Source organism: Cryptomeria japonica, chromosome 1 (assembly GCF_030272615.1).
Source record: "Cryptomeria japonica chromosome 1, Sugi_1.0, whole genome shotgun sequence".
In the NCBI taxonomy this organism is placed as follows: domain Eukaryota; kingdom Viridiplantae; phylum Streptophyta; class Pinopsida; order Cupressales; family Cupressaceae; genus Cryptomeria; species Cryptomeria japonica.
The window spans coordinates 481,893,364-481,965,452 of NC_081405.1; positions in this window are offsets into that span (position 1 = coordinate 481,893,364).

Consider the following 72,089-nt stretch of genomic DNA (forward strand, 5'->3'; position numbering starts at 1 on the left):
TGAGCCTTGGCTTCAATTTTCTCACCTGGATTCATCAGACTATTGTCATTCATCAAGCCTTCCAACTGAGACCTGAGCCTTTCATGCTCTTTCACAACTTTGACTATTCCAGAGTATGTCTTCCAATAGATTTCTGCAACCTACATCATACTTTTGAATCGATGGTCAATGACCTCGAGAACTAACTTATCCATCTTTTGTTGTTCCTTTTTTAGTTGCCGAGATGTCTTTTCGGCCCTGTTCCTCCAATACATAGCATCTGTCAAGGCATCCATGGCATCTCTGTCAACACCGTATGTCATCCCTATTTGACTAGTACCTATATCAATCTGAAGCAATCTTGCTTGCAGCCTCTATTTTTCTTCATCGGTTTTCTCATATAGGCTTTTGTATGTACAATTTTCTCAGATCAGAAACTCTATCTGATCTTGGTTCAGTTTAGCGACATCCAAATTTAGTTTGACAATTGTTCTAGGGTCAGTCTTTCCAACCTGCTGCACCATCAAATATCCAAAAGCTTCTTTTGTATCAACCAATATAAGTCTTTTATCTTTGGGATAAATAGCCTTCTGTAGAAGAGCCTTCTGATTTGGATCATATCCTGATCCTCTAAAGAGTTTATCAATCTCTTTTGGCATCATTTGCCTACTTGGGTCCTATTTCTTGAGGAATCCATCAAACAACAAGGCAGAGTTCATGTCCCATCCAAAGTATAATAGCACACCAGCTTCCTTATGCAATTGTCTTCCCTTCTCAAGTGTCATTTCTCTCATCACAAGATCCATCTCCTCTTGTAACTTTTGAAGCTGCTGCTCTTCTTCACTATTTCTCATGTTATTCCTAATTTGAGATCCTTTATGTTGATAGAGGAATGCAGTGAAATCCTTGGAAGCAATGAAGTCACTATCAACAATGAAATCCTCATGCTCTAGAAATCTGATGTCGATGCTAGATGTGGAAGAAGGAGACATATGAGCCAAAGGCTCTGTATTCCTAATAGTATCAATGTAATCCCTAAAAACATGAGGTGAGACTCCCTCAAGTATTTCCAATTCATGCTCCACAAGTTTGTTGACCAACTCCAAGGGGTCTTCAATCTTTTGTAGCACGTTCTCATCCATTTTCCTTCTATAAAGCTTCCATTTATAAGCCTACATTGCTTTCTCAAACTTTATTCGCTTCACTCTGGCCTCTTCTCTGCCAATGTTCTTAATGAGGTCATCCGGTAGGTAAGATTTATGCTCTCCAACCTTCAACTTTTGTGATGATTGGGCTATCCTTATGTATCCTTCAGGATCAAAATTGGGCCTTGGATCCCCCATAGCCATGCCATAATAATCCAATTTTGTCTGTAGCAGGCCATAACTCTTTGAACTTTTCACAATAAAATCTGAAAATACTAACAACCCAAGTACAATTGATTGTTTTCCATGGCTTGTCAGATGTTCTGTACTCACTATTGATAGCTGCCTCACAATTTCCAGACAAGCCACTCTGTTAGGGACTGTAAGTGGTAGTAAGTATGGTCTCACTTCAAACTCGTATACCTTGACTTGTGTGTAGTCTAAAAAACAATACCAATCTCCCCAATTATGTTCAATTGAGGGATCTTCAGCAAAATCTTTTGGTCTTAGGAATCTTTGAACCTTTGGTGCAAGGGCATGATCACACGAGCATCCCAACAGTCTATATAATGGCTTGACAAAGAACTCCTCAAAATTCCAATATTGATTATTCACATACCTCTGGTCCCATGAAGAAACCCATAGTTGCACTAGTTTTCTCATTCCAGCATTGTCATATGTCCTGACACATAACTCTTTTGGCCATAACACGTCATCTTGGCCCACATACAATAGCATATGCATAAGTAAGGAATAATGCTTGAAATGAACATTGATGACATCCCCCTTTAACTTTTCTAACCCATGATTCAAAACCTCAACCAAATAAGCAAAAAAATCAAAGAAGCGGGGGTCCTTAGACTGCAAATCGACACAAATGACCATGGCTGCAATATCCATCAAAGGATGGGCTTTTATCCCTAGCACTTGGGCAACATAGTAATAGGTATACTTGAAATATGGATGGAAAGAGTTGACATCATAGGGAGCTTTGTGATCCTAACCTAGTGGCACTATTGACCCTGCATTCCTAGGTCTATGTATAGAGAGTCTCCATGTTTTGTAAATGTGCTCTAGGTTAAAATATTCACTTGTTAACTTCTTGAGGTCAATCAATTCTTCAAATCCCCAATCCAACTTGAACATGGTATCAATAACCTTCGTTATGATTGCAAGAATTGGCTCACCCATGTAGTTATATATGGTCCTGGTTTTAGGGTCATAATTGTTTACCACTGCATTCATGAGCTCCACATTCATGAATACATTAGCCACAACTAACCTTCCTAAGTTCAATCACCATAAATTGTTGATAGGTTGAGGGGCAACTCTTCTGTTGTACCCATATATGAATAATTCATACCCTCTCAACTTTGTCCATATGTCTCCAAGATCCTCAAACCGGTCCTCCAGCCCTTCCTTATCAGCTCTTATCTTCTTGGACCTCAAACTAGATGATGGGCACTGGTCAATCAAGTCTCAGGCCAAAGAACGCCCTTCCCTTTTCTGTCTTTTAGGTTTTTCTTTTGCAGCGATAGGTTCTTTTCCCTTTCTGGTCTTATTAGTTTTAGATGATGATTCCATTTGAATTTTGAAAAAGAGGTTTGTGTGCAAACAACTTACTTGGAATTACTGAGCTTTATCTATGAATTCGCCCAATTCCTACTTTCAATTCATCACCTGTGAATTCCTTAATGTTGTTCCCTTTGATGGTTGATCCACTACTTATGGCATATTTAATCAGTTAGTAATGGTACTTTGGAAAATGGTCACTTGGGCACACGTTTGAATTTAATGGCGATGTGACCTTCCCTGGGATTTGTTTATGATTTTTGTGGCAATCAATAATCATTTCAATGAGGATATGTCTTTCGATCATTTGTTTCTTTAGTCCATCGATCTCTTTGTTTCTATCAATACTTTTGTTTTGAATATTACTTCGATCAAGTATTTTTTCCCTTCATCGAAATACTGTATTCGGTCAGTATTGCTATCTCCTCATCGAAACATATCTGATATCCATTAGGTCTTATGTCGAAGAAACCTTGGGCTTCAGTGTCCTCATTTATTTTTCCATCGAAATACTTCTTTCATCGATATCACTATGCCTCATCGATGAATGAGTCTATTATCTCACTGAAGCTTTTCTTTACTTTCCCTTATCATTCTTCACCGATAAAGTTACATCGGCAAAACCACGCATATCGAGAACATGCCTTTTAACCTCCTCGAAACCTATATCCTTATTGATATCTTTTATCAATGTAGCTTCCTTTTGTCTAATCGATATTATTCTTTTGATGAAAATGCTCCTTTCGGTGGGTCCTTTTTATGTTGCACCAATAGTATTATTTCCTCAAGAACTTTTCCCGTCGATGAAGACCATCTCTAATTTCTTTGATATCTTTTGTCAATGAAGTTTAACCTCCTCAAAACCTATATCCTCATCGATATCTTTTATCGATGTAGCTTCTTTTTGTCTGATCGATATTATTCTTTTGATGAAAACGCTCCTTTCGGTGGGTCCTTTTTATGTTGCACCAATAGTATTATTTCCTTGAGAACTTTTCCCATTGATGAAGGCCCTCTTTGCTTTCTTTGATATCTTTTGTCGATGAAGTTATTATCTTCGGTGAGTCCTTTTGGTGTTTCCTTCCTTTGATGGCTCTTTTATATCGATGATAATTATTATTTTTTTAATAAAAATGATCATCCTCGGAATTACAATGAATACCAAGGTTTTGACTGACGACATCTTTGACTGTCGGCAGAGTCCATTGGATTGTTGAATTTTTGATGGGCATGGCATCGTCAACCAATCCGATGCTGAGTTTTCAACAATGGATTTTGTTGACACTCCAACGAAAATTCATCGAAAATCCGACAAACGGCCATCGAAAATAAGCTCTGAATGTACTAGTATCATGATCTGAAGCAGATCATAGGAGATAAAGATTTTGGGATACTCACAAGAAAAAGATGAAAGAAAACACTTGCATCATTTTTGAATTGGAGCCCAAGACTTCCAGAGAAGCACTTACAGATGAAGACTAGATTAAGGCAATGGAAGAGGAGCTAGACCAGATAGAAAAGAATGCAACATGGTCCTTGATACCCAGACTAGAAGATAAGAATGTTATAGGTACCAAATGGGTTTTCAGAAATAAGCTGAATGAAGAAGGCATAGTTATAAGGAACAAGTCAAGGCTTGCATGCAATGGATACACTCAGGAAGAAGGAGAAGACTATGGGGAAACCTTTTCCCCTGTGGCTAGACTAGAAGGTATTCGAATGGTACTTGCATTTGTAGCATTTAAGGGATTCAAGGTATATCAGATGGATGTGAAGTCTGCATTCTTGAATGGAATCCTTGAAGAGGAAGTGTATATAGAGCAACCAGATGGGTTTGCCTTATCAAAAGATAGTAACGTGGTCTATAGATACACAAAGCCCTATATGGATTGAAACAAGCACCTAGGGCATGGTATGAATGGTTACACTCTTATTTTGTGAAGATAGGATTTCAGAGAACAAGTGAGGATAGCAATATCTACCTAAAATCTGAAGGTGATCAAATTATGATCTGTGAAGTATTTTTAGATGATATAATCTTTGGAGGAGATGATGAAATGAGTCATGCTTTTGTAGATGAAATGAAGAAAGAGTTTGAGATGTATTTGATTGGAGAGATAAAGTTCTTCATTGGTTTACAGATTCAGCAAATGAAAGAGGGAATCTTCATTTCCCAGTCCAAGTATGTCAAAGAGGTATTGAAGACCTTTGGCATGGAGGAGAGAAAATCGGTTGGTACACCGATGGTGACCGACTGTAAATTGACTAAGGAAGATGATTCAACATTAGTGAATGAGAAGGAGTATCAGTCAATGATCGGTAAGCTACACTATGTGGTGCTCAGCAGACCTGATATTGCTCATGCAGTGGGCATAGTAGCTCATTTTTTAGAAAAGTCCAAAAGAATCCCACTTGGTAGCAGTTAAGAGGATTCTTATATACCTAAAAGGAATAGTTGACTATGGATTGTGGTATGCATACAATGGTTATTTTAATCTCAAGGTATTTTCAGATGCAGATTGGGCTGGTAATCTAGAGAACCAGAAGAGCACAACCGGTGGAGCATTCTTTCTTGGTGAAAGACTAGTCTCCTAGACAAGCAAGAAGTAGAGCTGTATTTCTTGGTCCATAGATGAAGTGGAGTATGTGGCAACATTTATGAGCTGCACTTAGGCAATCTAGATGAAACATGTATTAGATGGTTTCAAAGTACTTATATTTGAATCGGTGAATATATTTTGTGACAACACAAGTGCAATAAATATTTCCAAGAATCCGGTACTACATGCTAGAACTAAGCACATTGAGCTTAAGTATCACTTCTTGAGAGAGAAGGTTCAGAATAAAGAGGTTGTCTTAGAACATGTTTCCAGTAAGGAGCAGCTAGCAGACATATTTACTAAGCCCTTACTGAAGACTACGTTTACCTATTTGAGAGGTGAATTAGGAGTTTTGCCCCTTCATAAAGTCAACTAAAGTTATGTGCTCCACATCAGTTAGGTACTATAGTGACAAATCTTTCTAGATTGATATGTTGAAGGATGCTAATCCATAGGGGGAGCATCATAGTGGAGGATGGAAGCTTGTGCCTCCACTTTGGTATTATTGTCAAAGGGGGAGAAGATATTTGATGTATGGGGGAGAAGATATCTGATGATGCAGATACACTAGTCTATTGTGTTTCTTGTTGCAATGCTACACTAAGTAAGTATTGCCATCAATGCTGAAGGGGGATATTTTTGGCATATGATGAACCGACATGATCATAAAGTATGTTGTTATTGATGTCAATAAGTACAAATGAACCGATATGAGGATTGGAAGAAGTTGATGAACTGGTATGAAGAGACGTAGTGAACCGGTGTTGGGGTTTCACTAAGTGTGACTATCGATTGTGAGTCTTAGCTCTAGGGTTTTTGGTTTGACAATCTAGCTTGTGCGATGCAACCAATGATAGTTTGTGATGAGTTAGCTAAGAAATGAGGATGAGATCGAGATGCCACATCAGTTTTGTGCACGTGAAGGATTTCCTTGAGGATATTGCATGTGAAGGATCAACTGCATTAAATGTCTACCTCAAGAATGAATATTCTTCTTAGTGGTATGGGAAGAGTGCATGATGGGTTACTAATTCATATGTGCGGTGAAGAATGGATGATGCATAATGACTTGTGATCTGTTCAAGATTGTTTCCTTCTATGTAAAATGTTTGGACGGTCATGATTGGACTTCTTGTAATTGTAAACCTAAATGATTAGGGTTTAGGGTTTATGCCACCTACCTAACTTTTGTCTATAAGATCGATGATGTTTGTTATTGTAAGTTGTTGGCAAATGTTGTGTGTGTATCCAAGTGATGAGATACTTGCCAGACCAGTGAGTGGAAAATTGCAGAGTGTGATTTTAGAGTAGAGGAACTGAAAAGGATCTGCCTTAGCATATAGTGTTGTTATCAGATCAAAGTTTTACCTGTTGTCTTCTAACCATTTCAACAAAAGGAGAATCCCTTTGTTGGGTAGCTTTAACAGGCTTAATGTAAATCCTCTAATGAGGTGACTCAAGACCATTGAGTTCTTGAAAATCCTCTAGCGAGGTAACCTTTAACAGGGTTTCAATCTTTAATAGGGTATATAGCCATTCCTTAACCGGGCGATCTTTAATAGGATTGGTTCCTAACATAACCTTATTGTAATGTCTTTAACCAGACTAGGATCCTAAGAGAGTGAGGTTCAAAAGAGTTGAAAAACAAGCTTGTGGGTATTCATCCCCATCGTTGTTTTTTCCATTTGGGTTTCCACGTGAAAAATCTGTGTGTCATGAGTTATGCATTTCTTATGTGATGATTGAGTATTCTTTGTTTAAGTGGTTATGCATGCAGAGCTAATAGTTATGGTATTGTTGATATACCACATGCATATGTTTATGGTTGAAGTAGTTATCAAGTGTTGAATGTATTTGAAGTATTCAACTTTACTGGTTTTGACTGTCTGAAGTCTTATTGTGTTTAATCGGTATTTCCATGGTTAAGTTTAGTGATGAAGACAACCGGTTAGTATTGTTTTAACTTGATAAGTTGTGGAGAGAAGTTTTTGTATGTATTGATTCACCCCCCCTCTCAGTAATAGTTAGGGTATATGTTGTTCATCATTATTCATCAATATCAACACTGTGCTTCAGTTGGATATGGTTATGTCCTGGTGGGTTACTGCTATCCCAATTGGTTCTTGTTCCGGTTGGACTTGGTTATCAGTGACTCTGATCCGATATGATCAGATTGGTTGTTTCAGTTTTGGATGGTTATTCAAGATGGTTATATGTTTTTCACATTCAGTTGGCTCATGATTTGGTGCTTTGGAAGCTATTGATTATGTTCTGGATTACCGATTGATATTTCTTGGTACTGATTGGCTTTATAGGTTGGTGATATTCAATGATTTGGTTAAGTGATTTTGGTTTGGCTTATAGAAATGATTCTAGCATGCTAAAGGTGTTCTTCATCATTTCCTAATTGTTTGATGGCTTCACATTGGCTAGCATGATTATTTGGTGGTCCTATTTGGATCCAGTTGGTTATTCTGTGTTATTGCACTAAGTGTTTCTACCGGTTGGTGAAATGTGTTGATATAGGTCAGTGGAATTTCTGACGAATATAATTGTTTGGGAATTTGAATTAGGTCCATGCTATGTAACGTAAATCATAATATTGGTTTGGTGGTATTGTGTGATGAAATTTTTGTAATTATGGTTTATTGGTTTAGGGCTTAGCCGATCTTGTTATCAAGGTTGATGATCTATATTTATAGGAGATATATTCATGTAATTTGTGGAGGATAGGATGGTATGGTTATGTTTGCATTATCAAAGAGAGGTAATTGTGCAAACTTAGATATATCATTTAGCGAAGGTTTGTGAAGGTTTTAGAGTTGCAGGGTAGACATTTGTGCTTAATCGGAACTATATCAAGCATTAGGAGATGTTATTTTCAGAGTTCATTTTCTCCAAATTGTAGTTCGATGTTTATATAAGTCAGAAAGACTTCCCTTTTGTTATGAGCAGTGAGCTCTAGGCGGTTGGCCTAATTGAAAGTGCAATCCCCATTGCAATTATTTCACATATTACTGCAGAAGAATTATTTGATTATGGGTAGCGTTTACCACCATGGTTTTTCCCTTTACCGGGTTTTTCACATCAAAATATTGGTGTTGTGTGTTCTTTTATTTCATGCTTTATCTTTCATAGTGTTGTTTATATTGTGCTCCATTAAATGGTTTATAATATGCATTAATTGTTTAATTTATGGAAAAATGATTCACCCTCCCCCCTCTCAATTTTCCTCCGATATTAAAGATTCTAAAAAATCAAAACCCTTATCCTTTGTCTTATTTTTCTTAGGGATGTTAGTCTACCATAAGTAGAAGAGAACTTGATCAATATCATAAAGTCTAAATTTTACCTAGCTTGGTTGTCACCTTCCTTGTGGTCCACATCATCAATCCCTCTCCCAAATCCTAATCCAAGGACTAAGGTTTCATCCCAATACAATCAATCCAAATGAAATCAAAACTTTTCTCCAAATCATTTCCAATGTTTATCAAATCCTTTCTTAAGGTTACCCATGTATGGTCCTGAATTGTTCACAGAAAGCAAAAAATGGCCACCAAAGGCAATGAGATGCTTGAGACTAGTCACCACTTCGATCAAGATCTGCAACAAGAAGAACAACTTACTGTCAAACTTGAGCTTTCTCCATGTGTTCAATATTTTATCACTGATTGTTACAATCAAGAAAAGATGGAGAGATTTTTCAAACATAATCCTAATGGGCTTGTAGTTCATCTTATCACTCATGGGGCATGTTTTCCCCTAGGATTTTATTGGTCTATCCTTGATAAACCCCTAAGGTAACCTCATAAACCAACTTTTCATTGATACTATTCTTCACCGACAACCCATGACAGCTGCACTTGCAGTTTTGTTACCTTCAATTTCTATACCCCAAAGCATGTCCCATCCAACCATATCTCAACCTCCTAGGTCAATCACACCTCTTCATAACTCTCTCAATTACATCAACACAAGTTTTCCTCCTGCTAGCACTATCCACGGGTCACGTCCTCAAGTCACATCACAACTTTCCATTTCTTCATATCAATACATTGGTGGTGGTGGTATCCCATCCTCGTCCAATCAAATCCTTGGGTCTAACATGGTTCATTATGTCTCTCATGTCCCTAATCAACAACTCGATCTCATGAAATAATTTTAGGACATGAAGGACCTTATCAAGAATCGTAAGAATGGGACAAACAAGAGACCCTACACTTTTGAAGAAATATGTCCTTGTCCCTATGATATTTCTATTTTAGTCACTACCTACCCACCTAGTTTTGAAATGCCTAAATTTAGAAAATACAAAGGCAAGGATGATCCTAGATACCATGTTCATGAATTTTATATCTTATGCCAATAGGTCTCTTATAGTGATATCTATCTTAGAAGACTTTTTCCAAAGAGTCTTAGCGGGGATTCCCTTGCTTGGTTTTCTACCTTACCCCATGGCTCCATCAAGTCTTTTCGAGACCTAGCAAAAAATTTTGTGTCCCTCTATGCTTATAATATTGAGAATGATGCTTCTACGATGGACTTGTGAAATACAAAGAAAAGGCCTAGAGAAACTTTCACCAACTTCTTGCAAAGGTGGTGACATCTTATCAAGAACTTCCCTTGGGACATACCAGAACCACATCAAGTAGAGTTATTTCAACGTAACTTGGTACCTGAATTATCTAAACCTTTGACTTGTTAATGTTTGAGTACCTTTGATGAAATATCTAAGAAACACTTAGCCTTAGAGTGTGTACTCATAGAGGAAGTAACTCTAAAACATTATCAAGAATCAAATTAAAATTCCTCCTATTATAATGACAAGCCAAAGTTTTGGTGTAAGAACAAGAATGTTGTCAATGATGGAGTTATCGATGCCAAGCGTGTCCAAACCGTTGCCACCCCATACAAACCCACAACCACTAGCAACTTATTCAGTAATTAATTGTACCCTCACAATCAATCCAATTCTCACAATCATTTGCAACCCCACAACAATCCCTCCATCCAAGGTTGACCTCCCCATTCCAACAATTAGTCCCAACATGAGTACACTCCACTTGCTGAACCCATTAAGGTCATCTTCTAGAAGCTAGTCAAGGCTGGCACTGTTGTCTTTTTGATAACATGCCCTTCTGATCCCAATCAACCTATACCATGATGGTATAATGAAAATGAATATTGTGACTACCATCGTGTCAATGGTCATGATATACATCCAAGTCCTTATTGACAAAGGTGACATTGAGATTGATATCACCAAACCTGGTAACTCGAATGAGAAACTTAAAATTTACCAAGATCCTTTTCCTAAGCATGGTAAGGACAAGGCCTCATCATCTCATGCCATCAATTATGACTATACCAATTATTATCTGAGTTTGACTCCTTGGTAGGCCGCATAGAACTTGCCAACACCTTAGTTAACACCATCACTGTCAAAGGAGATGATCCCCCTCCCACCATTCATAGGCCCAAAATCACTATCCAAGGTGCTCCTCCTCTGCAAACTTAAAACAAACTCTCCCAAGCAAAAATACTCATTCAAGGTGCCACACCTTCTAATTCTTAGAATAATTGCAATGTTACCACTCAAAGAGGAAGAGTAATCATCTAGGGAGTACCTCCTCCACAAAATCCCATGACATCCACTTGCCGATATGATATCCTTGATCATCTCAAGAAAACTCCTGCACAGATCTCCATCCTTGAGCTCCTCAAGACATCCCCTGTCCATAAAGAGATCCTTGAGCAAGCCCTCCTAGAGTTTTGTATCCCAAATAATATCAATGTAGCCCAATTCCAAGCCCTTATTGACAACCTTGCTACACAACATCACCTTGTGTTGACATCCAAGGATGCACCTGCTGATGATTTGCCTCACAATAAGTCTCTCCACATTGAAGCCATTATCTAAAAGTACAAAATCAAAAGGGTCCTTATAGATGGTGGATTTATCTTAAATCTTAATTAAACAATTAGGAATCTTTGAAGACTTGTTTGATCCATCTAGAAAGATCACAATAAAGGCCTATGATGATGCAAAAAGGGTTTCAAAACACATGATCAAATTACTTCTCCCAGTAGGCCCTACTATGGTGGAAACAACATGCCAAGTCTTAGACCTGGACCTCCCATATAATATTATTCTTGTCCATCCATGGATCCATTCTAGTCAAGCCATCCCATGCACCTATCATCAATGCCTAAAATTATCCTTCAATGGTAGAGAAATCACCATCCTTGTTGACCTACAACCCTCCCAATATTACAAACTCCTTGAAGGGAAGCACCCCTACCATTGTTTATTCAATTCACTCAATCTAACACCCTCATATGATCCCTCAAATGTTGCCTCCACTTCATCTCAACCCAAGGTCAAGGTCAAGATCATTGATAATGGTTGTGGAGAGTACACCCTTCAAATGATCTCTACGTGGGTCAACTTCTGCCTTCACCCAAGTCATACAGAAAGCTGAATGAAATCAAGAAGAAAAACAAACCCACTATGAAGTGCAAGAAAACCACCTTCTAGTAGTGGGGTCCACTTGATGAGAAGAGTTTAGAAACAAATGTCACTTCTTGGTTATACCGGGAAGAAAATGAAGCACAAACAGATATCCCTAGGTAGATGTATTCTAAGGCATCTGTCATGGTAGATAGGATGGGTAATAAAGAAAATAGTCTCAGACCGCAAGAACAAGGAATCCAAGCACCAATTTTGCAAACTATTTCTAGTGCCCCAACAGATCACTATTTCTAGTGCCCCAACAGATCCTCCTACTGAAGTCAAAGACTTTGATGAAGAGGAATTCCATGAAATGCCTTTTGAATACCTTGATGACATATTTGACGATGCCCACGTGAACACCATCACCCTCATTATCCCTTCTACTCCATTTGAACTCAAACTTGTACACCTTGAAATTATTGATTGGGGCTAAAGAGGACAACCTATTCTTGACATATGTGTTGATGATGATACTCTCCAGGCATTACTCAACATACAAGACCTTTAGGACCACACTTCTATCAATGGGATTCAACTACATCCGGAAGCTTACTTTAGTAGTCAGGTCAACTCCCTTAGTCGCAAAAATAAAAATAAAAATAAAAATTAGAAGTCCCTTGGTGAAAACCTCCTGGAGGCATCTTTGGGCACAAAAAAAGTAAAACTTAAGGATGGATCTTCTATTGAAAACTTGGATTAGGCGCTAGAAGACGAGGGACTTGACCTCCCTACCATGGTTCCCCCACATTAGAAAAAATCCTCTCTACTCATTGAGGAAATGAAAACAATCAATTTGGGTAGAGAAGACACTTCAAAGAATGTGCTCATAGCCAAGTCTCCAATGGATCAAGAAAGACAATACTTTATGAGCTTTTTAGATGAGACGAAAATCAATTTTAGTTGGTTGTATGCTAACATGCTAGGCCTTGACCCTGACTTGGTAGTACATAATCTTCTTGTCCGTTCAGATGCCAAACCATTTAAATAGAAGCTATGTAAGATGCATCCTCAAAGTGCCCTCCTAGTCAAAGAAGAACTACAAAAGATATTGGATGTTAGTTTCATCAAACCCATTGATTATTCAGAGTGGGTTTCCAACATAGTACTCATTGGAAAGCCCACTAGAGGCATACAAATATGTATAGACTTCAAATAACTTAATAAAGCATGTCCCAAGGATGATTTCCCTGTACCCAACATAGATATGATCATGGAATTGATGACAGGACATGAGATGCTTTCCTTGATGGACAGGTTTTTTGGGTACAATCAAATAGGGCTACTGAAGAAGATCAACATAAGATGGGATTGAATACACTATGGGGCATATTTTTCTATCCAATCATGCTCTTTTGTCTTAAGAATGTTGGAGCTACATATCAGAAAGTGATGACCACTATCTTCCATGACCTTTTGCACAACATCATGGAAGACTATGTAGATGATCTCTTAGGGAAATAAAAAATGAGATAAACACATTCCAGTCCTAATGAAGATATTTGAGAGACTCAAGAAATATAAGTTACGCCTAAATCCTAAAAAGTTTGTCTTTGGGGTTACGTCTAGAAAACTGCTAGGGTTTATAGTCTCTTGCAGATGCATAGAAGTGGACCCAGCAAAAGTGAAAGCTATAATGAAAATGCATCCTCCTAAGATACTCAGACAAGTTCGCAACCTCGAAGGGAAACTCTAGTCAATCCATAGATTCATTGCATATCTGGAAGACAAGTATCATCCATTTGCACACCTCCCATGCAAAGATACCAAATTCAAATGGGACTGCCTATGTCAAAAGTCCATTGACAAAATGAAAGAATATGTGGCCACCTCTCTAGTATTGATTGCACTAATTCTAGGACAACCCCTTCTTTTGTACATATTTTTTGGCATTGTATTGTCATTGATGTCAACCGATAAACAGACTTGTCAAATAAGTTGTTGATTGGTAAAACTGCTAAGTTGCTGTCAATTGGTAAATAGGAACAAAGAGGTGATCAAGCCACTGGTACAGACAATTGGAGAAGATTCAGGTATTGTAGTTCATAATATATGTTCATATGGTTAGCATGAGTCTGTGATTGAAACCACATCAAGTTTGGTGAACTAGGAACACGTTTATATTTGACTGATATGTACTCTATGAAGAAGAATTAATATCGGTCTGATATGTAGGTACGTTTTGTATCAATCGGTAAACATGTCCACTGGTAAGCAAGCGAGGGACAAGCATAACATAGAGTATGGCATTGGGTCATATGTAGTGAAAAGGTATTGTGTCCTAACCGGCCGAACAGAGAAGACCATGGCATGAAGGTTAACTGGTTATTGTATAACTGGTAGGGTAAGATGAATCAATAGTATAAGGTGAACACTGCTTGTGTGTTTGGTCGGTGCCTAAGCCTAAACTGACATAGTGAACTGATGTGGATGCTGATGAAGATGACACGTAGGATCTAGGTGGCTAACATGCAGTGGTTCATGAAGAGTGTATCAGTGAGGTAGTTTCTGACTAAGTCTGCATTAAATGTCGACTACAAAAATCATGGATGAGTTGTAGAGTATTGAAGCTCAAAGTTGTTCAAAGGACATATTTGAGTCTTTGACATCATGATCAAGGCAGGATAGTTGATCGACTAGTTGATCTGAAGAAAGGCACTATGAGATCATTTATTGTGATTGACAAAAGGAAAGGCCAGTGTTTGCTAAAAATAGTAAACATGTATTGGAAGAATAGATTTGGTGGTGCTGTTTGTTTTTATTATAGGTTGTCAATCTCAGAGATGAGATCCGATTTGATTTGATATGGATTGGATTGGTGAATAAAACCTTAGGATGCAAGGTTTGATTTTCCATTTTGGTGGGAAAGATTGATTATAAATATGCAGATTGAAGATCTAAGTTGTTGATGCTAGTGGCCAGAGAAGAGAGTGTTTGAGTGAACAGAGACTTGATCTGACTGAGTGTGATAGAAAATATTGAAGCATCTAAGTATTTTAACTAGAACTGATAGAAGAGATTTAACCGGTAAGAGGGGTTTAACCAGTAAGAAACAAAGTAACTAGTGAGCTGTCACAGAGTTAACAGTCAAGTGAATCGATAGTGTTTGAACTGGTAAGAAGGTATCAAAGAGTGAATGAGTGCAGAGTAAGGATCAGAGGAAGTTAGGAAAGGCAGAGGCTAATTGAAAGGGGTCAGAGAGAGTGAATAGATAACCAGTAGTAAAAGAAGCTGTGAGATAGAGAAGAGTTGAAACCAACATAAGAGATTGATTGCAGGAGTTACAAGTTTCATTTATAACAAGGAGATTTCATTGTATCTAAATTTATCTCATTGTATTTCACTGATTGGGTGCTTGGTATAGGAGTTGGTGCTCAAAATAATATAGGGGTTGGTACCCATAAATTTCTAGTGGTTGGTTCTCCTTGGGCTGGTGCCCTAAACTATTATAAAATTGTTATTCCATTGTGAGGCTGGATTGGAGTAGTAGACTCTAGCAACATTTCTCACTGAGGTTTTACCTACATTCTTTGTGTGTGATTGAATATTAGTGTTTTCATTTCTTTATTAGTTGTACACACATAGTTCAACATTATTTATAATAATGGATTCACCCCCCTCCTAGTGCTCCCAGTGATATCTTGTGCTCTACAATATCAGAAACTATAGTGGCATTGGGGGAATTTCTAGCATATACAAATGACAAAGGCAGAGAGCATGTAATTTACTACATCAGTCACACTCTTGTAGGGTATAAGCTCAATTCTACACCCATATAAAGAGCTTGCCTTGTATTGGTCTTTAGCACATAGAAACTATGACAATATATGCTCAACAATAAGATGAACCTGATAGCAAAGATTGACCCCTTGAATACTTGTTGTCTAAAGCTACTCTCATAAGATGCACAACTAATTGGGTCATGCCCTTAAGTGAGCTTGACTTTGAGTATGTAGACCAAAAATCCATCAAAGGATAAGTCATAGTAGATCAACTGGTTGATGCTCCTCTTCAAGGTGACCACCCCCTCGTAATGGAGTTTCCTAATCATGCAATCATGACTGTCAACACATCTTCAAAATGGAAATTGTACTTTGATGGTTCTTGTACACAAAATGGATTGGGGGAAAGTATCTTGTTAGTGACACCTCAAGGAGACTGCATCCCAAAATCATATTAGATCACCTTTGCATGCACCAATAACATAGAAGAGTATGAAGCTCTAATCACTGGACTCTACCTGACCATCTAATGGAAGATCACTGAGCTATAGGTCTATGGTGATTCCCAACTTGTCATTAAATAAGTCAATGATAAGTATCAAATAAAGGATGACAAGTTACTTCCTTATCGCAACATGGTTCAGGATCTCAAGTAGCACTTCACTCTTATTCAGTTTGATCATATCCCTAGGACAAATAATAGAGTCAATGATGATATGGCTACAATTGATTCCCTCCTCCAGATGTCAACAAATAGTCATAAGTGTGAGTTGTTGGTTGAGCAACTCCTAATTTTGGCATATGATATCCTCGAATCTGAAATGGTGTGCATCCTCATTGGTTCTTAATCCCCCTAGTATAAAGAAACCTTCACCTACCTACAAGACAATATCATTGCCACACACCTAACTAAAACCCAACAAAAAACCTTCATCTTTCGATCCGCCCAATACACTATCCTTGGTGACACCTTCTTTCGAAGGGATTTTAATCGATCCCTCCTAAGGTGTTTAGACAAAGGGGAGGTTGAATGGGCAATATGTGAAGTGAACGAAGTTATTTGTGGAGCACACTCAAGTGACCTCACTTTGTATCAGAAGCTCTTGTGCACAAGATACTATTGGCCTACAATGGAAGAAGATGCATATCACTATGTGAAGAAATGTATCCCCTATCAAAAACATGATGACAAAATTCATGCATCTTCTAGGGATCTATAGCCATTTATTACACCATGACCCTTCTCTCAGTGGGATCTCAATCTCATAGGAAAAATCTACCTTGCCTCATCCAATGGACATAAATTCATAATTATTGCTACAAAATACTTCACCAAGTAGGTGGAAGTCATACCACTCACTTTTACAACTGGTAAACAAATTTCTAAATTTATTCTAAATTACCTTATCTATCGCTATGGAGTTCCTAAGGTCATCATCATAGATAATGGCAGACCTTTCAAAAGTCAAAATGATAAGGAATTATGCTAGAGGTTCTCCATCCAACACTTCTGTTCCACTCCATATTACCCATAGGGTAAAAGTCAAGCTGAGGCTTCTTATAAAACTCTTATTAGAATTCTTAAGAAAATAGTCAATAAAGTTGGTCATGATTAGCACTTGCAATTCCATCCCACTCTCTAGGATTACCACACAAGCATCCACACTCCCATAGGAGCCACCCCGTACTCCCTAGTTTTTGGTTCTAAAGCCATCCATCCCCTTGAGATCGAGATTCCTTCACTTCAATTATCATTGTAGAACATCCTTCCTATGAGGAATATAGAATTGCCAAATTGCAAGAACTAGAACTATTGGATGAAAGGCCCCTCAAGGCCTTAAATCATCTTTGAGTTTATCAAAACCACCTTCAACTGAGTTATAACAAGAAAGTCATAACCTGGGAATTTGATATTGGTGACCTAGTACTTATGGAAAATTAAAAGAATCTATAGGATCACGAAAAGAAAGGCAAGTTTGAGCCTAATTGTCTTGGACCTTATGTGATCAGTGCAAAATATGGATTAGGAGCTTATTAGTTGACCACTCCCAAAGGAGATCCCTTATATGAGCCTATGAAAATCATGCTGATGAATACTAAGTGGGGAGGGTGAATTAGTATGCCAAAAATCTTTGCACTTAAACACTTTGCAAGACTAACAGTAAACCGGTAAAATAGTTTAGCAGACAAACTGGTTAACATGCATGCAAACCAAATAGCTAATAATGCATTCACCCATAGAAGAACAAACACCATAACACAAGAGATTTTGACGTGGAAATCCAAATGGGAAAAACCACGGTGAGATGGAACTCACAAGTAACTATCTGCAGAATAGGAACCAGACCGGTTAAGGTCTTACAATGTTCTTTACCAGAATAGATCTTGTTAGGAATCTCTATCTCTATTAGGAGAGAAGTCTAATTAAAGACTACCTTTCTAGAGGATTTTAGATCCATAGATGTGAACCACCTTGTTAGAGGATTTACAAAAGGCTTTTTGGCTGACCTAGTTAAGGGCTACGACTTGTTGAAGATGTGAGTAATCAACAAGTGATTGATCTCGCTAATAGCACAGACTGCTTGGTTAGATCCTTGATAGCTCATTCCTAATGCATTCCAGCATTACTTCAGTCTTCTACATATTCATTCTCTCTCTAAATCCTCAACCACCTTAAACCCTAGCTGCAATATCAACTATCGCAACAACAACATTATCAACAACCTAAAACCCTAGACATGATGTCCTTATAAAGGAATCTGATTTCATGTCGGTCTAATAGGATTACATTACAATTTCCTAGGTTCAATGCATCTAGACATATCTAGTAACATGACACAAAAAGCTTCACTAAAGTGTCGGCACCATCAAACAATCGGTGGATGGTAACTTATCACAAAATGTCGGTTGGTAACTCATCACAGAGTATTACCGGTTCATACAAAATACTGGTTCAAGCAAAATGCCGGTTGCTGGTTTGACAAAATGAAGACTGGCAAATAATTGTTCTGCCACTTTGAACCTTCATATAGCTTGAGATCTTTGAACCGCTTGGGGTCTACATACCACTTTAGATCAGTAATCACTTTTTGCAAAACACCAATAGTGTAGGGACTATAATGTATCATACCAGTTGGAACATGTATCAGTTGAGCTTTAACTTATACATAAAAATGATCTCAATGCAAGTGTGTGTCCATCAATGACAATCACAACATAATCATCAAAAATGCCAACAATCTCCCCCTTTGGCATTGATGGCAACACTTAGGAAATTTTGACATCTAAGTGTTTTAACAAAAATATGCCAGAATCAAAATTACTCCTGCTGGGAATATACACTATCCCTTTTGCAGAAAATACAATGCATACTACTTCTTAACAAAAATAACATGAAAGTATACATCACAACATTCAAAATTTATACTTCTCCCCCTTTGCCAACAATGACAAAAATAATATTACAGACTAACCCATGTGTCATTAAAATAATAAGTGTTTATGATAGTAAAGAATAAAAATTGTCAAAAATAGATTTAAAGTCCTCCAAGAATTGTTTCATAGATAAAGACTAGGACTCCAGTAGCGAGGTTGCCACTTCTTTCTCTGTTTGCATCTAGGAGACCTGTTCTTCCATGGAATCTAGTGTGCTCATCTCCTATGTTGTCATTAAGGCATCCAGATTAAGATAGTACTTTTGAAGTATTTGCAAATGTGGGAGTAAAGCCAGTTATAGCTCCTGCAAATCTCATGACTGGGTGCTGATCTCATGCTCTAGTTTAGCAGACCGGTTATGAAACCAGTGAAAGGTTTGCCCATAAGCTGTAAAAGAGTCATATGACAACTTGAAGGTGCTCATATATACCTGCAAATCAAATTGAAGCTTTTTCTTCTATGCAAACACATCATCACATAATAGATGGGGTTGACAAATCTTTTTGAGTTGAAGATTCCCCTCATCCAGAGCATTCCTTATATGATTCTATTCTTTTTGCAGTTCAGACCGGAGCTCATTAAGCTTTTTCACTAGGGCAATGTTGAGAGCCTTTTGATGCTCTTTCTTTGCATTTGCCTCTACTACCTTCTCTAAACTTTGCACTTGATCATCCACTACTATGCATAGGAGCTTTAGTTGTGCCAATGATGAGTTGGTACTGGGGATGTTTGTATCGGGTAACAAACCAGTAAGAGTGTCCACCGCGACTTGGATCACATCTTCCTCCTTCCTCCTTAGCACCTCAAGGCGGTCTTGAGCAACCTTGATGCTCTCTAGCAGTTCCATTTTTCTTGTGGACTATAGATCAATAGGACTATTAAGGTCAACCAATTTGGGTTGACTGTCGGTTGCCTTAGGTGTCTCCATCTACGTGCTCTTTGCCACTTCAGCTTCCTTATCCTCCTCTACCTTCTTCTCTACTTCTTTTCTATTTTCCTCTTCCTTTTCCTCCTCTGCTTTCTTCTTTTCTGCTTCCTTCCTCTTCTCCTCTACCTTATCTTCCTCTTCCCTCTTCTTTTTTGCTTCCTTCCACTTCTCCTCTTCCTTTCTCTTCTTCTCATCCTCTTCCTCTTTCTTCTTCCTTGCATCTTCTTGTTTCTTCTTCTCTTCATCCTCTTCTTTTCTTTTCTTCTCTTCTTCTTTTCTCTTCTCTTCCTGTTTCTATTTCTCCTCATCTTTTTCCTTCTTCTTCTTCTCCTCTTCATCCTTTTTCTTCTTCTCTTCCTATTTCCATTTCTCCTCATCTTCTTCCTTTTTCTTCTTCTCCTCTTCATCCTTCTTCTTCTTCTCCTCTTCATTCTTCTTCTTTTTCTCCTCCACTTGCTTCTTTGCTTCCTCCTTTTTGTCCTTTGTTTCCTTTTGCTTTATTTCATGTTCAACCTGTCTTGTTGCTTTCGATGGTGTACCTTGAGAAATATCTTCTCCATCCAGGGAATTGACATCAATAGTGTCGATTGGTTCAGTAACTAGATTTCCTTCATCATCAAACGCTTCATCTGGTATTGTTATTACTGGTTCTTGCTCAGCCTTTCGGTTGGCTTCAGCCACTTGGTGCATTTTTAGAGCTTCTAGAGCAAGGGTGTGTGAACTCTTGAGAACTTCTTAACGCTTCCCTTCAAGTAACAGGAGTCTTCTTCTTTGCATGAAGAAGAGGCCTTTGTATTTGTTCATCACTTCAAATAGTTCCGAATTTGATACATCAGGAAAATGTTCAGCAAAAACTTTTTCTCTCATTTCCTATTCCTACTCTATGGCAATGCGTCATTTATTGTCTAAGGATTTATACAAAGAATTTGGTGTCTCAAATCTAATTTCTAAAGGTTACCGGTCATTAACACAAAAATACTGAATTATTTCTTTTCCAACCGCTTCCTTTTCATCATCATTAAAGTCATCAAAACAATTAATCAAATCATTCAACACTTTTCTCCTAATGTTTTTGATAGTTCTTTGACAATGTGTCAAAGGTTTGTAGGAGGAGATGTCAATATTTACCAGTGCTGATGATGCCAGTTCATTCTTTGTCTTTTTCTTTGCTTGACGTGTCTTATTTGGTTTTTCCTCAGACACAGTTTCTTCTGAGTCTGGAGAGGCATTCCTTGTCTTCCTCTTTCTCTTGAAGACTTTAGCAAGTGTCGCTTCCAGTTTCTTTTTAGCTGGTGACCACTTGGTCGCTTTAGGCCTGGCTACAGTAGCCGATGCCGATGCTGAGGGCACTACTTTTGCCTTCTTTACTGAAGGTTCTTTTCCTTTCTTTTCTGAGGGTTCCTCAACCGGTGTTACCCTTTCTAGGTAGGTGTCGGTTCTTCTTGCCTTTAGATCAAGCGGTGAGGAAATAAGGGTAGAGGCATACCCTTCCAACATATCATTCATTACCTCATAGCCCATAGGCTCCACTTCCTCCTGTCTAGGCTCAACAACTTCCATTATGCATTGATCCACTTTAATGGTGAAACAGATATCATCTTCATATTTCTTGACAATATCACCTGATATTCTCATCCTCTGACTCATTTTGCATCTAAACTCATCAAATTACTTGTTCAAAACTTCAGGGTAACCGGTTCCAACTACTTGAATGCTTTCCTTGATTTGCTTGGTTACCAGTTGGTCAGCAGACCACTGGACATCACCTACTCCTAGAAAATAGCCTTGGAAGTAAAAGAATAGCCCAACCAGTAGTTGTCTAAACTTGAACCTCAATGCATTATCCTGTTTGATTGATTTCAGATTCAATAGGAGTTGCCTTTGCATCCTGGTGCATAGGTCAAATGATGCATCCTCCTTGATCATTTGGTAAGCGACATTTACTGCTGTAGCAGATACAGAGTTAATTCTGCTAGCTGAGAACATCCGGTATCCAATCACCATACATGCATATTTCACTAGATCGTCCTTGATAGAATTGATGGTCATACCTCGTGAGTCACTCACTAAACCGGTGAGCTTGGACATTTCAGTTTTGCTTACCGTCCTTAGGGCTGACACTTCCCCTATATTACAGAAATCGATGATGGCATGAATTGCTCATGGTTTTATATCATGCGTTCTTTGCAGGTACATCTTGTCACCATGAACTCTACTTAGAATGATCCTAATGTGATCATCTGTGAAATCCTCCAGGAAATAAACAACATTGTGGAGCTTCTTCTTCTCCAAGATACTATACTTTGGTTTGATCTTTTTATCTTGTCCATAGAACAAACCTAGCTGCGAGTGAATTGCTAGAGACCCTAGGTCTTCTATTTTACAATCTATGTAATCTGAGATTCCCTCTTCTACTATCACACTAGCTGGAACTTGTGATACAACATTATATCTAGACTTGCATTGAATAAAGCTTATTGAATCTACAGATATACTAGAGCTAGTATGGGATGTAGAAGCCATGATAGAAACTAAAAACTCAAAAAATACCTTTCAAAAAACATGAATTTAGGGCTTTCAGATTCTTCTCCACCTCGCACTCCATCGGTTGTAGAATCACCGCTTTGCGTTCTTCACTTAACCATTTGCAATTTGAATTTGAATCTTCTTCAAGGTTTCTTAAATTCTCTGGATCATAGCACAAATCACATTGTCATCGTTCTGCACTTGAAAACCTCCTTCGCTTCAAAAATTGATAGTGAGAAATGATTTAAAAAATCCTTTTAAACATATTCCTCACCTACCACAATTAATGCTCCACCATTAGGGCATAAACCCTAATTTACCTTTTACCATTTCTGGTCTTCTACCAAAATGACAAATAATGCATACTAGTTAAGGTCTTTTACCGGTGTAAACCGGGCACTCGAAACATTTTGCCATTTTGTCCCCCTAAGCTTTTCTGAAACTTAGTTTGCTGGTTCTGTGATTTCCACACTAGGTGCAGAAACTGGTTCCTCTTGTAACATTGCTGGTTTCTTCTTCCAGCTCTTGTTCATATCCACTTGAACAGTGTCAACATCAATGTTTCCTTCCGGAGTGACTAGTATATCATTAGATATGTTCTTTCTTGGTCTACAGAATCTGGCAATGTGACCTGGTTTGTTGCAATGATAGCAGACCAATCCAGGTGCTCTCCAAGGTCCATTATTCATGTTGTCATTCTTCCTCCTGCATGTTGCAGTAGTGTGACAATGACCATGATAGACCATACAGTTTTCTCTCCATCTAGTTGCCACTTGATGGACACCGCTTCTTGGCTGATGATTGAAGACATTAAACTGGTTGTGATTCTGGTTCACAAAAGGTTTAGGACCAACTCCTTGGGTCCTTTGAGGATATCTTCTAGTGTTATTCATAACAGACTTGCATTTAGATGCTCTATGCCCAAACTTGTTGCATGCATAATAGTTACCATTGAATCTATAGGATCTTGGCTTATCATTTAGGAAATAAGGAAAATTATTGTAAGCCTTATTCCTACACACATTGGCAGTATGTCCTTCTTTAAGACAATTAAAGAAAATAGGTTTAAACTTTTGCTTACCTTTATCCTTTGATGCCGGTTGTTTCTTTGATGCTCTAGTACTTGTACTAGAGGTCTCATGACCGAAATAACCAAGTCCATCAGTATTCTTGACAGGTTTGGCAGATTCAAGCTTTTGCTCGAGCTTGACAATACTCTTGTTAAACTTAGCAAGTATTTCCTTTGACTTAGAGAGTTCTTTGGAAATAGTAGCATTTGTTTCCATTAGGTTTTCATTCTCAAAGATGGCAATGTTCAGTTATCCTTGCATGTCTTCCTTTTCCACTTTGCTCGTATGGAGTTGAGCAGTTAGGGCACTGATCTCTTGCTTTAGCTTGGAGTTTTCATGATTCTTGTCTTTGACGAGATCTTTAGCTTTCCTCCAATTCTCAAGTTCTTGGCACATTTGAATAGTCAGTCCTTCCAATTCTTTTCTCAGGTTGGAATTGGATTCATTTAGCTTTTCTACTTCTTGAATCAGGGCTTCCATGTTTGCTTCATCAGAGGAACTATTTTTAGATAGCTCCATTAGCTTTTCTGCATGTTCTCTCCTTTTTTCTTGAGATGCCTTGTATTTGACCATAAGATCATCATAGGCTTGCTCAGACTGAGTGAGCTGATGAGTAAGTTCCCTCAATGTGTATTCTCCCATATCTCTTTCCAAGTGGTTAAACTTATAGAAAGGTTGGCTCTAATACCAATTGATGAATACTAAGACAAGGGGGTGAATTAGTATGCCAAAAAACTTTGCACTTAAACACTTTGCAAGACTAACAGTAAACCAGTAAAACAATTTAGCAAACAAACTGGTTAACACACATGCAAACCAAATAGCTAATAATGCATTCACCCATAGAAGCACAAACACCATAACACAAGAGATTTTGATGTGGAAACCCAAATGGGAAAAACCACGATGAGTTGGAACTCACAAGTAACTATCTATAGAATAGGAACCAGACTGGTTAAGGTCAGACCGGTTAAGGTCTTACAATGTTCTTTACTAGAATAGATCCTATTAGGAATCTCAATCTCTGTTAGGAGATAAGTTTGATTAAAGACTACTTTGCTAGAGGATTTTAGATCCATAGATGTGAACCACCTTGTTAGAGTATTTACAAAAGGCTTTTGGGCCTACTCGCTTAAGGGCTACAGACTTGTTAAAGATGTGAGTAATCAAAAAGTGATTCATCTAGCTAATAGCATAGACTGCTTGGTTAGATCCTTGATAGCTTGTTCCTAATGAATTCCAACATTACTTCAGTCTTCTACACATTCATTCTCTCTCTAACTCCTCAACCACCTTAAACCCTAGCCGCAATATCAACTATCGCAACAACAACATTATCAACAACCTAAAACCCTAGACATGATATCCTTATAAAGGAATCTGATTTCATGTTGGTCCAATAGGATTACATTAGAATTTCCTAGGTTCAATGCATCTAGACATATCTGGTAACACGACACAAAAAGCACCGCTAAAGTGTCGACACCATCAAATAATCGGTGGATGGTAACTCATCACAAAATTTCGGTTGGTAACTCATCACAGAGTATTACCGGTTCATACAAAATACCGGTTCAAGCAAAATGCCAATTGCCGGTTTGACAAAATGAAGACTGGAAAATAAGTGTTCTGTCACTTTAAACCTTCGTATCGCTTGAGATCTTTGAACCGCTTGGGGTCTACATACCGCTTCAGATCAGTAATCACTTTTTGCAAAACACCAATAGTCTAAGGATTATAATGTATCATACAAGTTGTAACATGTATCGGTTGAGCTTTAACTTATACATAAAAATGATCTCAATGCAAGTGTGTGTCCATCAATAACAATCACAACATAATCATCAAAAATACCAACACATGCAACTGAAAAGATTCTATACCTAGTCTTCAGATGCTACTAGTGTTCAAAAACCAAAACAAAGAAAAAAATAAATAAAAAAAGCATAAAAAATACTAAAAAATGAAAAAAGAAGAAAAAGTAACGAAAATCAATTCGTCCATTAGTAAAAACCACTTCATGGCACTATGGGCAAGTACCTTGGTGAAAAGTTGGTTTCAAGCATCAAGGTAAATAAGCTAGATCTAATATCTTGCAGGACAAATGTGACTTTGTCACCCCCTAACCCCCACTCAGTTTCCATATTCCATTAGTGATGTCAGAAATTAATTCGCCTCCAATCCATTATCAACCAGTCCACTCCTGGATCCATAATTATCTTTAAGTTATCTGATGGGCATCTATGTAGGATTTTCTCATTTTGATCACTCACCTCCCCCATGCTCCGCCTCATCCCTTCGCATCTATTCACACCAGAACTAGAATGATTTCTAAATTATCTGCAATTAATAAATTCCGCTCCCCCTTCTATTTCATCTCAACCCACCTCACGAGATGATGAGCTTTTTTCTAAACCGTGAATAAGGATCATCCCATCACACTGAGATTTTGTCCGATCACGTTGAGCTCCCCCCACCAAAAAATCGGAGCTTATCCCATCAAACTGAGCTTCTTCTTGACTTGTGTGTCATCCTAACACCCATCTGTATGAGCTTAACCAAGTCCAAGTAGTCAGACCTACATGTGCATTCGCTTGCATATCCCATAATCTCTATTGTGTAATCAATATTTTCAATTATCTTTGCCCATCGGGATGCATCCTTCCCATGTTCACCATTACCATCTTAGTCATATTTATACTCTTGGCAAGAGATGTCAGTTGGCCATGTGCATGATATTTGCATGGTTTGATCTATTTTTTGTGATTTGCATCTTTGTTTCCCATGACTACTCCTATCTAAGGTTGCCATGATCATGCTATATCTTGGTATGTTTTTGTTTCATGTATACTAGGGCATTCTTTTTGTGGTATGGCATGTTTAAGGGTCTCTCTTGTACAAACCTGCAACACTACATCTACACCATCATGGTGTTTGTGAGGTTGTGTGTAGGAATTACCTATTGTCTGAGAGTCTAGTCCATGCCTTGGATTCTCACAAATCCCGATTCCTATAATCAGTGATTTAGATCATCCTTGGCAGTATCAAAACTAGGTTTTCTATACACATATACATAACAATAAATCACTTTCATTTCACTCACTTCATTTTGCATAACATCGCATCTCACCTTTTTATTTTTATTTTGGAGACCTTAATTTATTTGCTTCTTCCCCTTTCTTTTGTCCTATATCATTGTATTATGGTTGGCTCATTATAAAAATTTGTGCATTTCATAATCATTTTCATAAGTCATCATTATCATTATCATTTTCATGATTGTTCAAATGCATATCATTTTTAGTTAAATTCATTTGCATTTTGCATTCATTTCTCACTTGGTCTTCATTTAAGTTTCACAATGCATTCATTATCATTTAGGTGATATTTTATTAATAGTTACATTCATTTAAATTCATTCTCATATCCATTCTAAGCTGCATGATCCATTTAGTTGTATTATCATTTTAGGAACATTTTGTTGGCTTGATGATGCTTGTAATGATTAAACTTCATCATATGTTGTCATTGATGAAACACATACACACATATGTTCATATTGTCTACCGGTGTGACTTCAAAGTTGTTTATACTACAACCGGTATTCTAGAGATCTATATCCAACCAGTACATAGTGACAACTGGTATATACATGGAGATAACCAGTGGATTTTCATAACTCGACATCAACATGAGGATCCAATAAAGATTATCACAGGAGCATAAAGGATAAATAGTTTATATGTTTAATTCAAACCGGTATTGATTGTTCCGACTAGTATTCATTTATTATGTGATGAGTTATCACAAGTAGTGATGAGTTATCCCTACCAACAAGATTTGGCGGTATTTTTGTGATGAGTTATGATCACTTGACTAGATACACTACACCTAGGTAATTGTGTTATGATTTCTAGAGGCTGACATGAAATCTTAATGTCTATATATTGACATCAAAATGAATTATTTTACATGAGAGAAAGTGATATGTTATGTGTAAAGGAAAAAGTGTTAAGTTGCAGAGTATGTTGGTAAAGAAGTGTTAAGTGCATAGAAGAGGATCTATACAAGCAATTTGTGCTACTACTAGATCACATCACCTATTGTTTTCTAATCACTGTAATAGTCAAATCCCTGAACTGGGTAAGCTCTAACAAGCTTCATTGTTCAAATCCTCTAACCAGGTGATCCATTAGTTTGGATTCAAAAATCCTCCACCGAGGTTACTCTTTATAGGGTACTACCTTTTATAGGGTATAGCTTTTAACTAATCTTTGGGATCTTTAACAGGATTTTCTCCTAGCAGAACATTTTGTAGACCATAACTGGTCAGTTATCTATTATTGTAGATAGTTAACTTGTGAGTCCTAGCTCACCATGGTTTTTACCTATTTGGGTTTTCCACGTATAAAAACTTGTGTTATGGTGGATGTTTTACTTATTGTGGATGTTGTTATGTCATTTTTGATTGCATGCATATTGTTTAACAAACTTGTTAAGTTTATCTACCGGCCAGTGTTTAAAGTAGTACTATTTTTGGTGTCACTGATTCACCCCCCCCTCTTAGTGATTTATAAGTCCATCACATTTACACATTAGGATCATTTTTTATAATTGCTTTTCAATCCATTACATTTTCATTTGGTTAATCATTTTGACATTCAAATCACTATCATTTTAATCATCATTTCAATTGCATATCATCATTAATTCGTTCTGTAATGATCATTTTGCATACATTTCTGATTTAGTCTTCATTTAAGTTATATATTTCATTTAGTTGCACCCATTACCATTAAAGTCATATTTATTAATAGTGGCAATTCATTACAATTAATTCTCATTTAGGTGCATCCATTTAGGTATAAAATTCAATCACATTAATTTAAAATGAACTAAATGATAAAATAGCTTTGATACCAATCGGGTAGACAATTGAGAGGGGGATGAATCAATTGTCTCAAAAACTCACACAACTTAAACTTATTCAGATGTGATATTTAAACGTGAAAGAATAAATCAACAACACATCATAACCACACATAACACCAACATTTTTGACATGGAAAAACTAGTCAAGGGAAAAACCATGGTGGGGATGAACCCACAAAATAGGTATACTATGTTAGAAGTATTACATTGGGGAATGCACACGCCTTCAGGCACACTACCTAGATCTCAATTCTTATACAAACAAACTCAGATCACATCTGAAAATCATGAACTGAGAAATAGCATCTCCTTAATGCATGGTTTAGTCCCATTGAAGCACAAAACAATTTTCTTCTTCACACTTCTTCTCTACCTCTGAAAGATGTATACATTCAAAGAACACACACACTTACCCTCATCCACTTCTATGCTCAAATACAAAGATATTACAATTATTTATACATGACATCAACCTTGGAGAAATCAACAAGGTTGGTTCAATCATCATCACCTAATTACAAAAATAGGATCACACTCAATACAATATATTATGCAGACCAAGAAATGTTGATCAAGATATAGCATAGACCAAAATATTTTCCCTTAAACACATTACACTTCCAAGAATTATGCCTCAATCATTTGTAACATGCTACAAGAATCCATTCTACCAAAAACATGAAGAAAACTAATGCACCAGATAAAAACATCAATTATGAGCTCAACGATCAATGCAGACCACCAACATAAAAGGCACATGATCTAGAAACATCCACTAGCATCATAAATTATGGCCACAACATCCACACCAACACAAATTACTAGAATCACCATCATCATCATACCAAACCTTAGAAACACTAACTGCAATTACTGTCAACCTTACAAAATTACTTGCGAAGCTCTAAACCACGAACCATTTGAATTGAGGATACATGCCAATGTCCCAAACATTCCTCCAAATCCATAGATCAAGATATTACAATGTAGATAAATGCAGATCAAAATAGTGATATGTTTTGTCACCACTAAACAATTAAAAAACCAGCCAAAACACAGATTCCCATAACTCAATCAAATCTTCATGTGGACCTTTGAAAATTGAACTGAATTATCTATAGACAATTCTCTACAAACTATTTGATCCACAAACTTTGATCTTCATCATGTTGAGTACATTGAACAAACTAACTCACTAAACTTCACTATATCACTGTCAGAGAAAGTGAAATATGTTGATATCAATGACAACACATCTCTCAAATATCTCTCAAGCACATATTTGTAGAATAATTCCAACAATCTCCCTCTTTGGCAGTGATTGTTGAACACAAGATGCCACTAAGAAGGGGGGTGAATCAGTGGTTTCCAAACTTAATACTTTTCTATCCTGTGTGTACATCGGTTAATTGAGATAACACAAAACAAACATATCGGTTAGATGGGAGTATGATACAAATGTAATCACACATAAAAGGGACATCACATAACACTTGTTGTATGAGGAAAACCCAAGATGGGAAAAACCTCGGTGAGAAATCCTACTGGAGTCTACTACTCGAATCTAGCCTCACAATGAAACATTCAGTTATAACATTTAGGGCACCAACCCAAGGAGTACCCCTCCTGCTTTAGGGCACCAACCCAAGGAGCACCAACCCCTGCATCAAGCTCCAATTCAGTGATTACAATATCATATAATAAATACAAAAGTAATCTCCCAGTTACAAATGAGTTCTATAACCTCTGCAATCTTTCTTCTTGGCTGCAACCTTACCAACTCAGACTCTGCTTCTTCTTTGCTAGTACACTACTCTCTGCTCACTACTAGTTCACAGCATGCCAGTTACTTCACTTGCTAGTTTAACCACTGCTCTAATCTTCTCTATTTCTTCTCTATAGGATCACTCTTCTCTTGTTCCTTTGTTGGTTACTTCTCTTGCTCACAAGTTCACACCACTATCAGGCTCAATGATAGTTTGTTGGTTGCTTTACCGCTTTCTGGTTCCACTCTTCTCACCGGTTCTCTCTTGAGCACACAATCACTATGATCTTCAATGAACTCTTTGACTAGTTGACTCTTTGTTTCTCTTTCACTCTCTATCCTTCATCACCTAGCCTACAACATCATCAATCATCTTCAGTCATGAGTTGGAATTCTTATACTTGAGTTTTCCTACCATGAACAACATTAAAACTTATAGCTCGCTAGGGTTTCTTCATCGACCTCGAGGTAGACCAAATCCAATTAGATCTTCATCCAGAGATCAATTGCCTGCAATGGATCAATTAGACTTTGCCAATCCTCCTGCATTCAGAACATGTTTGCCCTATTTGGCAAACATTGCACCTTCTTTGGTCTGCACTTGTTAAACACCTATAAAGTGATCATGCAGATAGATTCACCTACCCTGATCAACACTTGGACATTTGGCCTTGATCATGAAGTCATTAGATCAGACCATTGTCCTTTGATTAGTCTTGAGCCACACTCTTATTCTCTTGACCCATGAAACACGCTATCAACATTAATATCAACAAGTCACCACTTACCTCACTAACAATACTTCACCAACCTGTGCATGCATGCCACATAAACTCCACATGACCCCTTTGTTGGCATCCACCTTAGCTAGGTCTTATGTGTTAGTCTAGACAAGATCACCAACCAACCACACAACTAGGTTCATATACTAGTTCAGAGACCCTATCGGTTATACCCTAACCAGTCTGCCTTCAAACTGCTTCTCTTCCAGTGGAGAACCTAAACCATTCAACACACTTTCTGACTTACCTCATGCACATCATCAACAAATGGGAGCCTTTTGCATCTACACTTTGTCAGCTTACCGATTTACATATATCCCTGTAGTATCTTCTGCATGTATACTGGTAAGATTGTTGGCATATGATGAAGCAGTGACAATGTATGTTGTCATTGATGTCAATATATGCTCATGCAGGTGAACCGATATGCATCAGTATGAAGATTCGATGTGGCTATAGTCAACTGGGATGGAGTGGACCGGTGTCGGGGTTCACTAAGTGTGACTACTGGTTGGTAGTCTTTGTTCAGCTCTAGGGTTTCCAGTTTGTCTTATGCAAGGAAACCAATGATGTTTTGTGAATGATAAGGATAAGGATCAAGATACCATGCTGGTTATGTGCTTGTGAAGGATTTCCTTGAGGATCTTGCATGTGAAGATCGAATGCATTGAATTCCTACCTCAGGAATGCATGATATTCTGAGCAGTGTGTGAAGTGCACGTGTGATGGGTTACTGATTTCTAGATGTGGTGAAGATTGGATGATGCAAAATGACTTGAGATATGTTTTAGATCATTTTATTCTATGCAATCAGTTTAACGATCAGGATTGGATCGCTTGTAATTTGTAAACCTAAAATGTTTAGGGTTTAGGGTTTATGCTACCAACCTAATTGTTGTCTATAAGGTCAATGATGTTTGTTATTGTTTGTGTTGACAAAAGATGTTTTTTGTGTCTACATTTTGAGATACTTGCCAAACTAGAGTGTGGAATCTGTAGAGTGTGATTGCAGAGGAGAGGAGTTGAAAAGGATCCGCCTTAGCAAGTAGTGTTGTTATCAGATCAGAGCTTTACCTATTGACTTCTAACCATTTCAACATAAGGAAAATCCCTTGACCAGGTAGCTTTAACAAGCTTGTTGCAAGTCCTCTAACCAAGTGACTCAAGTTCATTTAGTTCTTTAAATCCTCTAGCGAGGTAACCTTTAACAAGGTTTATAGCCATCCCTTAACTGGGTGGTCCCTAACAGGATTGGTTCCTAACATACCCTTATTGTAAAGTCTTTAACTGGACTAGGCTCCTAACAGAGCGGACTTCGAAAGAGTTCAAAACAAGCTTGTGGGTATTCATCCCCACTATGGTTTTTCCCATTTGGGTTTCCATGTGAAAAATCTTTGTGTTATGGGTTGTGAGTTTTCATGTGATGTGTTAGCACACATTTTTAACAAAGCATTTTGTGCTATATGGAGGCCTTTTTCTTATCATATGAGCATTTACTGTTGGTTTGCATGTGCAAGAATCTTATTAGCATGAGTAAAGTTCTCTAGGAATCAATTGTGTCAGGAATGTCAAGGTATCACTTGGACACACTAAGGGCATGCACTAAGTATAGATTGCACAAGGAACCCAGTATGGAAGCATTTAATCAACAGAGAAGTCATTATGGTATAATCTAAGATTGTTTTCTAATATTTATCAGACACTATGGAATAGTTGGGATCAATAATCTTCAAGGTGGATGGCTCATTTGTTCAAAATTATAAAATTTCAAATATCGGCATAAGTAGTTCTGATGAAATAGCACTGGCAAGCAAAAGAAGGACTATTGGCATAACATATACCGATAAATCAGAGGGTGGATTCATGGAGGCACTTAAATAATTTTCAGCATGGTGCACACTCATGGAAAAGACACACCACTGGGATAGCTTGTTCTGATGAGGCAGAAGGAGGTTGTTTGTTATCGACATGTATTAGCTTATCGAAAAAGTGTAAAAATTGCTATACCCATAACCTATGAGGCTATCAGTGTAAATTGTAACGATGAGGCAATATAGATCATGGACTTATAGCATCGGGACATCAGAAATAGAAATAAAAATCTATCTCAATACTCAATGACTGAAGGGAACCGAAGGTAGGCCCATCGGATAAAAACACCATATCGAAGTTCTGCAAAAATAGTTATCCCGATCCCTGATGAATTGGAGAATCGAAGGGCAGAACTATCGGTATTACCTATACCGATAAAACAAACTCAGAGGTATAAAGCATAAAGGTGCATCAAAGACTCATCGAGAATTTAGGAGGAATAGAAAAAGGCTATTCCGACCCTCGATGAAAATAGAAGCGCCTGCGGGGATATCGGTGTAAATTATACCGATAAAGTAAGCATTTAGTGAGGATTGATTCGGACATCGGAAGAAGAACTTTTCTGCTATGCCGAAACCCAATAGGACCGTTAAGGTGAATGGTGAGTTTTAAGGAGTTCTTCGGGGTGAGTTATGTCGATAACACGGTGGTCTTAGTCAAAATACGGATTGGTATATTGAGATCATCAGGGCATCAGAGGGACATAAAATGAAATATGCCAATACCCGATGGGTTAAGTAAAAGAGAACTGAAGGCGAAGGCATCAGGGAGTGTTATGCCGATGGAGTTTTAAAACAAGAAGCAAAGCCAAGACTGAAGGAGTGCCCATCGGGACAGGAGAAAAATTGCTATCTCGAGACCCGATAAGTCGGTTGGGATAGCTTGTGCCAATCAGAAGGTGAAAAGTGGTAAAGTCATAACAAACGGCACCAAACAATTGAATCATCGAGAAAAGTATCACCAATTAGCCATTGGAGGTCTTGATGTGAAAAATTGACAAAATGGCTTCCATTTAATGCATCCATTGAGTAGGTCCATTGCCACACGAAGCAGATCCATCAAGATTGTAGTAATTAAGTACAAGATTGGACTCCTTGGGATATATAGCCAGTGTTGCATAACAACATTTCACACAAAGTTATTACAAAAAGATATCAGGTGTTTATTGAGAAATATTCTGACCCGCTGAGCATAGAGTAAAGAAATTTGCAGAGATGGAAAGATCAAGCTCAAAAGGGAAGTGAAAGGTTGTTGAAGTATCCAGTACCACAACAAAAAAATCAAAGGGTGAAGTTAGTGAGGCTCAAAGAAAATTAAATCAAGATATGATAGATTGGATGGGCTCTTCAGGAGCTAGGTCACGTAGAGCTAAGGTAAATGTTCCTATTCATGACTAGTTGGAGGACAGATACAGAGAAATTGGAGATGTACTCACAACAGTGCGTGGGCACGAGATGTTTCTTTTTCATTACCTCTGCAGGGATGAGCCTATGCCAATTTCAAACCCATGGAGTAGCAATTTAGGTAAACTCATTGTACCTAATGTCTTTGTAAATATTCATTTATTGAAGCTCCTAGTAAGTCATTATGATGCAAACAAATGATGCATTTTGTTGCTCGACGGGACTGCTTTAGTTCACTTTGCAGTAGCCACAATTCAAGAAGTTTTTGTAGTAGATCTGGAGGCAAATGTGCCCTTATCATTTGTGGATTTGGAAGAGGAATACAAAAAAATGGATACTACATACTAGGGTTGGAACCTCTCTATCCACAAAGCAGAGAAGGGGAGGCTAACAAAGGAAGATGGTCCTCCTTATGTTATGACTATTTTCAAGAAATATCTACAGTATAAATATATGGCTTGTGGCCAGGTTGGAGGAGTTGAAGCTCCTGATGTGGCAAACATAGGACCACTAGTTTTAGCAGTAGATATCTAGAGACATGAGCCTAGAGCTTTTGATTTTGCTTCATACCTAGTGGATAGAATTCATGAAGGCTTCATGAACTTGAAAGATAATCCAGACAAGCATCTCAAACATTATTTGTTGTTAATGCATATTATTTTATTTTATGCGAGATTTAGGGGATTACCGTGAGAAGGTTTGAATGTAAATATAGTAGGGAAGAATGGACAGGATCAACCAGTGCAGTTGTGGGTTTCTCTCTAGGATTATAGATATGTAAATTCTCATTACCTCAAATTTGAGGAATTCTTTGTTAAGCCAATTTTCTTGCTCTTTGGTGAGCCTCTGCATGGATCATTTTCTGAGGATGTCAAGAAGTTTCTTAGGCCTCACAAGCATAAAAATCCAATGGTTAATCAAAATTGGGGTGATTGGTACTCATGCCAAAACTTCACTTATGTTTGGTGCTATGGATTTGAAGGTTATCCCTATGTGCTGCCAAAACCTGCACCAGACAGGATTGCTTTTTTGGAAATTGTACAGCAATTAAGTGTCTCTAATGTAAATCATTTTGGAGATACACACAAGCAATTCTTCCTCCCTCGTACACTTCATTTCCAGGATTTTAAAATTGTATCTACCAAAGCATATGAGGTTATTGATAGGAAGCTGGTGGGTTGTACCAACATATGTCTAGAACACATTATGATCTTGAGGGTTACATCCACTAGCAGGAAGAGATAGGAGTTGGGAGATTACTTTCATCAAGAGGATGAGTTTGAAGACATGTGCAAAAATAAGGAAGTGGGGGAGCTTGTAGAGGTTATGGAGACCTTGGAGAAGAAATTGGAGGAAAGGAGACAGAGGATGGAAAACATGGAGGGAGACCCAGCTCAAAGTGATTCAGGGGAGAATAGTGTAGTTTCCTAGCTTTGTGCACCTGAGAAGGAGAAGGAAACAAAATCATAGGATAGCTCCTCCTTGTGCTAAAAAGAGAAACAAATGAGAGGATGAGAAAGCACACTTCATTTGTTTCAGATGATCAATTCATCAAGTCTAAAGAATTTAAATCATTCTTATACCACTTCAAAGGGAAGAAGCTGAGGGAAGCAATGCCAAATATCACACCAGAGAATGAGGAGGAAATGTTGCAGAAGCTTAAAGCTAATATTGATGCAGGAATAGAGTCAATGACTCCTTAGAGAGGAAGGGAGTTGCTAGTGGAAGTAGGTATTATTCTTTTCCTTGGATGGGATTTGAGTGCATCATTCATTTTTGACAGCTTAATACATGCAGACAATAAGGACTTCAAGTTGAATGTCCAAGGGATTAATGATATATTCAATGGATCGAGGTATGATCCTGATGAACAAGCAATATTGTTATGGGCATTGTACCCCCCAAATAAAAGGCCAAAAATCATAGATGTGGACAAAGCCTTTGGTCACATGATGACCTTGAAAGTTGGAGAGGTAGAACCTATGGTCACTGCTGACATAGGTATTAATATCTCAAAATTCAATAAGGCTCAAATGAAACATGAGATAGAAGAGAAGAATAAATATAAGGCCTTATATGAGGAAAGTTTTAAAAGAAGTGGGCACCCGATCCCTCAAATTACTAATTCAGGAGGCCACTAGAAGAAGAAATTTAAAAAATTAGCTTATGAGCACACTAAGTTGAAGACAAAGATGAAGAGCATTAGGGTTGATACTGCTTGTGTATTAATGAGTAAAAGATACAACAATATGGAGAAGGTGTTGGACGGATTCTGGGAAGTATATCAGAGGAACATGGACAATATGGTTTCAAACACCAGAATTTGAAATAGACTTAACCTGTTGTTACAAGATGCATCTACCAGGGAAAAGGTAAAGAAGAAGGTTCAGGGTTTGTTCATCACACATGGTGAATACACAAAGGAATTGAAATCTAAATTTGACGAGTGCCAGCAAATTGTTCAGCATGGGGTTCCCTATTTGGTAGACGATGCAGGTGTAATTAAGGATAAGACCATATGGCTTTCTGAGTGCAAGTATTTACTTAGTGCAGCCCAAGCCATTGCCAAAACAGATATTCTTGATATGAACGACATGGCCAACCAATTTGAGAACTTTTACATGATGGATAACACAGCCAAGGATGTGATATTTAATGCTACAACCTACAAAGATGTAGATATTTGCGGCATATCTAGAACTGTGGGTAGCGGCTAGACCAAAAGTCTTAGTTCATTGATTAGTTTTTGTAATGTAATTGATGTTTTAGTTAGGCTATTTGGTTATTGTTCAGTTAGTTGTTTGGGATAATGAAAGGATGTGTCCTTTCATTCGTATCTCTTAGTATATGTATTTATAATGAGTCATTTTGTATGAAAAGGGTGTAGACACCTAAAAATGTCTCATTGATCATGTACTAATTATTCCTCTAATTGATTATATAATTCTCTAATTATTTAATTAAGTTAATTAATCTTATTCTTCTAATTTCATATTTCCCCATAATCTTACTAATTGTTCTATTTTCTTATTCTATCATCATTTGATCATTTTAATCATTTCCTAATATTAATTAGATATTTATTATTTAATTAATTGTGATTTATCCCCGAATTTAAATAATCTTTATTATTTAAATGAATTACTAATTATTCAATTTCTATCTCTAATCATCATTCAATCATTAACCCTCTTCTAAATATTAATTTAATATTTATTACTTAATTAATTATGATTTAATCCTTTAAATTAAATAATCTTTATTATTTAATTAAATTCCATTTCTACATAATTAAATAGTTTCCTTAAATTATTTAATTAACTAATTAATTCTTCCATTTTCAAATCCCCAAATTGTAATTTCATTTAATTTCATATTCTTCAAATTTCTTCCAAATTCAATAACGTGTGCATGATTTCAAAAACCAAATTGAAAATCAAAGTTAAGCTCTAAATATATTCAAATACTAAATTGAATTAATAAATTCAATTATTTGAATTAAATATCATGCAAAGATTAAACTGAAAATCTAAATCTAAAGGCAAGCACATGCTAAATTAATTAATTAAATCATTTATCTCTTCAACTTCTATTTCCATCTTTCAGTTAGCTTTTTCTAAATTAAGCTCTTTGTGTCATCTTCTTTATTTTCACCAATTATTCTTTTTCTTCCCTCAATCAGCATTTTCTCAATTAGTTAACTCAATTAATCTATTCAATCTATTGAGTTTCACTCCTACAATCAGCAGTTCAACTATCAATTTTCATTTGAGCTCACCTAAGTTCCACCTCTTGATCAATTTGTTCCACCTTTCAATCAATCTTCTCCAATTTTCTATAAATTGAGCATCCAATCTCCATTTTCAATAATCACGAACTTCAAATCTTTGTGTCACTTGCAGGTTACCAGCGCAATATCTGAGAGACATCATACCACAGAGAGGAGAAGAGAAATGGATGCAATACGCGAATTTGGGATAGGGAGTTTTGATTTCATTTGATTATTTTAATTCCTATTTGCTAGATTGTGTTATTTCATTGTCTGTTTGTTATGATTCTTTGATTAGATAGGGATTCATGATTTCCCTTTTGCTTCTAATTGATTACTTGTTTTTAAGATGAATTTTACATGTACACATTTTGGTGAACCCGACATGAAGTAACAACAATTTAACCTTCTTTATTTTTCCGTGTGATTTTTGCAGATTGTGTGGATTTTTTATTTTTTTTGCAGGTTGCATGAATTTCAAGAAATTTTTTTTCCATCACACAATTAAGCATTCATCGTGATGCAATCACATAGATAGAATCATGTATTTGACCCTTCAGGGTCATGCATTCATTCTGATATGGTCACGCAATCGCCCTATCCAGATTGCACAATCGCCCTTTCTGGATCACGCATTCGCAGGAAGCTTTGTTGTTTAATTTTTTCTTCCATCTCTTATTTGTTCTGTTTAATTCTACCTCAAATTTGGTTAATCTAGGATCAAATTTCTTTTTATTTTATGATTTTATTAATACAGTTTATGGCAAGAAAAGTACAGTTCAGAATTTTAGGTGCAAGAAGGATGAAACAACAAAGAAGAGAAGCCAAACGCTATCAAAAGGCTCTGTAGGTAGAAAATTTGATATAGGATTCAGAAGAACAACTGGCCTTAGACTGATATAATAGCCTAGTTCTTTCTTATACAATTAAATATGATCTAATCAATATTGAATGGATGATGAGGGATTTGGCTAGGGCTTCACAATTAGCTTTGAGGTTCCTGATCGAGTTTAGTTTTCTTATTTTTTTTAGTTTTTAACTTTTGTTGTAGTTTGCCTTCTATCACGCAATCGACCAGATATCATCAAGCATTCAGTCTATCAGATTTACGCATTCACTTTGTTAGATTCATGCATTCAGTCTGTAAGTATCATGCAATCGCACAGGTAGAATTACTCATTTGCCTTTGTCAAGTTTTGAGTTTCTATTTTCTATTAGTTTGGTTTTACTACTAATCTTCTATTTATAGCTTGTGGTGGATTTGCAGAAAGGATTAGATTAGTATTTTTGCATGCACACTTCACACTTCATTTTTAGTGCTTAAAAATCAATAACAGTTAAAATTGACATGCATGGATAATCTCACACTTTGTTGTTGGTGCTTAAAATGAACATGGGTTAAAATGGACATGCATGGATAATCTCACACTTTGTTGTTGGTGCTTAAAATAAACATGGGCTCAAATTGACATGCATGTATCTCACACTTGATTTTTGGTGCTTAAAATGAACAAATGGTTAAAATTGACATGTATGCCTTCATACTTGGATTTGGTGTTTAAAATAGACATGCACATGCATATCTAACACCTAAATTTGGGCTATAAAATGAAAGTGAATTAGGCTACATTAGATTAAATCATTTTTCATTTTCTTAAGGTAAAAAACTTTTTATTGTGTCTGGGATGGACCTACTATTGCACTAACTAACTTTCCACCCGCCTTCGGGGTCTTGGGAGAAAGAAGGAAGGTGACAACTGATAACTCAATGATGAACAGATAGTACCAAACCAGTACTGAGAGGGGGGGGTGAATCAGTACAGACAAAAATGCAATCCAAAACTGGTTTGTCAGCAAAAACTATGCTTTGATAGACAAACAGTAACATCGGTCTTAAATAGAGTACAACTGGCAAAACCCAGAATAACTAAAACAAACATAAACTAGTTGACACTTATCTTTTCATACAATCTAATACTTCATTTCCATTTCACCCTAGTGCATGAATAGGTAATCTATCATCAAAGATATATAAATAGCTAGATTAAAATGATTTATCTTCAGACACAAATCACTTAAACCATCACATGAATAACACCACACATGACACACAGATTTTTCACGTGGAAACCCAACTGGGAAAAACCACAGTGGGGATGAATACCCACAAGCTATTTTTGAATTCTTTAGAAGTCTGCTCTATTAGGAGCCTTGTCTGGTTAAAGATTGATACAATAGGTTCTATTAGGAACTGATCCTATTAGGGATCACCCAGTTAAGGGATGGCTAGAATACCCGGTTAAGGGTTAAACCTTGTTAAAGGTTACCTTGTTAGAGGATTTCAAGAACTCAATGGTTTTGAGTCACCGTGTTAAAGGATTTACAGTAAGCCGGTTAAAGCTACCTTGTTAAGGGATTTCCCAACTATTGAAGTGGTTAGAGATCAACATGTATTACAATGACCTAGTAACAACACTCAATGCTAATGCAGATCCACTTTAGCTCCTCTTCACCTTCTGCACTTACACTCTACAGGTATCACTTCTCTCTTTTGGTCTGGCAAGAATCACGTATCTCTTCACTTGGATAATCACACACAACTTTTTCCAACAACCTCAGAAAGAAACAAAACATCGACCTTATAGGAAATAGATAGGTTAGTAGCATAAACCCTAAACCCTAAACCTGTTAGGTTGAGCAATTCAAATGGTTCAATCCTGACCGTTGAGCACGTCGCATTAAATGCAACAATCTTGAACCAATCTTAAGACATTCTCCATCATTCATTTTCCACCAATTTCATGGCGGCTGATAACCCATCACCTGTTATCACCATTTATAGACTTCGCACATTCCCAAGGTAGATAGGGACAATCTCCTTCATGCAAGATCCTTCACGTGCACAAGGTTGTCGTGGCAAGATGATCTATTCTTCATTATAATGCTAACTCATCACACAAAGTCACTGATTGAGTCACACAGGTTTGAGGCACTTCAACCAGAAACCTTGAAGTTGAGACTGCCAACCGGTAGTCATACAAAGCTTCCATGTACCGGTTCCCATAACCACATGCCAGTTCACCTTGAACAAACACACCACTTCACTTTGGTACATATACCGGTTCTTGGTAACATACCAATTCTCTCTTCTTCAGCATATTGACATCAATGACAACATATAATGTCATCATGTCCTCATACTGGTTCACATAATGTCAACAATGTCCCCCTTTGGCATTGATGGCAATATACAAAGATATCTCTCCGCTTCACATCTTCTCCCTTAGTTTCTATAGATATCTTCTCTTCTTTCTTCTCCCCTTTTGAAAACAATGCCAAAGTGGGGGCACAAGCTTCCCTGTTCCATTATGCAGCTCCCCCTGAGGAGTAGCATCCTTCAACACATCAATCCTGAAGAAAAATTTGACTATGCAATACTTGACTGATGTGGAGCATATACCTTTAGTTTACCTCCTGAAGGGGCAACACTCCTAATTTGCCTCTTAAGTATATAAATATAGCCTTTGGGAGAGGCTTGGTGAATATGTCTGCTAACTACTCCTTACTGGAAACATGTTCTAGTGCAATCTCTTTGTTCTGAACCTTTTCCCTCAAGAAATGATACTTAAGCTCAAAGTGCTTGGTTCTAGAATGTAAAACTGGATTCTTGGAGATGTTAATTGCACTAGTATTGTCACGAAATATACTTACTGGTTCAGATATAGGAACTTTGAAGACATTTAATACATGCTTCATTCAAATTGTCCGAGTGTAGTTCATGAAAGCTGCAACATACTCTACTTTTGCTGTATACTGAGAGATACAACTCTGCTTCTTACTCATCCATGAGACTAATCTACAACCGAGAAAGAATGCACCACTGGTTGTGCTCTTCCAGTCATCCACATTACCTGCCCAATCAGCATCTGTGAATACTTTCAGGTTGAAATCCTTGCTATATGGATACCACAATCCATAATCAATAGTTCCCTTCAGATACCTAAGAATCCGCTTGACTGCAACCAAATGGGATTCTCTTGGACTTTTCTGGAACCTTGCAGTAATGCCAACTACATGTGCAACATCTGGTCTGCTATGCACTACATAATGCAACTTACCAATCATTGATCGGTATTCCTTCTCATCAACCAATGCTGAGTCATCCTCCTTGGATAGTTTACAATCGATCACCATCGGTGTACCAACCGGTTCGCTATCTTTTATGCCAAAGTTCTTTAACACCTCTTTGACATACTTGGACTGAGTGATAAAGATTCTATCTTTCATCTGCTGAATCTGCAATCCAATGAAGAACTTAATCTCCCCTATGAGTGACATCTCAAACTCTTTCTTCATCTCATTTGCAAACTCATGACTCATCTTTTCATCTCCACCAAAGATAATGTCATCAACAAATACCTCATAGATCAGGATCTGATCTCCTTCAAATTTCAAGTAGATATTGCTATCTTTGCTTGTTCTCTCAAATCCAATCTTTAGTAGATGGGAGTGCTGGCATTCATACCATGCTCTAGGTGCCTGCTTTAGACCATATAAGGCTTTATGTAGCCTACACACCATGTCACTGTCTTCAAATAGGGCAAACCCATCTGGTTCCTCTATATACACCTCCTCTTCAAGTACACCATTTAGGAATGCAGATTTTACATCCATTTGATATACTTTGAATCCTTTAAAAGCTGCATATGCAAGAAGCATACAAACTCCTTCCAATTTGGCTATAGGAGCAAAGGTTTCTCCATAGTCTTCTCCTTGTTCTTGAGCATATCCTTTACACACCAATCTGGCTTTGTTTGTAATCACTGTGCCATCCTCATTCAACTTATTTCTAAAAACCCATTTGGTACCTGTAATACGCTAAAAATGGTCATCTAAACCATGGGCCCCTAATCTTGACAACATCACCAAGGTCCTAACCAAAAGGCAATTAAATCAATCTTGAGCACATAATTAATTCTTTAATTATCAAATATCACATGGAAATATAAATTACCCAATATTAATTAAATATTTATTGAATTAATTGAATCATTCCAAGAATATTCATTTTGATTGATTATCCTATTTTAATCTATTAAATATCATTGCATATTTAATTAATTAATAAATTTGCCATTCAATCATGCAAAAAATAATTAATTTGCTACAAAAAGAAGAATTTATTACAAAACAAAGAATTGAATTGAGAGAGAAATCAAACTTGAGATATTATTTCTTTTTTTTCTAAATTGAAAACTTGAAATCAAAAAAGCAATTAATTGAACTATTAATTATTCTCTTAAATTGGAACTCAAAGCTTTTCAGAAAAAGAAGTTCAATTGCATTAAAAAGACTCTTTTCTTGATTAAATTGAAGAATTATCTATTTTTATCACGAATGCATGGAATTGATTTATTATTGTTTTCCAATGCAACTTGGACTTCTAATTCGAATGCATTTCAATTGAACTATAATTGGAATCTATCTCAAGGTTAACTCAACCTAATTTCTCAATTGTTTCAATTAATCCTAAATTGAACTTTTTCATCATCTCTCTGTAATTCTCTATAAATTCAGTCATTAGCTCTCATTCCAATTCACCCTGGAGATTTTTGAGAATACATCGTTATTATACTAATTTTTCTTTGGAGTCATTGATTGTTTATTATTGTTTTTTTTTAGATTATTTGCATCCATCTTACATCCATATTGCTTGCATCCATTACTGCTTGAAGTGATTTTTTGCTTGAATTATTCATCCATTTTTTACATCCATATAGCTTAATATCATATAGATTAAATCCTTGATCTTGGTGTAGTCTAGTCACTGGTATTGCTTATAACAAATTGAGAGCAATCCTATACTCGCATCTTGTAGAAGGCAATGGGTCGCTTTGCTATGGTTTATTTTTATTGATTATTGATTACTTACCATGCATATAATGACTTAATTGAAGTGTTGTGCTTGCAGTTACAGGTTCACTTTTTCACACACACAATACCAATGACATTTTTATGCTCTAGTATGGGTACCAAAGACCATGTACCATTTCTCTCTATCTGGTCAAGTTCCTCTTCCATTGCCTTGAACTAGTCTTCATCTTTATGTGCCTCTTTGAATGATTTAGGCTCAAATTCAAAGATCATACATGAGTTTTCTTTGACCTTTCTTCTTATAAGGATTCCTGCATCCTTATCTCCTATGATCTGCTTAGGATCATGATTTAGCTTGATATACCGAGGAATGGTCTTGATAGATTCCTCTTGCTTTTCTTCTTCATCCTCATCTCCATCAATATCAGCATCTACATCTACCGGTGTAGGAACACTGTTACTGGTACTTGGTTGACGGACAACTGGTTCCCAAAAGGTTACAACTAGTTCATTTACCACTTGCTTACTATCGGTTTCCTCAGTTTTCTTAGAGGTTTCATCAACTCTTACTTTGATGCTTTTCATAATTCTCTAAGTCCTATTATTGAAACACTTGAGAGCTTTGCTCTTGGTGGAATACCCTAGGAATATTCCACATCAAATTTGCTCTGGTGTTCACTCCTCTTGATGTAACATTTGCTACCAAACACTCTAAAGTAGCTAACCACATGTGTCTTACCGGTCCAATACTCATAAGGAGTTTTATCCTTACCTTTTTTGATGAGTACCCAGTTCATTGTGTACACTACAGTGCTCACCACTTCTCTCCAAAAGGTATGAGCTACCTTTCCTTGAATCAGCATAGTTCTAGCTACTTCAACCAGAGTCTGATTATTCCTCTCTACTAGGACATTCTTCTATGGAGTACGAGGGGCAGACAATTGCCTCTTGATGCCATGTTCCTCATAGTACTTGTTGAATTCACCGGAAGTGAATTACCCTCTTTGATCAGTTCTCAAGCACTTGATCCTTTTACCGCTTTCCTTCTCCACTAATGCTCTGAAAGCTTTGAACTTTACAAAAGCTTTAGACTTATCTTTCAAGAATGTGAGCCTACACACTCCTAGTTTTCATAGGACCACACAAATCAGTATGCACAAGATCAAGCAAATTGTCAGCAATGAAATATTTACCTTTAAAGGTTGAGGAAGATATTTTCCCCAGTTGACACTCTCTGCATAAGGTATTTTCTAGTTTTCTCAGCACCAACAACCCTCTAACTGCCTTGATCTTATTGGCCTTCACAATGTCATCAAAGTTTGCATGGTAGAGTCTCCTATGCCATATCCAGCTATCATCAAATTTAGCCATAAGACATGTACTTCTATTTGCATTTAGCTGAAATATGTTATCTTTGGTCTACATGCCAGTAGCCACCAATTCACCATTCTTTCCTTTGATTCCACACACTCCATTCTTGAATTCCAGAGTGAGACCACTATCATTCAGCTGGGCAACACTTAGAAGGTTGTGTCTTAGACCATCAACCCAATACACATTGTTAGCACTACTCTTTCCATTAAGAGAGATAGACCCTCTACCTTTGACCATACATGGTGCATTATTACCAAAGCAAACCACACCACCATCATACTCTTCTAAGGATAGAAACTTGCTTTGGTCACCAGTGATATGGTGAGAACAACCAGTGTCAATAATCCACTCATTGGAATTATCAAAGTGGGAGACAAGAGCCTTCTTGTCTGACACATCTTCCTTGACAACAACAAACACAGTATCTTCATTTTCTTCATCTTCTGACTCCTCATCTATGACACCTTCATCAACTACCAAAAAATAGTTTCTTCGGTTTCCTCCTTTGAATTTCTTGAACCTTTTCGGTTTGTCCTTGTTGTCACCATTAGGATAGTTTACAACAATATGTCCTATCTAGTTACAAGAAAATCATTTCAAAGGGAGCTTACCTCTATATTTACCGGTTCCTTTAGGAAGTTTCCTGGCAAGAAGAGCTTCAAATGCTATCAGAATCTCCTCATCATCCATTTCTCTGCTCTATCTTGGTTCACCACTAGTACTAGATTCTTTTCCTTTTCTGGATGGTACAATAGAAGCTTTAAAAGCTGATTCAGTCTTTTGAACATTGCCATCAAAACTATTTAGCTCATAGTCTGTCAACTTTGCAATGATGGAGTCTAGGGATGCCTTAGTCTTGTCTATTGATCTCAACTCTTGAATAGCAGCAACCCTTATTGCATAGACCAGTAATATGGATCTCAGGACTTTTCTTACCACGCTGGAATCTTCCATTTTACCACCTGCACTCTTGATATCTCTGACAACAGTTTTGATTCTTATTCCATACTGTTGAATGGTCTCACCTTCAACCATCCGCATGTCTTCAAAATTCCCTCTAAGGATTTCTTCTTTAGCTTGTCTTACATGCTCATCACCGCCATAGATATTTTCAAGAGTATCACATACTTCTTTGGGATTTACTTTATCTTGGACATCAATAAACTGAATGTCAGATAAACTACTAATTAGGGCTTCCATGACTTGCCCATTCTCCTGCATCTCTCTCTTTTGGTCATCAGTGAGAGTACCAGTAGGGGCAACATAAGTATTCTCAACATAGCTCTAGTGTGGAGCACCCATGCTTCTAATGTATATCTTCATTCTATCTTTCCATATACTAAAATTATCTTTGTTGAACTTTGGACCTTCCCTCTTCATCATTAGACTGGGATCTTTTCCTCGAGCGGTTAAGCTTATAACACAGAGGACCTGGAGGACGCTCTGATACCAATTGATAACTCAATGATGAGCGAATAGTACCAAACCAGTACTAAGAAGGGGATTGAATTAGTACAGACAAAAACACAATCCAAAACTAGTTTGTTAGCAGACACTGTCCTTTGACAGACAAATAGTAACACCGATCTTAAACATAGTACAACCGACAAAACCCAGAATAACTGAGACAAGCATAAACCAGTTGACACTTATCTTTTCATACAATCTAATACTTCATTTCCATTTCACCCTAGTGCATGAACAGGTAATCTATCATCAAAGATATATAAACAGCTAGATTAACATGATTTACCTTCATACACAAATCACTTAAACTATCACATCAATAACACCACACATGACACAAAAATTTTTCACGTGGAAACCCAACTAGGAAAAACCACAGTGGGGATGAATACCCACAAGTTGTTTTTGAACTCTTTAGAAGTCCGCTCTATTAGGAGCCTTGTCCGGTTAAAGACTGATACAATAGGTTCTGTTAGGAACTGATCATGTTAGGGATCACCCGATTAAGGGATGGCTAGAATACCCAGTTAAGGGTTAAACCCTGTTAAAGGTTACCTTGTTAGAGGATTTCAAGAACTCAATGGTTTTGAGTCACCCTGTTAAAGGATTTACAGTAAGCCGGTTAAAGCTACCCTGTTAAGGGATTTCCCAAATGTTGAAGTGGTTAGAGATCAACAGGTATTACAATGATCTAGTAATAGCACTCAATGCCAATGCAGATCCGCTTTAGTTCCTCTTCACCTTCTGCATTACACTATGTAGGTATCACTTCTCTCTTTTGGTCTGGCAAGAATCACGTATCTCTTCCCTTGGATACTCACACACAACTTTTGCCAACAACCTTAGAAAGAAACACAACATTGACCTTATAGGAGACAAATAGGTTAGTAGCATAAACCCTAAACCCTAAACCTATTAGGTTGAGCAATTCAAATAGTTCAATCCTGACCATTGAGCACATTGCATTAAATGCAATAGTCTTGAACCAATCTCAAGATGTTCTCCATCATTCGTTTTCCACCGAATTCATGGCAGTTGATAACCCATCACGCATTATCACCATTTACAGACTTTGCACATTCCCAAGGTAGATAGGGACAATCTCCTTCATGAAAGATCCTTCACACGCACAAGGCTATCATGGCAACATGATCTATTCTTTGTTACAATGCTAACTCATCACACAAAGTCACCGATTGAGTCACACAGGCTTGAGGCACTTCAACCAGAAACCCTGAAGTTGAGACTACCAACTGGTAGTCATACAAAGCTTCCATGTACCAGTTCCCATAACCGCATGCTGGTTCACCTTGAACAAACACACCACTTCACTTTGGCACATATACCAGTTCATAATGTTATACAAATTCTCACATATACCAGTTCTTCGTAACATACTAGTTCTCCCTTCTTCAACATATTGACATCAGTGACAACATACAATGTTATCATGTCCTCATATTGGTTCACATAATGCCAACAACAATGACATCCAAATTTTATTTTATTCTATGTAGTGAGGGGTATCTTTGACTGGGGATTTCATCACCCCATAGAGGTACTTCAAATTGGGATACATTGGGGATATCATCTCTCCCAGCATACTCTCGAGCAGGTTTTTCGAGCCGCTATATAAATATATTGGTCAAGCTGCTAGAGTGTTGAGTGAATTCGACATATGTGGGGGCCTTCCCTGCACCAATAAGCTCAACTAAAGCCTTAAGTGGCTTTCTCTGAGAATCTATCGTTGGATCGGGACCCCTCGAAACCTAACACTAAGAACCAATTTAGTTGCCAAAAATCCTACATTTAGTGGTTCTGGGAGTGCGGATCATACCCCATAGATACCCTTCATGTACCTTACACTATGATACAGGAATTGCTCGGCTATAAGATCCTCAGATCTTTAGGGTAAGAGAGACTGGCATGCCCAAGAAGTGTGTGTCGTGGAGTTGAGCCAGTGCTACCAAACTCTCTATTTGTTCATTCTATCTTGATATTTTGTAAGGGCCTCACTGAATGGTGTCCACTATCTAGCCTAATATTGTATTCCATTCTTTTTTATGTATCGATGTACTAGAATAGTATTGAGTCAGCCCCTTGGGCTATTTTAGGCCCTATCCTACGTATCTCTGAATTTTCTGAGATTGTATGAAAATTGAGTCAGTCAACTATACATACCTACCAACAATTGTTCTCAAATTTGGAAAACTACAAAATATTGTCCTACACATGAAGTTATAGAAAAAATGTCCATTTTGAAACTGATTCTCAAAATTCCTTACATACTTGTGACCCTAGGCAGTCTTATACATAGTCTTCTAAATAGTCCCACTTACGTCCTCATTATCATCCTACATCTTTTGCATAGTCCCACTTACATCCTCATTATCATCCTACGTCTTTTTCATAGTCCTACTTACATCCTCATTATCGTCCTATGTCTTTGGCATAGTCCCACTTACATCCTCATTATCATCCTATGTCTTTTGCATAGTCCCAATCATGTCCTCATTATCGTCCTAAGTCTTTTGCATTATTAGCCATATTAGTAACATAGTCCTACATTATCATATATATCTTCATCTAGACCTCATATATGTCTAAGTCCATTGTCACTTATAGATTCATAGCATGTGTCTTCATGGGTCTCCCAATTGATGGTTTGCTCCCCTTCGAGCAACCTAATCTAGTTCCAAACAACGGTCAATGAGAAATCATTGATGGTCTAGCTAACTTAGCTTGGGATTTAAGAAGAAGTGCACCTCAATAAATAGGAGTCATACATGAGATAAATATTGAGTCTAGGATTTCCCGTATAATTGATAGAGAGATTGAGGGTAAACAACTTCGTCAACAAATGAAAAGACTTGCATTAGAGAAATCTAGAAATGGTCAAAAGGTCTCACGTCAAAATCCTCAATAGAGCATCTAGTATAGCCTTGCATTTACATCTACAGTGTAGGGTTAATTCATTTTCTTGCATAGAACCACCCTCATATAAGCAATTTTAGATGCCTATCACAAGGTCACAGAAAGCGAAAGGAATAATGGACCCGAACAACACACAGTCTGTAAACCCTACTTGGAATTTGGACATGTCAATAGGTCAACACTCAGTACACAGACAATGTCCACAATAAACAAATTACAATAGCATTTGACAAAGGAAGAAATTGAGTCCACTCAGCAAGACCCACATGTCCTCATGATCCTAGATGCACTTATACATAGCAATAGGGACAAGTATCTTTCGTTGTTAATACAAAATGGGGCAAAACTACCTGAGGATTTTGATGTCACAAATATTTTACCACTAGGAAAAACTTAAGGTCAAGATAACAGTCAAACACCACCCTTGACACAAATACAAGCAATGACCTCCAGTTTTCCTGAAAACAAACCCATCCAAACAAATGTCAACACAAATGCAAACTTTCAAACAAGTGTGTCATCTTCGGTGATCAATGCTAGTATACCATCACAAAGCATACTGATAATATCAAGTGTCTCAACTCCTATTCAAGCACAAGAAACAAGTGCAACCCAACCTCCAGCTTCCTATTCTATGGGATCCACATATAGTTATCAAAATGCAAATCTAGGTCTTGCCAATACAACAAGTACAACTCAACCAAACATGGGTTCGCATATCAGCTATTTCACAGTACCTAGGGGAACGCACAACACACAAGGTTATAATCTTGGTACCTTCCAACAACCTCCTAGTTATGCAACCATGAATCCTTTTGTGGGACATACATAAACACAAGGTATACCTTTGACATAAACAGATACTCTGACACAACAAATACATAATTTACAACAACAAATGATGACCATGCAAACTGGTAACGATAAAAAGAGCTACACAATGCAGGACTTATGTCCTTATCTATTCAATCACACATTATACATGATGCCTTTCCCACAACATTTTGAAACACTCAAATTTGAAAGATATTGAGGGAAGGGTGATCCTAGAGATCATATCAAAGAATTTTTTATGTCATGTATAGAGGCTGCCTCAAGAGATACTTATCTAATGAGACTATTTCCTAAAAGTCTAGGACGTCTGGCTTTAAAGTGGTTTTCACATTTACCACCAACCATCACATCATGGGGAGAATTAGCTGAACAATTTATTGCAAACTTCTCGCACAACATTGACACCCCAATTACTTTGATGGACTTGTGTGCTGCTAAACAATATGAGAATGAAACATTTGCATCCTTCATGCAACGATGGAGGGCTCTCTATAGGAGGTGCAAGACAGTTATCCTAGAAACAAAGCAAGTGGATATGTTCACAGAAAATCTGATTCCTAAGATTAAATATTCGATACAAATGCAATGTTTAACCACATTCAAACAAATCACGGAAAAGGCTCTTAAATGTGAGAAGGGACTAGTAGAACAAGGTCTTATTAGTTATGGCAATAACAACAACAATGACAAATCTAAGTTTTGGTCAAAAAACAAAAATGTGACCAATGATGGTATTGTAGACGCCAGAACAATAAACAAAACTCAACCCATTTTATCTTTGGGAAGGAGTTAGTCAACAAATCCACATATAGGGAATAACACAACATCAACAAATGTAAATTCTACACAAAACACAAACACAAGATACCCCAGGGTAAATACTCCAAGAAGAAATTACACACCTCTAGAAGAACCATTTGAGTTAGCACTCAAAAAGTTAATACAGACAAACATGATCACTTTACCCGAGGTAAGAGTGTATGAACCAGGTCCTTCCAAACCCACATGGTGGAATGATAATGATTTTTGTGATTAGCATAGGACTAAAGGTCACTGTATATGGTGAAAATGGATACCAATGTTGAAAGACTAAATGAATTCAACCACAAAACCCTAGCCTAACAACAACAAAGATCCACCATAACATATGAAGATTACCTAAGACAATGCAAATCAAATGAAATCACAAAGATTATACAATCACATGTCCAATAGGGTTTGGATCTCCATTCTTCCTATCTCCATTGATCTTGCTTGATATATTTGCTCTCAGATTTTATGTGCACAAGAGCTCAACAAAGAATGGAAATGTGGTTGCAAGTAGGCTTGATTGCATATGCAAGTTCAAAAGTGTAGTCGGGGCTGAATGCATAGTGAGTTAGTTAGGATGCATAGGGTTTAATAATGAAGGAATAATCTCCTTATATAGAAGACACCATAAGAAATGGAGGGATAAGATTGAGAGGTGTAAAAGATAAATGGTCAGCTATGATTAGAGGGTAGGTAAAAGAAATAATAAAATAATGAGAGGGTAGGTAGTGTAGGAATTAAGAGATGAATGACATGTGCCATAGGTAGAAAAGGTTAATGAATTAATTAAATAAATAAAGATTTATTTAATTAATCGAAGAAGTGGGATCAATTAAATAAATAAGATATTTATTTAATTTAGGAAAAGGGTAATTTAAATAAATAAATGTATTTATTTAAATGAGAAATAAGGCTAGAAGAGGATAAATGAATTAATTAAATAAATAAAGATTTATTCAATTAATAGAAGAATTAGGCTTAGATAATTAAATAAATAAAAACATTTATTTAATTAGACATGACAATTTTAGGTGTCTACAGTCACAAAACGGCAAGTTACTACATGAAAAAATTGGTCCAAGATATGATAGACCAAGGGGACATCGCAATTGATACCAATAAAACCTCAACAAATATAAATCATACAATTTTTAAGGATCCTTTTGTTAAGCATGACAAGGGGAAAGCTACCACATTAGGTACCCAAGACAATACAACTAACTACACAAAGGTCTCATACGACTACACTATTCATGTCATTAGCTCAGGAGATATAGCAAACAATGATTCACAATAAACACTCGACCAAGATGACCAACATTAGGACACTCAACCAGATGATAACTAAATTTGCATGATATTAGAGGCACCAAAGTACAATAATGATAGAAATATTTGTCTCAGAGACTGGGGGCATGATCAACCAAATCACTCAGGTTGGTTTGAAGATGAACTCATAGAACATATCATGGATATCAAACATACCAATACAAACTATGAAGATGGATTTAACATAAATCTTGATAAAATAGCCTATGATACAAATGATACAATTGCTATGATCACCATAACTCCTAGAGATAGACACTATGCAGTAGTTACTCACAGATCAAAGGTAACTTTACAAGGAATACCAAAAAATCAACCACCAGTAGTAGGAACTTACAATGTTGTTGACCAACTTAAGATAACTCCTGCACAGATATCATTATTCGAACTATTGCGAATTTCACCCACTCATAGAGCTATATTGAACAAAGCACTTCAAGATTCGATAGTGAAAAAAGATATAGATGAAATGCCTTCCAATCTATGGTGGGAAATCAGACACAAGGCACACGTATTGCATTCATAGAACAAGATATTCCTAGTGATAGACTACTTCATAATGACCCTCCACATCTGCAAGCTTACATTCATAAGAGAAGAATCAGAAGAGTACTCATAGATGGGAGAGCCGGTCTCAACATTTGTAATTTAAAGCCGGCCAAAGCACTAGGGTATTTTGAACTTCACATTGATTCTTCCAAGAGGATAAATATCAAGGCTTACTATGATGAAGAATGTCCATCTAAAGGAATTGTAACATTACCTGTACAAGTAGGACCAATAATGATAGAGGTCACTTTTCAAGTCTTGGACAGAGAGTTGGGATATAACATGTTATTGGGTTGCCCATGGATCCACACCATGCAAGCAGTACCATCCATGTTCCATCAATGTGTCGAATTCCCATACAATGGTATTGAAATCACCATAAAGGGTGATCCAAATCCATTCCAACATTGCAATTATCCGAAAGATAGTGTGGATAATTAGGTACCTATCAATCAGGCCGCACCTCTCACTACAAATCTGGAAACATTAAAGATCACATAAACAAAAAAGGAAATGCCTACAACATCCTCCTTACAAATAAAAGATATGGGTTGTGGAGAATACTCTATTGCAAATACTTTAAGTGGGAAATAATTGTCTCTTTCTCCTAAGTCCTTTGGGAAACCTCACACTATGGTGCAAAAGTGAGACAAAGGAAAAGAAATTATCAGATACATAGACTCATGCCCCTTCATTAGATGGGGCGACTTACAAGAAGAATCCCTAAACGAAGATGTTAACCATTAGATATATAGAGAATAAGATCATATGACAATACCTAGAATACACATAGATCAATATGGAAATGGATTCAAAATACTCCAAAGACATGGATATGATGGTACCATAGGCCTTGGGTTATAGAAACAAGGAAGACTAGAACCTGTTGTTCCTAATGATAATCCAGGGAATCAAGGATTGGGATACAAGCATGTACAACATATCACCGAAGCAAGACAACGTACTATTGATATTCTAAATCGACCAAGCAAACCATTAGATTTCATATCACAAAGGAATTTGTCCACATAGGCGCTTCAATATTCATCTCAAACAAGTAATTAGGTACCTACATCACCTAGTGGAGAATCATATGGAGAAGACATGAGACAACTCCTGCAAGAACCTACCACTGAGTTACAAAATGATGCAGTTGTTGACACAATGGTATAGGCTAATGTGGCAAGAGATGCAGGTTTACCACCACCACCCGAATCCCACCCATGTTTATTGTCACTACTTCTACCATGAGAAGCCACTCAGGCTCAACCTAATGAAAGAAATGAAGAAAGATTGCAAAGGATTATACCAGGCTTAAGAAGGGTAACTAATGTCTAAAGAAGACCAGTAAATATACAACAAAATCAAAGGTAGGAACAAGAAGAAATAAGTGATGATAGGTCATATGATGAAACATATATTGAAAGTGAGATAGACTCTCATGACTACAAATTCTTATCACTCCATGATTCTAGCCCACTAGAAAGTGTAATATTAAGGAATCAAATAAGGCTTATACATGATGAAGATACACAAAGTTAGTCAAACAATTGAGTCTTCATGTTATCAGAGTCTACTAAAGAAGGGAGTAATAATTTACCCCTAGTGCATTAACACTTGATTGATTGGGGGCAAGAAGGAAAACCAAAGCTGGATTGGTTTGAAAATGATGAAGCAATTTCAGATTTTCTAGGAGTTAGAGAGGGATTTCCACAAGGTGATCATAAAGAAAGGTATGTTATAGACCTGAATAGAATGACATACTTTGGAGAAGAAAGTACTTCTACAACAGAAGATAAGGATCAAACTACCCATAATGACAAAAGTGACTTGGGTACTCTTCCTATGGAAAGAGAAAGTTCCACATTACTTATAGAGGAAACAAAAGAAGTAAACATAGAAAAAGGGGAAGTTGTACATAACATCCATTTGGCAAAATCACTAAGCAAAGAAGAAAAAGACAAATTCATTCATTTTTTCAAACAATGACCTATCAAATTTTCTTGGTCCTATTCAAACATGCCAGGCTTAGACTCCGAATTAGTGTTGCATCACTTACCATTGATACTAGGAGTTAAACCTTACAAGCAAAAAATTGAGAAAAATGCATCCAAATATCACATTACTGGTTAAAATAGAACTACAAAAGTTGTTGGATTTAGGTTTTATTAGACCTATTGACTACGCGGAATGGATATTGAACCTGGTACTTGTGACTAAGCCCATAGGAGGTATAAGAATTTGTACTGATTTTTGAGATCTAAATAAAGCTTGTCCTAAGGATGACTTCCCACTACCTAATATCAATATGATAGTTGACCTAACAGCTAGAAATGAGATGCTATCCTTAATGGATGGTTTTTCAGGATACAACCAGATTAAAACTTCACCAGAAGATCAACATAAAATGGCCTTTACATACCCATGGGGAACATACTACTAGAATGTGATGCCATTTGGTCTCAAAAATGCTGGAGCAACATACTGATAAGTTGAGACTTTGTCATGTTTTTATCATCAAAACTCTTAGGTTTTTGACATCTTTTGGTTTGCATAGTAGTAGTGAAGTGTTGTAAATTGACTATATGTATTCCATGTGTTAAACCTGAACTTATGAAATCATGTTTGAACTTTGCTGGTCTATTCCTATAGCCATGCCATTTATTCCTGCAGCCAAGTGATTTGTTCCTGTTGCTATACAGATTATTTAGGGTAATATCATATGTGAATTAATGAATGTATTAATTAAATAAAATATGTATGCATGTCCTTGTATGTTGTTTTTGTTGTAGTGCAGATAATAAATGATGTCATAGTGGATATTCTCCTTTCGCGCCTAAAGAAGGAAGAATTACATAAGAAATAACTGCAGATCAAACTGGAGAGGAGCCAAGTGAGTGCAAGGTATGGCATGAGCGGAGCAGCCAGACAACACTACGGAAGTTTAACTCTAGTGGGTATTGAATTCACAAAATACCACCATGACATGCAATGACTGTGGTTTTGTTTAGATCCACGTTTCTTGCAACCAAGCTCTAGTTATCTTCTTCATCAGTCAATCATCCGCCTCCTCTTCTAGGCATGATTTGAGTTGTTCATTGTAGTTGATCTTTTCTTTTTAATAAACTCTTCCTTTTTTCTTAGGAGTTAGATAGAATAGAAAGGAATAGAGAAAAGAATTTTGATAAGAATTCTGGAGTTTTTCTTTTAAAACATGTAATCATTTTCAAGAAGCAATGAATAAAAGATATGTTGTCCTGATCTGCTAAAAGTATTTTTCTGGAAGCTTGATATCACTTATCCAAGGGGGCCCACTTGGTGACTGATCCTATGTTTATGCTCATTGAAATTAGTTCTTCTTTAGTTGTAGTAGAAGTTCGTGCCTTGACTGTTCCTACAGCCACTGGAAATAGATCCACTGATTGTTCCTATAGCTAAGCTAGAACAGAGTGATTTCTGTTATTTATATTAGATCATTCCAACATTGTTTTTAAGTTTTCCTGTAGCCTTCTATAATTTCCATTCTTGCCTTTCCTTTTTGCATAATGTTAGTTACTATAGCAATGCAAAATAACCATTGAAGGAGCTTAGTGCATATATAGTGCAGACCCATTTCAAGTTTTACGTCCCTGGGTTGATAAGTAAATGAACACTAGCCATGAAAATAGTAACTTTACCAGATGAATGTCCAAACTTCGGGTTGAGATTTCAATTAGAGTTATTATTATTATAGTTGGAGTGGACATTTTTGGCATCATTGCCGGGGATGGTGTCAAACTAAGAACCTTTCATGATTATTATTGTTTCCAAGTAATTGTTTTTGAGATTCCTTATTGTTTGAAACTTTCATGAATCTGCATGCATAGAAGAAGAAGAGACCCCAGAGGTAGATTTCTGCCCACTCATCCTAATCATGCAGAAGATAATTTCCTAGATATAATCCTTTTGCTAAACTTTACCAAGCCTCACAGAATTTGAATCACCCTGAATCTGAATTTCTAGAAGGTAGTCTTCAGTTCCTTTTTGGTCTTCAAGAAGAAGAATTTCCTATAGTAACAACCCCCACAAGTCTAATGCAAGGGAACCCTCCTCCTGGTGGGAATAATCCACCACCACCACCAGGTCCAACATTTGAGTTTCCCATCTCTTATTAGCATGATAACACTAATCTCAAGAACATTCCTGCATCTTCACTCCCTAAATTCTATGGATTGGTGACAGAGGATCCAGACACATTTTTGTTTGAGTTTGATGTTCTCTGTAGGAGTTTTGACTATACTACAAATGCCCATAGACTCAAAAATTTTCTTGCCACTTTGAAGGAGTCATCCTTGAGATGGTTTATGAGATTGGGTAGTAGCATAATCAATACATGGGATGAGATGAAATAGTTGTTTCTTGAAAAATACAAAGATTATTGTAGAGCAACTGATCGTCATGGGGATGATATCTTTAGAATGACACAAACTGAAGATGAGAGTCTTGAAGATTACCTAGAAAGGTTCTTGTTTAGTTTCAAAAATTTCAAGCATAGCACTCTCAATGAAGATTCCCTCAAATTGATATTTTTGAGGGGAATCAATGATGAATGCATTGATTCCTTGGATCTTATGGGAGGAGGTGACATTACACAATCCACTTGGGCTGAAATGGGACAAATTTGCAAGAAGTATTCTAGATCTACTTCTAAGAAGAATAGGAGATTTAAACCAGGGGCACCATTATAAGCATCTGGAACTGGAGTTTCTAGATTGGAACTTAGTCATCTATTAAAGGACTTCAAGGAGGACATTATAAACAATATGGCTACCTAGTTGGCTACACTGGCAGCTAAGAAGAAGCATGAGGAAGCTGATGCATTCCTTGCATAATTCTATCCTCATTGTAAACAATGAAAGAAAGATTGCAGATGTAAGATGGTTGCAAACATGGAGGTACCTGAATTCAAGCCAATTCAAGGTGAGGACGAGCAAGTCTTCTATGTTGCTCAAAGAAGACCAAGTTTTCAAAGACAAGGTATGCCACCCGATCCACTTTCTTTTTTGGTTATAGTGGAAATTCTTATGCACCAAATAACCAATGGCAACCACCATATTCTCAAAATCTTGGTAACTATCAAAATTGGTATGGTTCACAAGGCCAAGGACAACATTTTGCTAATCAAATGCCATAGTGGCAGTAGCCACAGGGGAACTAGTACCCACCTCAGGGCCAAGGAAACCAGTTTCAAGGGAATTGGCAACCTACTTCTCAATGGAGGGGAAGCCAACCATGGCCAACCCAATCTTCTGGTTATCAGTCACCTATTCAGTAGCCACAACCTCTTGCTTTAATGCCTCCTCCTGCAGCTACTACTGCACCGCCTAAACCAACATAGTTGCCTACTCAATTATTGCCAAATCCAAATATCAAGTCTTAGCAAACAACAACAAGCTTATTCAACTGTTGTTAATCAATACCCAGCCTATTCTTTATCACTAGATGACATTCACCTCTGATCTGGAACAACTTTACCTAATCCCTCTCATCCAGTTATCACTGAGGTACAGGACGAGCAAGAAACCTCTAATCCAACAGATACAATACCCCAGAATCAAATATTGCCATCATTTCCCCATAGATTGCAAGAAAAAGAAGTCCCCACTAAACAACAACAAAGCTTTGATATTATTGATCAAATGAAGCACATTTGTGTTAAAATTCCATTGTTGCAAGCAATAAAGGATGCTCCCATATATGGTAAGGCATTGAGAGAAGCATGTCTAAAAAAACCTGGTAGGAAGAAAAAGGATCCACAAACAGTGCATGTTATGGGTCATCTGGTTGATATTATCTTAGGTAAGATTGCCATTCCAAAGTATTCTGATCCAGGTAGTCCAATTGTGAGTATAGTCATTAATGGCAGTCAAATAAAAAATATTTTGATTGATTTAGGGGCAGCCATTAATGTAATGACAAGGGAAGTAATGAAACATCTTGAGATCAATAGTTTAAGGCCTACACCCATAGTTCTACAACTTCTTGATGGCTCTACAGTGAGACCTGATGGTATCATAGAGGTAGTTATTCTAGATTCCTGGGAATATCCTGTAGACTTTATGATTTTATCTCCAAAGGCAACATTGGGAGGATATCCTGTCATTTTGGGTAGACCTTGGCTTGCCACAACTGATGCATATATTGGGTGTAGATCAAGGGATATGACTATTTCAGATGGGAGTTCTACAAAAAACATTAGCCTTGTATTCTCCAGCACAACCCGGACTTGAACAACAACAAGCCATTTGGCCTATCTTGGGAGAAGAATCTGAAGAAATTGACTCTATTAATCACCTTATGATGATTAATCGAGGACCACTCATGCAGTTATATGATGAGGAATCAATTCTTTATAAAATCCTAATAAATGAATTAATAGAAGAGCAAAAATTGTAGGAATTGGTTCTGAGTATTATAGGTTTGGACTTTCCTGTAGCCACTGATATATTGCATACTTTGTTGCTGCAAGAATTATCTTCTTTTCATTTTTTTGATATAAACTAGATTGATCTTACTATTAAGATAGAGGTGGAATGGAATAAATATTTGAATATAAATAGAGATCTATCAGATATTCAAAAAGAGGGCCTTATGGACTTGCTAAAACTTCATAAAAATGCTTTTGCATGGGATTACAAGGATATGAATGGGATTGATCTAGCAGTTTGTACCCATCGTATTTATATAAAGGATGAGTGTTGCCCACTCAGACAACCTCAAAGAAGAGTCAATCCTACCTTGAAGGATATAGTTAAAGAAGAATTATATAAATTGTTAAAAGATGGGTTGATCTATCGTATCTCTAATAGTCAATGGGTATCACCTCTGGTGATAGTCCCTAAAAAAGGAGGAAAATGAAGGGTATGTGTTGATTATAGAGCTCTGAAAACAACAACTAGAAAAGATCATTTTCCATTGCCATTTGTGGATCAGGTATTGGATTCTCTAGCTGGTAAGATATATTTTTCATTCCTTGATGAATTTAGTGGCTACAATTAGATCTAGATAGCCCCCGAGGATCAAGAGAACACAACATTTACTTGCCCATGGGGCACATATGCATATTTTGTTCTTCCTTTTGGGTTGTGTAATGCTCCAGCCACTTTTCAAAAAGCAGTGATCACTATCTTTTCTGATATTTCTCAAGATATTATGGAAATTTACATGGATGACTTTAACTTATGGTCCTAGATTTGATCAAGCATTGGGTAATCTGAAGAAATTTTTGCAGCGATGTGAAGACTACAATTTGTCTTTAAACAGTGAGAAGTGTTTCATCATGATGGAAGAAGGAATAGTCATTGGTCATCATATATCTGTACAAGGCATCTAGGTGGATCCAACAAAGATTAAGGTTATTCAGCATATTAATGACCCTATGAAGAAAAAAATGTAAGAAGTTTTCTTGGTCATGCTGGATACTACAGACAGTTTATCAAAGATTTCAATAAAATTGCAAGTCCCTTATATTCACTGCTTACCAAATATGCAAAATTTAAATGGACCCCAGCATGCAATGAAGCTTTCTTAAAGCTTAAGCATGCTTTGAATCAAGCACCAGTTCTTAAAGGGCCAAATTGGTCTCTACCATTCTAAATCCATATAGATGCATCTGATTATGCAATAGGAGTAGTGCTGGGACAGAGAATTGACAAATTGGAAAATGCAATATATTATATTAGCAAGAATTTGCAGGGACCTGAATTGAATTACACAATTACTGAAAAGGAAATGCTAGCTATCATATATGCACTTAACAAATTTAGACACTATATCATAGGATATATATAGATCATACTACAATTAGATATCTCATGAATAAGCCATCAATCACTGGTAGATTAGCTCGCTGGTTATTGTTGATGCAGGAATTTGATATCACACTTGTTGATAAACCAGGGAAGTCTAATGTGGTTGCAGATTATCTTTCATGTCTTCAATTGCAAGAAGATTCTATAATAATAGATGATACTTTTTCAAATGAACATTTGTTTCTCATTCAAGCTTACACTCCTTGGTATGTTGATATTGCCAACTATTTAGCTGCAACCAAGATGCCAATTTATTTCTCTCCTAAGGAAAGAAGGTTGCTAGTTGAAAAAAGTTTTAACTTCTCATAGATTGTTGATTGTCTATTTTATACTGGGCCTAACCAAGTCATGCGAAGATGTGTCAGAGAAGATGAAACATATGACATCCTGCATGCATGTCATGATGAGCCACGTGGAGGTCATTTTGCTGCCAAAAGAATAGCACTGAAAATACTCAATACAAGATACTATTGGCCCACATTACATAAGGATGCAACTTAGTACACACGGAAATGTGATAGATGTCAGCGAATGGGAATACCTACAAAATCTGATGAGATGCCACTATATCTTCAAATATCAGTTGCACCATTTTACAAGTGGGGATTATATTTTGTTGGCCCAATTGATCCACCTTCTAATGATGGATCTTATATCTTGGTATGTATAGAATATGTACCAAAATGGGTAGAAACTCATGCCATGACACATGCAAGAGATAATAAGGTAGCTGAGTTTCTTTATGAAGAGATATTTACAAGATATGGAGTACCAAGGGAAATTGTCTCAGACCAGGGACCTCAATTTACTTCAACATTGATAAAGGCTTTGGTCAATGAATACAATATAAGGCACAAAAAATCTACTACATATCATCCACATGCTAATGGACAAGTAGAAGTTAAAAATAGAGAGCTTGAGGCTATTCTTACAAAAAAAGTGTCTATTCACAAGAAAGATTGGTCTCACCGGCGTTTAGAAGCAATTTGGGCATATAGAACAACTTGGAAAACACCAATTGGTTTCACACCTTTTGAGATGGTTTATGGGAAAACAACAATCATGCCTATTGAAGTTGAGTATAAAAACCTGAGGACAACTTTGCAATTAAATATGACATTGTCTGAAGCACAGAAAGAATGCATTCAATAATTAAATGCTCTAGATGAATGGAGAAAGATAGTTGTTCAATAGACAAATTGATTCAAAATAAAAGAGCAAAATGGCATGATAAATATATCAGGGAAAAGAAATTCAAAGCTGGTGATTGGGCACTACTATATGATTCTAGATACAAGGATGCTATGGGAAAAATTCAAACCAGGTGGTTAGGTCCCTATGAGATAGAAGTTTTCCAGAATGGAGCTTTTCGTTTGTCCACAATCGATCCTTCTTTATTTAAACTCTTAGTAAATGGTCACTGACTACATCTATATCATAAGCTAGCTACTAAAGAAGAGTTCCTACAACAGTTTGCTCCACAAAGTGACATAGAGGTTCCTGCAACAATTGACAATGAGCCTGCAACAACTTATGAACTTCTTGTTGTAATTGAGCAAGGTAATAAAGGTAGAGTTCTTGCTGCCTCTGCAATGAACATATTTTCCGCTTCATAATAAAATATTTGCATATTATATGGGAATATTATTCTCTGTACATAAAATCCCATCCACGACATTCCATCTCACATTCTTACTTGTCATTTCAATTCATTTCGCCATCATTTTCGTACAATTGTAGGTACGTGTATATTGTGTTTTATTTTAATTATGCATTTATTAGTTCATTATAATTATATCCTGTTTAAATCCGCTCCACTACTCGAAATCTTGTCATCTTATGTGGACATGCGCTAGGTTAAGTTGCGGGGGTGCTTTATGGTTTGGTTTCCAAAGTAATTAATTATTAGTCCTTTTTGGTACTTGGAATTGATTTTTCCTCATCATTACTTATTATGTTATTATTTCACGCAAGTGAATAATAAATTGTGTCGCTAGAATTGAGATATGTAAGCGAATTTCAATTTAGCAAGACTGTCAGATATTTTGGTTCAGCTGCAGAGGAAAAATAGTAGAGCAAGAGATGGGTGGTGATCCAATTCATCATGAGCCAATGGTTCATGAAGTGTTGCTGCAGGATACTCTTTGTGAGCATTATTTTAGACACCATGGTTGCTTGGATTACTTCTTGAAAATCAGGGATTATAATGAAGAAATTGCTGTAGAATTTATGCATTCCTTTAATGAAGGAGAAGCTACAGTTAAAGGTTTGAGGGTTATTGCTATGAAGCAATGAATAGCAGAAGTAATGGGGTTTCCGTAGGAAGGAGAACTATTTATAGAATCAAAAGATGCAAGGAGTGCCAGGGCAGAGTTCACAATTCCCACGGATGGACACTTAATGGTGGACAAACAAGGAACTAGAAGGGTTTCTCTACCAACACTTTGGCCTCAAGTAGCTTTTTTATGTTATGAAATACATTACATGTGAATGGAGATATTCAAATCTGCATTCACCTCATTTTAAATTACTTAGTCATCTATGGCATGGTCGGCGAGTGAATGCTCCTAATTCCTTATATGACCTCATTTCTACAAGTGCTAAGGAGACGCGGAAAAATGGAAATCGCTCCGTTAGCCATCATGGATTGGTTAAGCTACTTGTACAGCAGTCCCTAAGAGATGTTTCACAAATAAAATGGGGTGTATTTGAGGATACACAACAATTTAGGGTTGAAGATGCCCTTGTTGTAGATAACCCTCCGGTTGAAGAAGAAAATTTTGCAGAACCCTCTTCCCCTGTAGTTGCTGCAGATGAGAATTTGCTTATTGCTGAAGGAGCCATGGTTATTATGGAAGAAAAGACAACGGAATCAATGTTACTACTTATCAAGTTGCCATTAGTTTCATGTCAAAGTTATTTTATACACTCTAGTCGGTTATCTCTACTGAAATATTTAGTCGGTATGCATAGTCTAGTCGGTTACAGAAGAAAGTAAGTCTCAAAACGTAGTATACACCGAGCTGTCTATCGAGCAGAAAAGATGACACACTGAGTTGATATATACCAAGTGAAATGGGTTACCAGATTCATTGAACCTAGACATACATATGAAAATGTGTTACAAGATCAAGGCACATCTAACCGTTATCACATTGGAAATTGCACTTAAAGATTGTGTATGATTTTGAGGTCATTTAACCAATGAAATAATTTGCATGGTTATTCATTCAATAAATCATGTTTGTAAGATCAAAGCAATGAAAGGATCACTATCATAAGAGATCTATTTATATAGCATGAGCTAAGAATTAAATGAGTGTGTGCATGAGTGTAAGAAGACTGTTACAGAGACATAGAGGTCACCGAGAAGGTTTTTAGAGAATAGTTGAAGAACAGAGTAAATAGAAGGGTTTACCGAGTTACTATATGGGTTATCGAGGTATGCTATAAGAAAGGTAACTTATTCTGAGCACATAGAATCTGCTATAACATTCCAGATGTAAAGTTGCAAATATTTGTAATAATTTTATTGTAATATTAAGAAACCTTTAACAGGGTAAAAGACTCTAATCAAGTCTATAAATTGTAAAGCCTCTAACTAGGTGCAACATTTAGTTTAAGTGTTGTGAAATCCTTTAGCAAGGTACATCTAACAGATCTTGATACTCCTAATAGGGTAAGCTATTAGAAATAGCTAAACATGTAACTCTAACCTAGCACTCTTTATTATTGCAATAGTGAAGTTGTGGGTGCCATCCCCACCGCAGTTTTTCTCTCTAACCAAGAGTTTCTGCGTAACCAAAATATGTGTTATGGAGTGAATCATGTATGATTGTTATCTATTTGTTTTAGCTTTATATTATGTTACTGCACAATTTAGTTTATGCATAACAGTAAAGTTATTATTGAGGAAAAGTTTTGGAGTACTGATTCACCCCTCCCCTCTTAGTACATTAGCCTTCCATATTGGGCCTAACAATCAAGTGAAGAACAAGCCTCTACTTATCTTCAAAGAGATTCGCCAGTTCTGTGAAGGAAAGGAAAAGTGTTGGGAAGGGATGAAACAGATGAAGAACTTATGACCCAACCGCAGGTAACTCAGATTCCTCCTGCAGCCAAGAGGCGTAGGACAAAAATTAAATTCTTGTAGCCATTCCAAGAGTTTATGTAAGAAGAACACGTAGCAAGACACATAAGACTCATCCTATGGGTAATCCGATAGAGGTTATTATAGTGGAAACTTCAGAAGAAGGAAGCCTTGCAAAGGATGAAATCCAAGAAAATGTTGCTGAGGATAAACTAGTAAATATTGCTTCTATGGCACAACAATTTGAAGAAATTGTTGAAGATATTCTACAACAGCCTGAAGAAAATATTGGAGAGATGTCAGCATAGATTGAGGAGTTTATTGAGGAAATCCCACGGTCTAAGGTAGCACCTATTAGACCTCCTTCATCTCTAAGTAGTTTATCTATTTCTTTATTATTTTATAGACAATGGGAAATAGAGAGGGCTAGGTTGCAAGGGATTATTGATAAACAACAAAAAGAAATTGAAAAGAGAGATAATAGAATTGAGGAATTAGAAGCTAAGGTAGAAATAATTTCTAGTATGGTTCCTGAGTTGATGCAGTGTAGGGTACCTCCAAGAGTTTAGGCAATACATTTGAAAGAGCGGTATCTGAACTTCAAACTAAACCGCATTGTTAGGGACCTTAACCCCTCTTTAGAAACACCTGAAGGATTATTTTATGCTTACCAAACCTCTCCACCTACTGTGAAGAATTTTCTATGTGAATTATACTTACATAACTATGTTGTACACTCAGACAGGGAGTGGAACCCTTTATTGTATATTGGGGATATCCATATCAAAGCTTTAATGTCATGGATCCAAAATGAGATTATCATGGGGGCACAAGCCAAGGAGTATGAAAAATTAGAGTTTGACTGTCCATTACCATTAAGAAGGGAATCAAAAGCACCAAGAGTTCTTTATTATGATTGGCAGAAGTTACTGGTAAGAGATGAGCTTAGAAAATTAGTGCTTCCAATGAGAGAAGAAGTCTATCAAGCATATGAGCATTTGATTCAGACTGATAGGACAACTACAATAGAAGGGTTAACTCAGCACTGGAATAATCTACCAGAACAGTTAAAACAAGGAGAACCTTATTCACTACAATTTTTCTATGTAGTCATGCAAAGAGCCCCCAGATACATACAGTTAGGCAGGGAGAAAGCCAACAACTGGCTACCATTGATCTTTCAACTCCTAATCCTTATGTGGTTGCTTTTGGCATGTTAGCCTACAGAGTAGAACTATGATGTAGTCACAAAAGAAATAGCTACAAGGTCTAGGCTGGAAAAAATGAAAGGATTTAATTGGAACTTGGCTTCAGAGGGGACAGGTCAGGGCACCGTTGGTGATTTAAGAGTTACAGCGAGAGTCAGAAATTTTCCTTTTCTTGGAGGATCAACAAACTCTTAAATTTGGGGGGCATGATAAGTTGAGACTTTGTCATATTTTTATCATAAAAAATCTTAGGTTTTTGACATCTTTTGGTTTGTATAGTAGTAGTGAAGTGTTGTAAATTGACTATATGTATTCCATGTGTTAAACTTGAACTTATGAAATTATGTTTGAACTTTGCCGGTCTATTCCTGCAGTCATGCCATTTATTCCTGCAGCCAAGTGATTTGTTCTTGTTGCTATGTAGATTATTTAGGGTAATATCATATGTGAATTAATGATGCATTAATTAAATAAAATATATATGCATGTCCTTGTATGTTGTTTTTTTTGTAGTGTAGATAATAAATGATGTCGCGGTGGATATTCTCCTTTCGTGCCTGAAGAAGGAAGAATCACGTAAGAAATAACTGCAGATCAAATTGAAGAGGAGTTGAGCAAGCGCAAGGTATGGCATGAGCAGAGTAGCCAGGCAACACTATGAAAGTTTAACTCTAGTAGGCATTGAATTCACAAAATACTGCCATGACATGCAAAGACTATGGTTTAGTTTAGATCCATGTTTCCTATAACCAAGCTCTAGTTATCTTCTTCATCAGTCAATCATCCACCTCTTCTTCTGGGCATGATTTGAGTTGTTCATTGTAGTTGATCTTTGGCTTTTAATAAGCTCTTCCTTTTTTCTTAGGAGTTAGATAGAATAGAAAGGAATAGAGAAGAGAATTTTGATAAGCATTCTGGAGTTTTTCTTTTAAAACATGTAATCATTTTAAGGAAGCAATGAATAAAACATATGTTGTTCTTATCTACTAAAAGTATTTTTCTGGAAGCTTGATATCACTCATCCAATTGGACCCATTTGGTGAGTGGTCCTGTGTTTATGCTCATTGAAATTAGTTCTTCTTTAGTTGCAGTAGAAGTTCATGCCTTGACTGTTCTTGTAGCCAAGCCAGAACAGAGTGATTTTTGTTATTTATATTAGATCATTCCAGCATTATTTTTATAAGTTTTCCTATAGCCTTCTATAATTTCCATTCTTGCCTTTCCTTTCTGCATAATGTTAGTTATTGAAGCAATGCAAAATAACCATTGAAGGAGCTTAGTACATATATAGTGCAAACCCATTTCAAGTTTTACATCCCTAGGTTGATAACTAAATGAACACTAGCCATGAAAATAGTAACTTTACCAGATGAATGTCCAAACTTCGGGTTGAGATTTCAATTAGAGTTATTATTATTATAGTTGGAGTGGACACATACCAAAGAGCCATGACAATATTATTTCATGACATGATCCATAATATAATGGAAGATTACGTGGATGATATATTGGCTAAATAAAAAACAAGAGAAAATCACCTTTTAGTTCTTACAAAGATATTTGATTGGCTAGAACAGTATAATGCCAGATGAAACCCAAAGAAGTGTGTGTTTGGTGTAACAAAAGGTAAACTGTTAGGGTTTATAGTATCAAATAGATGAATTGAAATAGACCCTGCCAAGGTCAAGGCAATCATTGATATGAAACCTCCATCAATACTTAAACAACTTAGAGGGTTACAAGGAAGACTGCAATCCATAAGGAGATTCATAGCACAGTTGGTAGATAAGTGTCACCCATTCTAGCATTTACTCAGGAAAGGAGTTACTTTTAAATGGATAGAACAATGCCAGGAAGCTTTCCAAGCTCTGAAAGATTATTTTTTGAACACACCAGTGTTAATATCTCCTACTCCAGGGCAACCTCTATTGTTATACATATCAGCAACAAACTCAGCTCTAGGAGCTCTATTGGCCCAGCATGACAAAAATGGAAAAGAAAGAGCCATTTATTATATAAGTAAGACTCTGATCAGCTATGAGCTTAATTATACCCCCATAGAGTGATCATGCTTAGCAGTAATATTTGCATCCCAAAAGCTTAGACATTACATGTTGAGTCATAAGGTACAACTCATTGCACACTTTGACCCACTCAAGTACCTATTGAGCAGAGAAACATTAACCAGACAAATTATAACAGATCAATTAGTAGAGGCTCCTATATAGGACATTCACCCTTTGCTAATAGACTGTCCAAACGAATCCATGTTTACATTAACTGTCTCAGTAATGTGGAAGTTATACTTTGATGGGTCATATACAAGTCACAGATCTAGAGTAGGGATTCTCTTCATTACTCCTCAAGGGGACGTTATACCTAGGTCATTTAGGATCAATTTCCAATGCACCAACAATATGGCAAAATATGAAGCTATCCTCATAGGGCTTCGTACAACTGTACAATGAAAAATACAAGAGTTACAAGTCTGTGGTGATTCATAGTTGATTGTAAACTAGGTCAATGATGATTACAACATGAAGGATGACAAACTCATGCCTTATAAGAAGTTGGTCAAAAATTACAAGGAGCACTTCAGCAAAATTACCTTTGAATAGATCCCAAGGATGCAAAACAAGGCAACAGATGCAATGGCTACCATAGGATCTCTTCTGAATATGCTTGCTAATGAAACTTAGGTTGAGTTCATCATAGAATAGTTGATGCTACCTGCATATGACACTCCCCTATTAGAATATGTATGTGCAATCGTGGCTCCAGAATCACCTTGGTACAATGAAATATATACATATTTACATACTCAATACATGTCACCGGATCTGTCCAAGAATCAAAAGAAGAAATTTATTCGTCAGGAATCTAGGTACACCATTATAGCTGATACTTTGTATAGAAAGGGTTTCGATGGAATTCTTCTCCGATGCCTGGATGAGAATGAGGCACACCTTGCTTTAAAAGAAGTACATGATGGAATCTATGGGGCTCACCAAAGCAGTCCGCCATTGTCAAAGAAATTGTTGAGAACATGTTATTAATGGCCAACCATGGAAAAAGATGCTTACAAGTATGTACAGAAGTGTAAACAATGCCAAATACGTGGAGACCTTAGTCATGCACCAACACAAGATCTTCAACCCATCGCATCACAATGTCCATTTTCATAATGGGGATTAGATCTAGTGGGTAAAATCAACCCTACTTCTTCCAATGGGCACAAGTTTATATTGACAGTCACTGAATACTTTACCAAATGGGTTGAGGCAATTCCTCTAACATACACCACTGGAAAGCAGATAGCAAAATTCATGTTCAACTACATTATATGTAGATACGAAGTTCCAATGTGCTTTGTTACAAATAATGGGCATCCATTTAAAAACCAGGAAGTGAAAGAGTTGGGTGATAAATTCCACATACAATAGAGATTTGCCATACCATATTATCCACAAAGTAATGGCAAAGCAGAGGCTACAAATAAAACAATATTGAAAATTCTTAAGAAAGTAGTCACTAACATAGGATGGGACTAGCATCTCTAGTTAAATCCCGCTCTCTGGGATTACAGAATAGGAGTATGCACACCTACAAGAGAAACACCATATTCCTTGGTCTATGGTACAGAAGTGATACCCCCCATTGAAATAGAAATACCATCTCTAAGAGTCTCCTTACAGAACATCATATCAGAGGAAGACTACAGGGTAGCAAGGTTACAAGAAATTGAAACCCTTGATGAAAAAAGACAAACAACATTTAACCATCTACAAGGATATCAAAACAAACTGAGAGGAAGTTATAATAAATGGGTCCGCCCATGAACTTTTCAAGTGGGAGATCTAGTACTTAAAGAGAATCAAAGGAACCTAGCAGAACAAGAAAGGCCAGGGAAATTTGAACCTAACTGGCTAGGTCCTTTCATTATAACAAGGGTCATAGGCAATAGAGCATATAATTTGGCTACCATGGAGGGAGATCCACTCTTTGACCCTATGAACAACATGCACCTCAAGTGATATAATACCTAAGGGCTATACAGTTTAGGTTTTATTTTCTGCATTGCATATCATATCATTTAAAAAACTGCATTACATATAGTTTCTTTTTTAAATGCATCACATTCTCAAAGTTTTGGCAATTACATATAGAAACATCAATAAAACAAGGCAACTGTCCAAGTTTATCATCTGTTTGCATCTAAGTAAAACAAAGGTCATTTCCTTTCTTAGATATTTGGACATGAAGTCTTTGAGGTTCTAAGGTCATTCATTTTCAACATTACCCAGTGACAACACTTTACTTATGGTTGGGTAGCAATTTCACTATTTGAGAATTGTTAACACACAATCTATCAATTGCTATATCTCACACATTAAGAAGATCTCTAATTCATTCTAGACACCAAGTTGATCATATGAATAGTGAAAAATCTAAAATTCTGCTTCAGTGTTGTTGTAATTGTCACACCCAAGTAGGTTTCATTACTTACAAGTCAAGGTAAGAAAAAAAAAAAGAAAAAAAAGAGCTATGCCAAATATCCACCTCAAGGCAAAAGAGCAATGATATATAACTGAAATATCATGTATACAAAGTGCGATAAAAAGCTTGACTATGGGAACATGCAAGTAACCTCATCAGGGCTATGAATGCCTACTAGAAATGGAACAATATTTGAGAAATTACAGTCTATAACCTCGTTGGAGCTCTCAAGGCTTGCTGGCAGCAAGGCTCTATTTGGGATGCTTTTGAAGTTAGAATAAACCATGTAGCTAGCCATATAGGATGCTAGGGATCTTTAGTGAACACAAGAGAAGGAATTAACTCATCTGCACACACATGGGAAAAAGAAGATTAAAGTTTCAAGAACCAGTGGGGAAGTTTTCCACATCTCCATTTGTAAATCCTAGTCACTAAGTGTGTTGAGATGAATGTTCCAAGGGACCTTAGGGATCGATTGACTGCTTATCTATGAAATGTTTTGCACCTCTATTTCAATTGATGTATTACAAATGCAAAAACAAACACAGCCAACCTTTTTTGAATAGGAAATGTATCTTCCTCCTGCATATTGCATTCACATAGGTCATGTCAAAAATTCATTTGTCTCCATATACATTTTGCAGATCATCATGTCATACAAGTCTGCACACTATAGGCATAACTGAAAAAATCCAAAAAATCATATAAAGTCCTGAAAATCATCCAAAAAACATTCAAATACGATCCTGAAAAAATACCAAAAACATCTACAAAATGTCCTGAAAAAAATCATCGAAAAACATTCAAAAAAAAAAAATCAACCAAAAACATTCAAATAAGATCCTGAAAAAATCATCCAAAAACATTCAAATATCGATCTACATAATCCAAAAACATCAAAAAAGCTCTTGGAAAAGAACTAAAAATCGAAAATCAATCAATCAAAACAAACTTGCAATAAAATGTCTTGTGAGAAAAAAATACCCTAGTAGATATCCAGCAAACACTTCGCACGAAGTTAACAAAGGATACGACTATCTAGTCAAACATCTATAATCAACTGATCAAGCTGTCTTATCAATCGTATCATATCCATATCAACATGATCATTATCTTGTCTTAAATAGAAGAGGATACACTGGAAATCAGATAGGTCAGTCTTAAATGGGGTCCGCAACTTTTTGAGATTAGACATTATCAACCATCACATCAAGCAATTGAGAACGAAGGCACAAGGTTAGTACAGCTGCTAAGTTTTGTCT